At 49.6% G+C, this 69206-nt stretch overlaps 4 protein-coding genes across 15 annotated transcripts in view; 2 read left to right on the plus strand and 2 right to left on the minus strand.

Moving 5' to 3' along the window:
• Positions 1 to 918: 918 nt before the first annotated feature.
• On the minus strand, positions 919 to 7393 carry SLC25A51 (solute carrier family 25 member 51). 5 transcript variants are annotated; one of them, XM_075079277.1, is made up of 3 exons: positions 7226 to 7346; positions 6689 to 6872; positions 919 to 3531 (listed from the first exon to the last, which is right to left on the minus strand). In XM_075079277.1, exon 3 carries the CDS (start codon positions 3492 to 3494, stop codon positions 2619 to 2621), a length of 876 nt encoding a protein of 291 aa, XP_074935378.1. In that variant the 5' UTR covers positions 3495 to 3531; positions 6689 to 6872; positions 7226 to 7346; the 3' UTR covers positions 919 to 2618. The 5 variants fall into 5 exon arrangements, with proteins under 5 accessions (XP_074935378.1, XP_074935381.1, XP_074935380.1 ...); XM_075079280.1 differs by lacking the exon at positions 6689 to 6872 and having other exon boundaries at positions 919 to 3526; positions 7222 to 7393; XM_075079279.1 differs by lacking the exon at positions 6689 to 6872 and having other exon boundaries at positions 7226 to 7392.
• A 119-nt stretch (positions 7394 to 7512) lies between these two features.
• FBXO10 (F-box protein 10) lies at positions 7513 to 39938 on the plus strand. Of its 2 annotated transcripts, XM_075078760.1 has the most exons (11): positions 7513 to 7591; positions 10997 to 11587; positions 20172 to 21017; positions 23398 to 23547; positions 24977 to 25113; positions 29381 to 29451; positions 30040 to 30192; positions 32697 to 32972; positions 33903 to 34213; positions 36593 to 36774; positions 38238 to 39938. In XM_075078760.1, the coding sequence occupies exons 2-11, from the start codon at positions 11003 to 11005 to the stop codon at positions 38401 to 38403; spliced, it is 2877 nt and encodes a 958-aa protein (XP_074934861.1). In that variant the 5' UTR covers positions 7513 to 7591; positions 10997 to 11002; the 3' UTR covers positions 38404 to 39938. The 2 variants fall into 2 exon arrangements, with proteins under 2 accessions (XP_074934861.1, XP_074934862.1); XM_075078761.1 differs by lacking the exon at positions 38238 to 39938 and having other exon boundaries at positions 33903 to 34176; positions 36593 to 36675.
• A 4410-nt stretch (positions 39939 to 44348) lies between these two features.
• Positions 44349 to 64245, minus strand: POLR1E (RNA polymerase I subunit E). 4 transcript variants are annotated; one of them, XR_012657941.1, is made up of 12 exons: positions 63929 to 64215; positions 63677 to 63780; positions 58782 to 58858; positions 54990 to 55075; positions 54235 to 54290; positions 53696 to 53840; positions 51824 to 51931; positions 51226 to 51322; positions 50291 to 50424; positions 48994 to 49075; positions 46777 to 47360; positions 44349 to 46686 (listed from the first exon to the last, which is right to left on the minus strand). XR_012657941.1 is itself a non-coding variant. In XM_075078612.1 (12 exons), the coding sequence occupies exons 2-12, from the start codon at positions 63740 to 63742 to the stop codon at positions 44585 to 44587; spliced, it is 1143 nt and encodes a 380-aa protein (XP_074934713.1). In that variant the 5' UTR covers positions 63743 to 63780; positions 63924 to 64245; the 3' UTR covers positions 44349 to 44584. The 4 variants fall into 4 exon arrangements, 3 of the variants coding, with proteins under 3 accessions (XP_074934713.1, XP_074934711.1, XP_074934712.1); XM_075078612.1 differs by having other exon boundaries at positions 44349 to 44744; positions 47229 to 47360; positions 63924 to 64245; XM_075078610.1 differs by having other exon boundaries at positions 44349 to 44744; positions 47229 to 47360.
• A 107-nt stretch (positions 64246 to 64352) lies between these two features.
• The window catches only part of ZBTB5 (zinc finger and BTB domain containing 5), an 18351-nt gene continuing 13497 nt past the window's right edge, over positions 64353 to 69206 (plus strand). Inside the window, exons 1-2 of one of the 4 annotated variants that reach the window (XM_075079470.1) lie at positions 64353 to 64519; positions 67915 to 67997. The gene's annotated coding sequence lies outside the window, so the exon portion shown is untranslated. Of the gene's footprint in view, positions 64520 to 64594; positions 66466 to 67914; positions 67998 to 69206 lie in introns of those variants that run through there. The other 3 variants (XM_075079468.1, XM_075079469.1, XM_075079471.1) reach the window with 3 other exon arrangements.

Here is a 69206-nt window from a genome sequence, read left to right on the forward strand (position 1 = left end):
CGGTCGAACCTCACTGTGAGTCCCAGCTGCATGTTTTTAAAGAAAGCCGCAACTAAAGCCTGGCCTCCCTAGCTATTCAGGCAATGTCCTGGTTAGGTTCCCCTTGCATCTGTAGCAAGACAGCGATGAGGCAAGGCAACAAAAGACTGAGGCTCCCACACCTGACCTGTCCCACAGAAAAGGGTGCTAACCCACCAGGGAAGATAAAAGTGGCCTTGGCAGTGGTTCTCTAATACACCTTCTCCTTCACACTGCCTGCAGTAACCCTGCCCTGCACAGATGACAATACATAGAAAGACTGCTAGCTAGGGTTAGTTTGAAGATCTACTCTTTCCTAATCCTTTCCAAGCATCACCTGTATTCTTAAATTGCAACTATATTAAGTAAGTCTGGAGTTGAGGCAGCCAGGTTACAGGCAGTTTGTTAAGGCTGGAAAAAATCTTGAAACTCACCCAGAGTTGTTTACATGTTAGTTGAAGCATCACAGCTCCTTCTGTGCTCTCTTCCCAGACTGGCAACACATCCTGTTCAGTAAACTACATATTCCATCTCACAGTAACTTGTGTGCCAAAACTCACTGGACTCCTCTCTTCACTGACTCTAAGTATCTGTCCTGTTAACACAAAGAACATCTGTAATTTGTTACACGTAGATTTCCTTTGATGCTGTTGTAAAACAAACAAATGGTGGTTATAAAGCAAAGCAGATACTTGAGCTTAATTCTGTCATGATAGAGCTGCAGTGCACTGCATCTAACACTGCCATGTAAGCAGACAGCAACAGACCAGGACTGCACTTTTGTCTTTTTGCCACAGTAATGCTAATCACTAATTAGTGGTGGACTTATGTTAAACTCTTACCTCAATGCTTCCAGCTTTCCCAACATTAGAGAAGTATATAGGATCTTCCACAGAGAAACAGGATGCAAATTTTTTTTATTCCATCAAGGAGTGATTACAAAAAACAGTACACCGGTAACAATTAGATTCTGCCAGTAACAAACATTCAGTAAACATTTTATTTAAATGCAGAGAATCACAACATTTGGATACAAGAATTCTCACCTGTGCCTGGCCATTTCTGACTGCGAAGCTAGGGACCATGTTATGATTATAACACGCTGATTAGAATCAGTATTTGAGGACAGTTTAGCAAACAGAAAAGTTGAATAGTAAAAAAGTAAAACTTATGAAAAGACCAATCCAGACCAGTTTCTGAAAGATTTCCTGCCCCTTTCATTCAAAATATATATAGTTTCATAAAGTCCCCGAGGGAACCAAATGCTTTTTGTTAAGACCCTCACCTGGTTTATGGTCACACTTGCTCTTCTGTCCCTTTCTCTAAGGCCTGAAGTCATATCTCTCAACTCCCAGGCCTGTAAGACACACAATACTTCATTTTTCTGTAAGTCTTTTCAGTACTCACCTACATCTCCAAATGCTGCACCTTTCCCACCTAGCTGCTTCTAAGGTCATCTTTGGCCATTGTCTCTGCTACACTTAGAAGCATCCACTGAAGTGGGTAATACCCAGAAACATCACCTTGTCACTGCTGTTGTACAACTCTGTCTTACAGCACTGTTAAGAGTACATATCAAGTTGGCAGAACTCCACGTTTCAGGTAAAAATATCTTGTTGTGATCCATTATTCCACAGCCCAAATGAAACAGAAATAATTTACAATAGACAAGACACCTTAGTACAACAGAGCTATATTTGTGAACAACTTTCACAACCGTGGGAAGCTGAACTGTTTCATCAGCATTACAGAAAGGGCCATCTTCTTTCTGGCTCTAGAGCAGTAAGCAACAGAAAAAGCAGCAAGGCAAAAAAAAAAAAGCAGAACAAACTCCATGTTCACAAGTAGAAGGTTTTTTCAGAAGGAAGGACACTTTAAAGCTTTAGTAAACTCGCTGTTTCATTCCTTCCACTTTTCCCTTTTTCACATGAAGGCACACGTGTACATATACACACAGAGATCCCACTCTGAACTGAAGTCAGCTTCCACTGAAGTTAAACACTCAATATGCACTTTTATGCCGCTGAACAAAACGTTCATCTTAAAGCCAAGCTGGCAGAGAGTTTGCGAGGCTTAGTTTAAGCTTGAAGTCCTAAACTGTAGTCATCCCCACCTGCATCTGTCCGTTTAGCTTTCAACAATAAGGAGTACTTAGGACCCTAAAATGTTTGAAAATGCAGTTCTTAAATCAAGACTTCTGAAGTTTATCAGGCAAGGGAATCAATTTTCATCAGCCCCTCCTTGATTTTCAAGTTCTACAATGTAGACAGTGGAGCACATTCCATCACGGAGCATTAGGAAATGTTGGGAGTGATACAGAAGAAGCTGCTGGGCTGATACAAGGGTTTTTTTCCCCCCCTTTACACCTTGTATTTGTTTAGTAGCTCCATTATGGGCAAGCTCACCTGCCAGGAAATAAATACTTTAAAAAGTTCACCTCAGTTGCACCAAGGTTTAGAAGCATCACCATTCACTCCATAAATATTGAAGACCAAGACTAATTACCTTTGACACTATGCAGGCACTGTTCCCTGCGATTAAGTAACATCCTATATGCCAATACCCAAATGACCAGAAGAGCCAATGGAAGATAGTGGTTTTCACAACAGCTTTAGCAAGAATTCATAGGTTGCATTGATTATGCCCCAGGACAGGAGAGAACGATGGTAATTCAGATGGGCTCCTCTGAAAAGGTGGATCAGTTTTCTATCACGTTCTATCCAGATCTTCACAAAGACTTTTGAGAAGGACTGAAATTCACCACCAATCTGAGCTTGCATGCGAGTTTTTACAACATTCACTGGGAAAAACAAGAATCCCAGCATGGCACCCAACAGCCCTCCACAGATAAAGTCATTGACCAAATGAGTGCTGGAAGAAGTTGCTTCAGGCAGACACTGTTTGATAGGTCCCCGCAGACCAAAGAAGAGTGCATTACTGGGTCCGTTTCGGAGCAGAATAGGCACCAAACCCCGATAATATTCTCTCATCCCATAGACTTTTAGTACCTTGAAAGCCTGGTAAGTGTTTGTAAATTTATCATGGTGTTTGTAGTCCTGAAGCAAAGTCTGAACTCGCTCAAAAGGTGTAAGAACAGCTTCTGTGGTCCCTGCAAGCACTGCTGCCATGCTGCGAGTGAGGAGTTCAGGAGCACTCATGTGGCTAAGGAGCAGGGAGGAGAAATCTTCATACAAGCCAAACATCAGAGCCAGTGTTGTTGTTTTCTGCATTAACGGAGGAAGGATGCCACGATAGAGGTTTCGAATTCCATCCTTCTGCAGCTGATGTACTGCATCTTTTGTTTTCAGACCATACAACTGCTGTCGAAAGAGGACCTTCTGGATGGGAAAAGTGACTGCTATGTTTGTGAAGGCCGCACAGTAGCCACAAATATAGTGTTTACCAGAGGTAGCTGATACATCATTGCTTAGATATTCCTTTGACTTCTTTGGGGCAGAATCTTCTGAATCCATCATACTGTTTTTCTTGCTGTAGTATCTCAGTTCGCCTTCCCTATGTTCAAAAAGAAGAGAACAAACATGAGCAGAGCTGCAGTTGACCCTGCAGCTTTTTTTCACACCAGTGGATCATTCAAAAAGCACCTGGTATCTTACATTCAAGGAAAGCCTATAAAATTTGAAGGAGAAAAGCAACAAATGCCAAATGTGACAAACATTGCACTGTTTTCTACTCAAGTCTCAGAGACCTGAAAAAGCAGCAGTTTTTCATTTTTGTAGACTTTCAAATTAAAATAGAAATAAACTGGGAAGGAAATTGAGACATGATCGCCTCAAGTACTACATTACAGCTGACAAGAGGAAGTTTACACAGTAGATTTCCCCATCTGTACCAAAGAATTAAAACAGTGAAAGGTCTACTCTTGCACTAATAAAATACACATCACCAGGACAGTGGTGGTGGGGACAGAAAAGAGTCCAAATAAATAAATAAAATACATGTGGCAGCACTACAAATTCTGACCATTCCACTCTGCCTTTCCCTGTGGCAGAAAACAACAGACAATTTAAATAACAATTTGTTGTGGTTTAAGCCAGCCAGCAATTAAGCATCACACAGCCATTCACTCACTTTCCCCCCTCCCCTAGTGGGATGGCAGGGAGAATCAGAGGGGTAAAAATGAGAAAGAAACTCATAGGCTGAGATAAACCCAGTTTAATAGCTAAAAAGATGTTTAAAAAAATCTGTAAGGGAAAAAAAAAAAAAAAACAACAAAGAGAAAAATAAAACACAACAAAAGCAAGTGATGCAAATGAAAACAACTGCTCAGCATCAACCGACGCCCAGACAGTCTCTGAAGAGCCCTACCACCAACCTTCCCCCTCACCCCTACATTTTATTGCTGAGCATGACACCGTATGGCATGGTATATCCCTTGGGTCAGCTGTTCCAGCTGTGTTCCCTCCCCACTCCATGTGTACTCCCAGCCCGACTCTGTGCAAGCACTGCTCAGCAGGAAAAGCAACATTCCTGTGTTATCAACACTGTTTCCATCACAAATCCACAACATAGCCCCACACAAGCCACTACGAGGAAAACTAACTCTATCCCAGACCAAGCTAGTGCACAGTTGTAATCACAGGCCTGAACTGATCTGCAAGAACACTTCCAGAAGTTTTCAAAACTGTGTTACAAGTTCTAGTTAATTAACCTTCAGGCTCATCTGCTGAGAAAGACAGCATTTTGAACCCACACTTGATTTCCATGTTCTGGCAAGAAGTTTAAGACCTTGAGCTTGGCTAGATCTGAGGTCCTGAAAGACACATTAACAGAGGCAGTTCTACCAAATAAAGGAGAGAAGTACTGAAGTCATCATCACCAGGCAACACTTGTTCATCATATAAAATGGGATCACTTCCTCCACAATTGTAAAAAGCTGTTTTTGCAGCTGATCCGAATCCTAACTTCCATTACAGCACAGCTTGACTGAAGTCAGTAGCAATGAAGCAAGGCTGGTGGTGGTTGGTGAACCTCAGATACGCCCTGCCAGCAACATGTATGAGATTTCCAGTATTTCAAAAGGGCATTTGGGGCTAATAGGCCTTCATGGCATGAGGTACTGTCTCTCCAGACTTATGTCAAGGATGCATGCCAGAGACTATACAGAACAAGTTGGATTGCTCAAAGCAGCCTGACAGATTATTTTGATGAAGTACACAATTTACTTTTAAAACAAAACATGTATGTCCCTAGATTGGCTTTTCCTCTACGGTTACATGCTATTTAATCCTTTAGGGTCTGGCAAGTGAAAATACCATCAAAATAATTTACAAAGATGAAGCATTTCTGTCAATACAGAAGTAACATCAGAGATAGAGATTCACATTAGATGGCTTATACACCACTTTATATATGCACAAGTTCTGAGTATTACTCACGTTACTCTAGTTCTTTACACATTAGACTAAAGACAGACACATCTGTGGATATGCTGCTCTTGGACAGGGGACAGTAGGTCATGCTAATTCAACTAAGAGTGTTGAAGAGTCTCACCAGAGACAACACTGTTAAGGAGAGGATTCAAAAGGCCTTTGACAACCAGTCATTTATATGGGTGGCAGCTGTCTGTGGCCAAAACATATTTTTCCCCCCAAAAGAAACTCATAAAAAAAATTAATTTAAAAAGAGACCTTTAGTTTCAGAAGCTACATGCTCCTTTTGGCATAACCACTGGATCTGTTCAGTAGGGAGACACTGAAGACTGCAGTGATCCTCACGTAAGGAAGTTGTCACGCTTCTGAGCTGGGAACTTGCAAGAACCAGGTGCAGCAAGTCCTCCCAGAAGTGTTTGTAACAGAACTTACTGCTTTCACACATAATTTGTAAGGCCTGTGCCACCTACAATTACTGGAGCATGGCAGCCACTTTGTCAGAATTTAAGAAAAAGAAACAGTTCTCAAAAGAGAGCAGAAGTGTTGGATCAACAGCACTGCCTATACATACAAACCCCTGAAGTCACTGCAACATCCCATTTATACATGGAAGTTCCCCTAAATGCAGGAGCCTATTTCCAAGGGTTCTGAGCAAGGGGGCACACACGATCCTTTTTGACATCACATTCCCTGATCCAAGGTCTGTCAGGCACCTGCCACTGTCACCATCTTGTGGTATGCATACCTAGTGCTTCTACAGAAAGATTTCAACCCATTTGTCTGCCTAAACAACCGTAGACTTCAAAACACTGACACATGACCCACTAGGTCTGAAAAGCACAAGGGAAAGAATAAAGGAAAGGTCGACTGTTATCTGAAATGTCATTATATCACTGTATTTGTAATACTGATAAGAGATAGCAGCATGTCCCATTATCCTGACTGCTGTGGAAGAAATGTGCTACCTAGGAAGTTCTCCTTGCCCAATCATGGTTTAGGATTACTCTGAAAACAGACCGCTCATTCAACCAGTAGAACAGAGTAATACTAAAAACTCACTCTCTTGTCATCAACTATGAGGAACATTCGCCCTAAACAATTCATCAAATCCTGAAGATGTGCCGCTGTGTCAGCTGAGACAGAAGGTTTATGGATGTGTTCATTTGTTTCTGCAGCCGATCACCTATCACTACAACACACACTAGACTGCCAGCTCGGGTCCCGCCAGCCACCGCCAGCCCACAGGAAGCGCGGAGGGCTTCCCGAAGCACGCCACGCACTTCAGGCTCACTGCATTCTCGGTGCAGGCCTTCCCGCGGTACAGCTGCCCGATCAAACCCGCCACTCTGGTGCCGCTGAGGAGGCCTCAGTGCTCCCGAGGGCGCCGCCAGGGCCGCCCGGCCGCGCTGTGCCGAGGGCACTCGGGAGCGATGGCAGCTCCTCCGGGACACTGCACCAGCCGACCTGCAAGCAAACGGGCGACCGCCGGTCAGCGAACGGGAAGGCAGCGGCCGCGCCGGGGCGGCAGGGGACGAGATACGCCGCTCCCGCGCGGGCCGCCAGCAGCACCGCTCCCCACCCCCCACCGGTGCCAGGGCCGGGGGCGCTGCCCCGCTCACCGGCGGCCCTCGGCCCCGGCTGGTCGAGCTGGCGCTCAAGGTCAGGTGCGCAGCGGGGCGCGGGGGCGGCGGCTGCGACCCGCTCCCGGAGAAACCGCGCTCTCCTAGCCCCGCCCCGGCGCGCTTGCGGCTCCGGGCCGAGCCGCGCCGAGCCCCGCCGAACCGGGTCACGGGCGAGGGCCACGCCTCGGGACGCACCTGCGACCATTGCCATGGCGATGGCGGGGCGGAAGCGGAGGGGACGGGAGCCTCCACCGGCGAATCGGCCCCGCAGCCCCCGCCGTGCGCGCGCCGGCGTGTGACGCACAGGCGCGCTGCCTGACGCAGAGGGAAGCAGCAGGATAAAGACGAAACGACCCACTGCACCCCACCCTTTGCGTGACCAAGGATAAGGGCGGTGACGGCACCGCCCCTCCCCGCCTCAGCCAATCAGACAGCGGCGCGGGGCACACGGGAGGTGGGGTGGGGCGGGGCGGGGCGGAACGGTGCTCCTCCCCCTGTCCCCGCCCGCACCTCCGCCCCCCAGCGGAGCGCGCGGTCCCGGCGGGGCGGGTCAGAGCGGAGGTGAGCGGCGGGACAGGGGGCGGTGGGACCGGGGACGGCGGCCTGCCGGCGAGGGGGGGCCAAGCGGCGGCGGCGCGGGCCCTGCCGCGGGATGAGGAGCCGCCTCCCTTCTTCCCTCGCTCCCTCCCTCCCTCGCGCCGGGAAGAGCCGCAGGGTTTCGTTTGTCTCCGGGCGAAGCATGGCAGGGCAGGGGGCGGTGGGAGCTCCCCCGCGCTGCGGGAGCCCCAGAGCTCCCGGGGAGAGAGCGAGGGGAAAACCGCCGTGCGCGGCGGGGAGGTGTCTGGCAGCGGCTCCGCACAACTTCTATCCCGGCTTCTCCTCTCTCCGGCTTCCCAGTACCGCTCCGGCGCTGTGCCGACCTCTCGGCCCCGGCTGCAGGGACGCGGGAAGCGGCTTTGGCATCAGACGCCGCGTTCCGAAAGGGTGGAACTGAGTAGAGGGGACCGCAGGCGTTCTTCCACGGCAGAACGTCGTCAGGAGGACGGCTGGCTGATGCCAGGCTGCTTCGGGGGCTGCGCCCGGTCGGCTCTGGGGACTTGGGTGCTCGGTCCCCGGCGGCCGCGAGGCTGCTGCGAAGCCGTCAGCGAGGCCTCCTCGGTGTCCTTTGAGAAAGGCGGCACCCTATTCTCCTGGCTGGGCTTGGTGCCAGCGTCGCCTCTCACGGGGGAGACGCTGGAAGACACAAAGCACTGCCGGAGTGCATAGTTTTATTGTTTTGTGTGGCATTTGATTGATTTTAGTGGTTTTGTAGTAAATAATAATGGCCCATTTTTATTTTAGTATTTGTTATACTACCATGAAGTTTCATGATAAAGCTCACTACAATTTAACCTGTAAAGATGAGCCTCCAAAAGGGAGAGAAATGGCAAAGAGAAAATGCTGAGCTGTTTGCCTGCTTGAAACGGTGTGAGATTAAGTCTTCCCCCCAAGTTCTTAAAACTCTTCCAGTGTCAGTGTCTGGTTTCCATGACATCACGATGCCCGAGCTGGGGATGTCATGCCAGGGCAGAGGCTCAGGGCTGTGAGGGACATGGCACTGCTGTCATGAGACCTTCCCAGCAGACTGCATGGGGGGCTGCTGCAGGAGTGTGGCAGCAAATATGTATTTCTTGCAGTAAAATGAAAGTGGGGTATTCCCCACTGGGTACCCAGGCATTGCGTAGGACCCTAGCATGAATTGAAACTTTCTTCAGCAGATTCCCTTGTGATAGTTGCAGGATAGCTGACAGTCAAGATGTCTGCAAGGAGAAGCAAAATTCCCTGCGTTTGGTCAAAGAGTATCGTTCAGAGCACTAAATGCTTGCCTGCAATGCCAGCATGCATCAGTGAGAGAAGGGAGCGTGGCTCCTGATCACTTTTAACAGCATCATATGCGAGATGAACTCTGGAGTTAGAGGGTAGCCACAGTCCCCGTTTGAGCATGTTTCCCAGCATGTGAGTGGGCATGGTCTGGCAGTGGTGGGGATAGGCAGGGGCAAAGCCAGAACTGCCTGGTGCAGAGTCAGAGACACTCCTGCCAGCAAAGGCTGTCCTGCGTGCTAGCTGACCTGAAGTGACCCCATAGATGTGCATGCTTTCTTGTGGTGTTTGTAGAGTTCCTACCACACCGGAGCACTGATTTCTGTCTACTGCATGCTGGATAATGTGCATGAAGTGGGCTGCTTCAGAGGGAGTGCTGATGGATGGTGGAGCTCCCCATTTTGCACTATTGGTTTTTCTGGTCACTGATAGTAACGTTTCTACTCTGGAATACCAAGTGGTAAACTTTGTGACATATGTCCCCTGTTAGTGAAGCTGCTTATCCAGTGCTTTCTGGAGACCGGTGGAAGGTTGCTGAGCACATGGGGCATCAGGAGGCTTGCCCGCTCTTGCATTCACCAGGCCAGGGGCCAGCGTGGGAAGCAAGGTCTGAAGTCCTGTAATCAGGAGGGGCATCATGCCATTGAGCGCCACTTTTTCTTAGGGCAGGACATAGGGAATGATGCTGGGCAGGTGGTGGCACAAGCCAGAGCAAAGGGGCATGGTCTTGCATGCCCTCAGCAGCAGTGGCCTTGTGCCAGGGTGGTATCAGGTGTCTGGGATCCATTATAAGCCATGCCCACTTTGCTGGTGGTGCATGAATGCTTTGTTCTTCTCAATCCCTCTTCTGCTTGAAGAGTCAAGCTGGTGTCCCCGGGTGCTGGGCTGCAGGAACTCAGCCTCTGGAGAAAGTTTCACATCTTTCCTAACAAGCCTTGCATCCCAAAGAGGACACCAGGCTGGGGCTGGGGACTGGCAGCCCTCTCTCCCCAGCAGCGTGGTCCTGCGATCCCCACTCTCACCAGCAGCAGCCAGGCAGTTTCCACAGGCCATGCCACCCTCTTCCACCAGCGTGACCAGCGGAACTCGTGGCGGCTCTGCATTTTGTAGCATGTGGCCCCAGCCATGCCTTTCACTCACCAGAGTTGCATGCAGACCCACGCCTGCCCTGCCTCTGCAGCCCCTTGCTCCCAGGGTGGTGCTTTGTGCCACCAGCTAGAGGCTGGAAGACAGCTTTCCTCGGGAAGCAGAGGCAGTGGCTGAGACCCTCCACTGGCCCCTCCAAAGAGGCCTGTGTGCTGCTGAGCAGTTTCCCTTGGCTCTGCTGAGAGGTGTGCTCCCCTGGGAGGCTTTGGCCTCACCTTCACCCTTCCTGGCTGACATCTGTGATTTGTCCAGAGCTGCACTGCAGTCTGCCATGCTGGCAGCATGTTTCCACTGCTGCACTCGCTGCACGCAGCTGCCCACTCTTTGTGTCTTTCTGAGTGCGGGGGGCATCCTGCTGGGGCCAGGAGGGCAGGGCCATTGGCTCCCCCGTTGCTGCCACCTTCCCCAGCAGTCTTGGTGCAGCACTTAGCGCTGGAGGGAAGCATCTCACCTGCTGCAGGCCAGCCATCTGCTGAGGACCAATAGAGTGTGGCGGGGGAGAAGCCATGGCAGGGGACACAAGAATGCCATGGCTTGCCGGGGGCAGGTGGATGTGCTTGTTCATGTGCAGTCTTTGATTCCCAAGGTTAAGCAGTGAAGTTTTAACCACCGCAAAAAAGCAGAGACCTCAGAACAGCTTGTCTGGGCATTTCTGGCCTGTGAGTGGGGCTAGCAGGAGAAGGAGGGAAGAATGGGGGCCTGCAGGCAATGGTGGAGGGAGCATGCCGTAGGATGAGTGCTGAACCCAGCTTGGACAGAGCCCCTGTCTCTGCCTGAGGCATGCCAGCCTGCTGCTCTGGGCCTGCTTCTGTACAGCTCTGTCCCTGGAGAGGTATATCCAGTGGGGACCTGCATGTCCCTGTTGACACAGGTTCCTTGGCCTGGCTGAGCCTCACCTTCCCCTCTGTGCCCCACCATCTCTCAGGCTTCACTGCTGACTCTGTGTACCATCCCTTGCAGGTACTGATGGAGGTCGGCAGCCTGCCAGTGGAGCTGTGGCGGCTCATATTATCCTACCTGCACCTCCCTGACCTGGGACGCTGCAGCTTGGTCTGCAGGGCCTGGTACGAACTCATCCTCAGCCTGGACAAAACACGCTGGCGGCAGCTCTGCCTGGGCTGCCTCGAGCACAGACACCCCAACTGGCCCAACAAGCCTGGTGTGGAGCCACAGTCCTGGAGAGAGGCCTTCAAACAGCACTATCTGGCCTCCAAAACCTGGATCAAAAACACGCAGGACCTGGAATCCTCCAATTGCCTCTCCCTCTTCCGGAGGAGGAAGGGCCGGCGCCGGCTCTGCGTCGGGGCAGGGGGTGAGTTTGGCAGCCTCCGGGCCGCCTTGGCGGCCGCCAGCCCCTACGACCGCCTTGTGCTGCTGCCTGGCGTGCATGAGGAGCAGGGTGAGGTGCTGCTGAAGGTGCCCGTGGAGGTTGTGGGGCAGGGCAAGCTGGGAGATGTGGCGCTGCTGGCAAGTATCGACCAGCACTGCCCTACTGCGCGCCTCTGCAACATGGTCTTCATGCCAGCCCGCTTTACCTCGGTGCTCTACAAGGTGAGGCTCAGTGGAGTGGGAGCGGTGGGAAAGTCAAGGCCACCCATGTGTTACAACCAAGGGGTTCCCCCAGTCTGCGGGCATCTGGAGAGTGTGACCAGACGTTTGTGGGACTGTAATGCACAGAGGCTCAGAAGCTTTGTCCTCTGTATGTCTCTGCTTCATTACAGATCACCACAAATACCACACAAATTGCCACTAGCAAGTCTGCCTTTGATTAATAAAGCTAAAAGGCTATTACAAATTACTGTCAGCAATCAATGATACAGTATCAATCACTAGTATGGCAGCAATCAGAAACAACCAATATTATAGCAACAACCAATAACAGCAACAAATAAGTAGATATATACTGTTACAGCTTACTGCATACTTATTGCCAATACAACAGCAGATCGATTACTATATGGAGATATAATACCGTCCAGGTTTTGGCTGGGATAGAGTTAATTTTCTTCCTAGTAGCTGGTATAGTGCCATGTTTTGGATTTAGTATGAGAATAACTTTGATAACACACTGAAGTTCTACTTGTTGCTGCGCAGTGTTTATACTAAATTGAGGACTTTTCAGCTTCCCATGCTCTGCCAGCAAGGAGGTGCTCAAGAAGCTGGGAGGGAGCATAGCCAGGACAGCTGACAAAACTGGCCAAAGGGGTATTCCATACCATATAACATCACACTCAGTATATAAACTGGGGGGAGTTGGCTAGGGGCAGAGATTGCTGCCCAGGGACTGGCTGGGCATTGGTTGGCGGGTGGTTGCATCACTTGTTTTTCCTAAGTTTTATTTCTCTCTCTTCATTACAGTTTACTATTATATTATTTTATTTCAATTATTAAACTGTTCTTATCTCAACCTGTAAGTGTTCTCACTTTTACTCTTCAATTCTCTCCCCCATCACGCTGTGGGGTGGGGGGGTAAGCAAGTGGCTGCGTGGCACTTGGTTGCCAACTGGGGTTAAATCACAACAATCCTTTTTTTTGGTGCCCAATATGGGGCTCAAAGGGTTGAGATAATGACAGATCTGACCAGAGCATGTTGAAACAAATTTGTGATGAGAATGTATTATATTAGTTTGATAGTCACTGGTCACAATGTTGATTCATTTGCTTTCAGAGCTGTTGTGCTTGTTCTCATAGTTGTGGTTTGTAACAGCTTACTTCCTGTATGCACTCCCTGCAGTGTTGTTTATCACCTCTGGGAGTTGGATTCAAGTTATCGCTTTGCTGCACTGTGTAACACTGGCTTATGGTGTGATAAATTATTGGTAATGAGATGGTACTCAGCACTGATGTCATCCCCGTACTTCAGGAGCCATCTCTCGGAAACTAGTAATAATTACACTTCTTACCTCTTCTCCTCGGAGAACCAATCTACAGGGAAGACACCTTCAACTCCAGGCTGATCACAATAGCTTTAAGAATTTTTAATATCCTTGGGATGTTCAAACCAGCATGTTGCTATTTCTGTTTCTTGTGAATATGTTTCAGGCCTGTTTAAGGTTAAACAGCTATTTAAGAATACCACCCAGAGAACTGCCTCAAGGCTTGATAGTTATGCATGGCAGGGTGTGTGGGATAGTATGGGCAAGTACCTAAGACAGTGGTCATCTCCAGTGTTTTGGAACTTCACCCTTGAACAAGTGCAGAATCCTGAAAAACTAGTAAAATATTTGGAAAGAGTATGCTGTCACCCTGGCAGTTTAAGAGATACAAAAATCACTGCAATGTGCTGCGGCCTGGCCCATGCCTACCGAGCCCTGTTCAACACTATCTGGTACTCCCAAGGGGAAGAGGAGGCCTCTGGATCTGATGACAAAATGACAGGCGCTGCAGCTGAACCTGAGAACCAACCTGTACCAGTATCAGTCACCCCTTTACACAAGAAGAAATACTGGAAGCGGAAGTCAGCTCGTTTAGTAAGGGATGAAGAAGCTGCTTCTAAGACGGAGCAGGAGGAAGAATCAGACAAGACAAACTACTACAAAGTAGGGCCATCATGACAACAGGAGGAGGAAGAGAGGTGGCTGCTGCTCAGAGAGAAGGAAGAGGAAGAATCCATAAATGAGGTGGTAACCACCCAATCCTTATCCCTGAGTGAGCTGCAAAATATGCAAAAAGATTTTGACCATCATCTTGGTGAGCACATTGTCACCTGACTGCTCCGATGCTAGGATAACGGGGCCAGTAGACTTGAATTAAATGGTAGGGAAGCCAAACACCTGGGATCCCTTTCTAGGGAATGGGCATTAACAAAGTGATCAGAAAAGGGGTGGAAACCCTCAGCCACTGGAGGTGACCCCTGTCAGGCGTAAAGTAAAGGTATTACTTCAAGGAAGATGTTATATGTCACCCAGGCAAGTGGACCACCATGAGAAAAGTGTCCAGTACCTGAGGGAATTAGCTGTGCTGGAGGTGATTTATTATTACCTGGACAGCAATCAGCTATCCAGAGATCCAGATGAAATCAAGTCCACATGATCCATGTGGAAGAAGTTTGTATGGAGACGTCACAGAATCATAGAATCATTAAGGTTGGAAAAGCCCTCTAGGATCATCAAGTCCAACAGTCAGCCCAACATTACCGTGTTTCCTAAACCATGCCCTGAAGTGCCATACCTACACATCTTTTAAATACCTCCAGGGATGGAGAGTCCAACACCTCCCTGGGCAGCCTGTTCCAATGCCTGACCACTCTTTCAATTAAGAAAATTTTTCCTAATACCCAATCCAATACCCTCTGTATCCCCGACTCCGAAACCCTAGGGGTCGACCTCGGGTCTCCCCTGGTGCTTTCTGCCAGAGGCTCCAGGTAGGGCCATTCTCCCCGGCTGCAGTGTAGAGCACATTTTCTACATCTTGTGCTGCCCGGACTGGCCCAAGGGCTACTGCATGAACTCTCTCCTGTTTAATCTGTTCAAAGGCTTGTTGTTGCTCAGGGCCCCATTTGAAATCATTCTCCTTCCGGGTCACTTCATAGAGAGGGCTTACGATCAGACTGTAATGTGGAATATGCATTCTCCAAAAACCCACAACGCCCAGGAAAGCTTGTGTTTCCTTTTTGCTAGTTGATGGAGACATGGCTGCTATTTTGTTGATCACATCCATTGGGATCTGACGACGTCCATCTTGCCATTTGATTCCTAAGAACTGGATCTCTTGTGCGGGTCCCTTCACCTTACTTTGTTTTATGGCAAAACCAGCTTTCAGAAGGATTTGGACTACTTTCTCTCCTTTCTCAAAAACAACTTCTGCTGTGTTGCCCCACACAATGATGTCATCAATGTATTGAAGGTGTTCTGGAGCTTCTCCCTGTTCCAGTACTGTCTGAATCAGTCCATGGCAAATGGTAGGGCTGTGTTTCCACCCCTGGGGCAGTCGATTCCAGGTGTACTGGACGCCCCTCCAAGTGAAAGCAAACTGTGGCCTGCACTCTGCTGCCAGAGGGATTGAGAAGAATGCATTAGCGATATCAGTTGTGGCATGCCATTTGGCTGCCTTGGACTCCAGTTCGTATTGAAGTTCTAGCATGTCTGGCACAGCAGCACTCAGTGGGTGAGTGACTTCATTCAGGCCACGATAGTCTACTGTTAGCCTCCACTCTCCATTAGACTTCTGCACTGGCCGTATGGGACTGTTAAAGGGTGAGTGGGTCTTACTGATGACTCCTTGGCTCCTCAGTTGGTGAATGAGTTTATGGATGGGGATCAGAGAGTCTTGATTGGTGCGATATTGCCGCCGGTGCACTGTTGTGGTGGCGATCGGCACCTGTTGTTCTTTGACCCTCAGCAACCCCACAACAGAAGGGTCCTTCGAGAGACTGGGCAAGGCAGACAGCTGTTTAGTTTCCTCCGTCTCCAAGGCGGCTACACCAAAAGCCCACTTGTAACCTTTTGGGTCCTTGAAATACCCTCTCCTGAGACAGTCTATGCCAAGGATGCACGGAGCCTCTGGGCCAGTCACAATGGGGTGCTTTTGCCACTCATTCCCAGTGAGGCTCACTTCGGCCTCCAATACAGTTAGCTCTTGGGATCCCCCTGTCACTCCAGCAATGCTGATGGGCTCTGCCCCTATATAGTTTGATGGCATTAAGGTGCACTGTGCGCCGGTGTCCACTAAAGCTTTATACTCCTGTGGGTCGGACGTGCCAGGCCATCGGATCCACACAGTCCAGTAAACCCGGTTATCCCTTTCCTCCATCCGGCTGGAGGCAGGGCCCCTCTAGTCCTGATCATGGTGTAACCAGTGCGATAGAATTAACCAACCATGGATGTTACTATACTCCTTGTACAGCCCGATCCAACTGGACATTAAGTCTGGGGACATGGAGTATACCAATCAGTGTATTCTTTGATCTGCATTTTAGTCCCTAGGTAATCATTAATGTGAACGAAACAACAGACAATGTGCTTCTGTCAGAAAAGGATGACAAAACGTAGTTTTGTGTAGCGGACTGAGAAAACTGGCCAGGACTGCCAAGAGTAAGAGCCAAAAGGGTAAAAGGTAATTCCGGCAGGGGGAGATTGCGACCACCGACTCACAGACCACCACCGACCCAAGTAACACCACCTACTCAGAAGAGGACAGCCGAGCCTGCGCAGTAATTTACATAAGGAACGAGCAAGTTTGTACCGATCAGTAGACAGGACAATAATGAATATGTCTGACTACGTAAAATTTTGATCTATAAATTGTAGGGGAAAGGCGTGTGAGGTACGCACATTAGGAGGAGCAATCCCCTGTGCATCCAGCGCTGTGAATAAAGAATGCCTGCTCTTTAATACTAAATTGGTGTTAAAGAGTTGTTTCTGATTTTACCGCGTTTTTTGGTAACAATGGCAGTCACAACTCACTTCCTGTAAATGTGAATCAGGAGTCCCTCTATTACACTTAGAAATAAAATCAGGGCTTCTACTCCACTGTCTGGGGACTTGCTCGCTGGAAACTGGAGCAGCAGCTTTCTTGGAAGAGCCTCCCTGAGTGACTGTTCTTCCTTGAGTTCACGTACTCGTGCCTGTAGGGTTGAGGCAGGCTGGCCATCCCACCTCATCATGTCCTCTCCGTGGTCACACAGGTAGAACCATAGGGTGGCCCATGGTGTGTATCCTCTCCTTTGAGCCAGAGGACGCTTATTCCTAACAGCTGAGACACTACTCTGTCAAGGTGGAGAGCAGGACATATCTTCTTTGAGTTGCTGGACCTCATGGGATAGTTTCTCCACAGCAGAGACGAGCGAGGAAGAGAGATTTGTGTCATGATCTCGGAGTCTATCAATCACCTCTGCCACCGTTGGTGCCTCGTCCCCTTTCCAGGACATCACTGCCAATGAGTTTGCATGCGAAGATGGTGCGTTCCGTACAAACTTCCGCCACATGAGTCGTGTGCACTCGGCTTCATCTGGATCTTTGGATGACCGTTGATCGTCCAGGTCACCATAAATCACCTCAAACACAGCTAATTCCCTTAGATACTGGATGCCTTTCTCCATAGTTGTCCATTTTCCTGGGCGATATGTAACATCTTCTTTAAAGGGATACCTTTCCTTCCTCTGGGCAGGATTTGCCTCCAGAGGCTGAGGGCTTGTGTTTTTTTCCCAATTGCTTTGTCAACACCCCCTTCCCCAGAAAGGGAACCCAGTTGTTTGGCTTCTTTTCCCTCTAGTTCCAGGCTACTGGCCCCATTATGCCAGCATCGGAGCAGCCAGGTGACAATGTGCTCACCTGAACGGCGGCTATAATCTCGCAGCTCACTCAAGGACAGGGATCAGGTGGTCTCTATTTCATTTATGACTTCTTCCTCCTCTCCCCGTGATGGCCCTGGTTCTTCATCATCCCGTTCTAAACGAGTTGACGCCCGCTTCCAATATTTCATCTTGGGTATGGCGGCAACTGATACTGGTACGGGTTTATTTTCTGAGCTAGCTCCGGTGCTTGTTGTGGGGGTTTGAGTGGCTGCAGTGCCTGTTGTCAGGGCTGGATTGTCTACAGTGCCAGTCACTTTGCATTTCAATCCAGAGACATTCTCTTCCCCCTGGGGGCACTGAATACTGTTGAGCAGGGCTCGGTATGCATGGGCCAGACCCCAGCATGTTGCAGTTATCTGTGTCTCTCTGGAGTTCCCAGCGTAACAACATACTTTCTCCAAATATTCTACTAGTTTTTTAGGATTCTGCACTTGTTCGGGGGTGAAACTCCAAAACACTGGGGGTGCCCACTGCCCTAGGTATTTGCCCATGCTATCCCACATGCCCTGCCACTCGTAACTATCAAGCCTCGGGGCAGATTTCTGGGTGATATTCTTAAGTTGCTTACTCAAAACCAAAACAACATGCCCAAAAACTAACAATAAGTGCACCTTAACCACCCAAGGATGTTCAAGATACAAAAAGGTTGTTGTAAGAAAGGCACAGACATCATAGTTGCAAAGGTACGGTTCTGTATTTCCTCCATATAAAATCTCTCAGAGGAGGAGGTATAATTGCTAATTGCCTCAACAAGGTGGTATCCGAAGTACAGTAACAGTTTCAGCAAAAACCCCAAATACCAGATAAAGCTGAAAACGAGTGTTTGTATAACAAATCTTGTAGGCAAAATGTTACTAATCACAGCAGAACACAGCAGACTCAACAAACCAACACCGATCTTTAAAACCAAGTGCAAAAAGGACAACATGGTGCTGTGACCAGCAGCTGTTGTTATCTCCAACCCTCGAGGCCCACGTTGGGCACCAAAAAGACTGTCGTGGTTTAGCAGCAGCTCAGCCCCACACAGTCGCTCGCCCCCTCCCCCACCGGTAGATGGGGGAGAGAATCAGAAGGGTAACACTCGTGGGTTGGGATAAGAACAGTTTAATAATTAAAATTAAAAGAAACAACAACAGAAATGCAATGGAAAGGAGAACAACGAGAGTCACAAAGCCCCGGGGGAGGGGGGGAGGGGAGAGGGGGAACGAACCTCCGAAACACCCGACTTAATCAGTCTTAAAGTCCCCGGGAGAAAGGTAAAGCAGTAAGGGAAACTGAGTCACAAATCTGCTGAGAAAGTCCCTGTTTGTGGTCATATGCTGCGTTGCCGAAGTGGACACATGGTGTGTTTGTTGCTCAGTGATGTCTTCTGCAGTTGACTGGTCAGCAAGGCTCCATTTCACCTTTCAGGCTGTTGTTTTGGTCTCTTCGTGCAGCAGGGTGATGGTACAGGCCTTCAGCTGCTGTTGGTGGAACAAGAGCATTTCGTCTCAAATCTGTCAATGAAAAACAAATTTAAAAAGCAAACTTATGCCAATCCTATTGGCAGTCATTAAAACCCTGCAAGATGCAATTTCAGAATGGCTTTCAAAAGCAGCTTCTCAGAAGCTGATTTGATTGCATACCTTTTAATTAGCTTTTTTAGTTAAAAAAAAAGGGAAGGTACAATTCAGTCTGGAGCAGGCTAGCTGCTGAAGGGATTTCTGTGTGGTTGTCTTTGGGTACAAAGAAATGCATTTCAAAAGCTCTTTGCAGCATGACCACTTCTGAGAGTGCTCAAGGTTGAAAACAAATGTTGGGATGGTGTGTTGGCTGGAAACTCCAGAAATTTCTGTAAAATTGCCCCAGCTCATCTGTCACAAGATATGATCTGTCTGCTTTTAATGTGGCGTACTAGGCAATTGAGGGATAATCTGGGAAGAGAAAATAATAGTTTAGGAGATTCCAAATCAAATTAGGAACACAGTGAAATTCCAGGCACACCACTTAGCTTTTCTGACCTGGCCCCTCTGTTCCTTGTTGCATTTGTGATGGCCTTTTCTGTAGGTAAGCAGAGACTGCACAGAGATATTTGGCCATGCACAATCATCCTGATGGTTTGCCAGCACCCATAAATTGCTACATGCATTGCCTAGCAAGGGAGGAAGGCCATGGTAGGGATGGCTCACAATTCTGCAAGTACTAGCAAGTCAGATGGGAAACCACAGCCAGGGAACAATGAACGGATGGTGTCTACCCTACTGCAGTGTCACAATGTAATGCCTGTGCAGCAGTAAGGCACAGTTTTTTACCTGTTTTCCTTTGCTCTTGATGCATCATGGGTGCAGCATCATTCCACCAAGTATGCTAACAGCTCCAGGGAGAATTGTAGCACTCCAGGCCAACCAGGCAGTGTCTGTTGTCATCTTACCTGCTGCTTCACCCAGTAAACCCGAGTCCATTAATTATGCCAGCTGGCAAATACACATCTCTGAAGGTTGCAGACTGCTCTGTGTAGGGAGCATTGCTAAGGTTTAGCAATCTTTGCACATCTAGGTCCTGTCTGCTCCCATGCATGACTGCTGGGCCTTGCTGAGACTGCAAAGCTGTGTCTTGGCAGAGAAGTAAGGAAATGTTGCTAGCAAAGAAGTAAGTCAGCAGGTGTCACTTGTTGCAAGATCCTTGCTAACTCAGCTTGCAGCACCACATCTGTGCCTGTGTGAGTTTGTTGGATCTGTGACACCTGAACACATATACTGTGTTTGTGAGCTTGAGCTTGTTTGCTGTGGAAGGACTTCATGGTATGTTCAAGACTGCTTTTTCTTGCTTATGCAATGATCTCACCTTGTGCTTACTCTCCAGACAACCTCAGGCTACGTCCAGTTCGACAATTGCAACTTTGAAAGTGGGCAGCTGCAGATCCATGCACCAGGGACGTGCCAGGTGAAGTTCTGCACCTTCAGCCAGTCCAGCATCCACCTCCGCAGTGTGGCCCTCTGCATCCTGGAGAACTGCGAGTTCACCGGCAGTGAGAGTGCCTCTGTAACTGTGGAGGGCTGCCCGAGCTCTGACTGTAACTGGGCCTGCAAGCACCTGGCCGTGCTGGCCAAGTCCTGCGCAGTGTCCATGCAGGAGCCTGACCCAGCCAGCTGCCCCATGGCCAGGCAGGTTGGCTGGGGGGAATCGCTCCTGGGGCCAGTGAGAACATGCAAGATTGTTGTAGAAGAACAAAGCAGCTTCCTGTCTGCTGTGGGCGCTCAAGCTCTGCTTGGCTCAGCCCAGGAAGATACTGAATTTGGAGACAACCTGCAGGCAGCAAAGGAGGAGGAGTACCTGGCCCTCGACTCAAACTCCAGTGACAGTGACTTACACAGCGATGATGAAGAGGATGTTCAGGCTGCATACAAACTGCCCTACCAAGCCCACAGCCTGAGTCCGATGCTTGCTGACGTTACACACAGCAGGCTTCAAAGCAACAGACTGCATGCCCTTCAGAGGGACCTTAAGCTCAAGTCTCTGCAGCAGGAGCTGCAGCAGGACAAGGAGGCCCAGTCTTTGGCCAGCTCTCTGCAAGGCTGCATCATCCGACAGTGCCTTTTCAGGGATGGAAAGGGAGGAATATTCATTTATTCACGAGGGCAAGCAAAACTGGAAGGAAGCATCTTCAGGGATCTGACCTACGCAGTGCGCTGCATACAAAACAGTAAGGTGCTGTGAAGACTGCTGTGAGCCCTCTTCCCTCTCCCTCCTGCTCCACCAGCTCCTTCCCTATGCATAGCTTGGGTTAACCAGCACAAATGAAAGGCAGGTCACTTGAAGCTGCCTGCTTTTTCATGCAGTAACATTGTATTGCAATTGGAGGCGTTAACTCCGTGGCATACTGGGGTCAGGTAGTGACACCAGCTCTACCTGTAAATTAAACTCTCTCCCTGTAAAAGTGCTGCTGGTTACCATCGCCATTGCTGCTCCCAGCACAGCCCATACCACAAACGCAGGGACATGGGGACTGTGTTGTCACCCCTGGCATTGCCCCTCACCATGGCCGCTCCTGGCTGCTTCAGGAGAGCCTGCAGGAGTGGGTGCCTGCCACAGGCAGAGATGGGGTGTAAGGAGGGATTCTGGCCAGGGGCATGTGCTGGAGGTTGAACTGAGGTTTTCCCTCAGCACAGCATCTTCTAATCCTGCACTTGCCCAGAGGTCTCCATCTCTCTCTGTCCCCCTCTTCAGAGAGGACGGTGGCAGTGAGGACTGGGGGGAGAATAACACTGACAAAATCCCCAGTGCTGGTGGTGTCAGGGGGGCTCAGGAGGCTCCTCTCCAGCCCAGAGCAAGATCAACCCAACCACTTTGTTGGCACAGCCCAGGATTTGAGCCCATTTTCCAGTCTATTACTTTAAAAAACTGCAAATAAAAGTTTTTTGCAGGGAAAGGAAGGGGAATGTTTTCCAGCCCAGTTCTGGGAAAGGGCTTTGCTGTGATGGGGCTAGGTCCCCATTTGCATTCCCCACAGAAGGACCTCTGTGCACTGTTGCCTGTGGCCTCCAGAAACGCTTTGCTTACTAGAAGTGGAGGATGGCTTCTTCCTTTCTAAGGGACACCTGTACCAGAGGTGCCCTCCCGAAGGCCACCCCACGGATGCAGAGTGCAGGTGCAGTGCTTCTCAGCCTCTCTGAGCTGCTTGGGGGCATTTATCATGGGAGTTAGGCTAGTGACAAATGAAGGTCCAGCACTTTGGACTGCGTTCTATTTTTATGCCCCTCGGTTTGCTTCCAGTTCACTCAGCAGCCTGGTTTTAATCGGTAGTAAATGGGAGGGAGATGATGCCAGCCCAGCTGCTGCTCTCAGTGAGAATTCGGTCAGCTAGAAATTAGCCCAGAGGCTCTTGTCAAGAGGTGGGTGTCAGAGTATCAGGCAATGGGAGACAATGAAATGCCAGGGGCAAGGTGCAACATGAAGTGGGAGCACAAAGGGGCTGGCAAGGTCTCGGTGTCCTTGCACAGCCGGGACCCTCTGGGGCAGGGCACGCCTGGACCCAGGGTCTGGTGTGTGGGACCCAGCTGGAGCAGGTGCCTGCGTTTCTCGCCTCCCTCCCTGGGCAGTCAAGCATGACTGATGAAGACAGGCGGCTGTCAAGCCCTGCTGAGCTCCATGTTTAGTCAAGAGATGGAATGAAGCACCTTTCTGGAATAAGCAAATAAAAGAAAGTATAATTTAATTACCTTCTGATCTGTGTTGCTCATTGAAGTGGGATGTGCAAAGGCAATTTGTAGATTATTTCTTAGCACTCATAGGACATGAATTTAAGACATTATTTTGTTTAACTGGGAAATATTAAAGATTGCTGCTGCATTAATATGTAACTACTTATTTGCTTAGAAGAAACTAGGTTGTTATGAGTGGTGTCAGTGATTTCAGTTTGCTGGCCAGGCCATTTCTGTCCCCAGATAGCATGATTCTGGCTCTGAAGGCACAAGGTGATGGACAGGTCACATGCTGAGCATGTGTGCTGTAGTGCACTGGTACAGTCAGCTTCATGGGAGACTCATGGGAGGCTCAGTGGCATTTGATGCGTTACCTCCGAGCAGCTCTGTGCACCAGAGAATGAGGAGGCAGCCCCTTGCCAGACTGTGTACGGAGAGGATGCTGATGCAAATGGGGACTGCCCGAGCAGGGAGAGGGCATGTCTGTTGTACCATGGGACCGGGAATGGTCTCTCTGACAGCATGCAAGTGCAATACAGTGAATGAAGCCAGCGGGCACACCTGAACACGGGCTTGTCAAGTGGAGGAATGTGTCAGGCCAAAAGAATAACTTTGCTCTGGCTGTGCAGCACCAAGCACTGAAGGTCCCCATACCCAAGCAGACCCATGCCAGTGGGTAATGCCCAAGAAGCTTAACCGCAGCACTTGACCACCCACACTGATCTTCCTTTTGTCTGGCCCTTAAGCCTGGTACACCCTGGATTGCAGGAGAGGCAGAGAGGTCAGAGATGCACAGAGGCTGTAGAAGGGAGAGCTGTACCCTTTGGTCATGTCCTCTTCCTTGTCCTTCTAACTACAACTACAGGTGCTTCTCTTCTTCCCTGCAGGTTATCATGCTGAGGAATGACATCCACCATTGCAAAGCATCAGGGATATTCCTGCGCCTGTCAGCAGGAGGCCTAATTGCGGACAACAACATCCATTCGAACTGTGAGGCTGGAGTGGACATTCGTAAGGGAGCCAATCCCCTTGTTCTGGTATGTAGCCCTCCAAGCTGTGCTGGAGGGCAGCGCACTCTTTCTCTCACAGTGCTCTTTCTCTCCGGGGAGCAGCAGGGACCATCTTCCGGTATAGAAACACTGGCCTTTTTGTTAGCTTTGCCCTTCAGCCTGTTTCTTAGGGTTGTGTTGATAAACTAGACTACAGCTAACCTCAAAGGCAAGGCACAGCAAAGTGCTGCCTGACGATACGTGCATGGTCTCCTGCTCTATTTCACGGTATGTGTCTTAAAATCGGTGCACATAAAGGGTAGAGTAGGGAGGTGTTCCCCTAGCAAATAAACACCCCTGTGTAGTGAGTGAATGCATGCAAGAAAGGTAGTAAATCAGTACTGTATAGCAAATTGTTTCTCTTACACTGGGAATCATGTTGTCTACCCTGGGAATTGGTGGAGGGTCTTGTCTCTCAGCTCAGCCTCAGGCAGGAGGGCGACAGCAGCGCACTCTCCAGCAGCATGGCTTTTCCTCCAAATCAGTAGTGTCTCCAGCTGTGTGGTGAGTTACCTTATCCCTGTTTACCGAACACTGTGTCTGTAGTCATCCTTGGAGGAACTGGGACCTCCAAGGTAGATACAAACTACCATACGAGTGACCCTGTGGCTGCACTGAGCTCTCCCTGTGAGCTTTGCATAGGAGATGAGGCTGGCAGAGCTGTGGCCCCACAGAGGAGGAGGTGGCAGCTCAGCCATGGAGGCGCAGGCCATGTCTGGCCTTGAAAGCAGCTTTGAGCTGTTGTTTGTTTCTTTGCCCGGTTTGGTGATTCGTACCCTGACACTCTGCGAGATACCAGGCTGGGACTGCTGTCCTGCTCAGAGAGTCCCAGCATACCCCTGTCCTCATGGAAGATGCTGGACCCTGTCATGGAGAGAAGCAGCCACGGGGCTGTTGACAGCAGTCATTCAGGCTCTGCAAAGTGCTGTCTAGCAGCTTGAGAAAAGGCATTGACTGTAATGCCGAGCACCCTGCTTGGACTCCTGCCTCCAGCTCCTGGGGGGTGCCACCAAGGGTCTTTTCCTCTTGGTGGCTGTGGGGATGGGTTGGACTTGCAGCCCCACCAGCCCTGTCCAGTTTCAGATGGGCTGTGGGGAACGAAGCATCACCAGGTCCAGGGCAGCCCTTGGAGGTGGCAGCAGGAGCTGCTGGAGGAAGAAGGGGCTGCAGGCATGATGGGAAGGGAAATTTGACATTGTGTGCTAGAACCCCAGAGAAAGGTAAAAGTTAAGCATGCCTTGACTGTTTGAGAGTGATTTCTTACCAGCTGGATTAGGTACCCTTCTGCCCTCTTCCCCAGCAGGGTTGGGAGCTGTTGCTTTTCTCTGTGGTTGCTATCTCCTCTTGCTCACTTTTATGAGTGACTTTCCTTCCTTTTGCTTTTATTCTCTCTACATGTGCAAAAATAAAACTGTAGTGCAATAAGATACACAGTGGCCTTCGCTCAGGCATTGTCGTCGTTGGCAACGGAAAAGGCATCATCCGTAGCAATCAGATCTATGGGAATAAAGAAGCTGGCATTTATATTCTGTATAATGGAAACCCTGCTGTGAGGTATGTTAGCTAGCACTGACCTCTCTCTCTCCGCCTTCGTCTGTTAAGAATTAGTCACCCCACTATGCACACTTTTCTTCTCTTTTTTTCTATCCCCTCTGTAGAGCAGAAATAGGACCATGGTGCGCTAGTGGCTTTCTGTGACTTCCCTCTAACTGCTTGCTGCACCCAGGTCTTCGCCAAATGCCAGTCCTGGGTTTTTGCCCTGAATCAGGGCGAGGACAGGCTGTGTTCAAGATGAACAACCCACACATATCATGGTGCTTTTTGGCAGAAGTTGAGTAACGGACCTCAGCACTCCAATCATTGTTACTCCAATTCACTTTTCTGTTTTAAATACCTGGAACTACTGACATGTGTTTAATACCATTCAGTTTATATGTTAGCATTTGTGTCTAGCAGGCTTTCTTCAGGTCAACACCATCAGCTTTACCTGGTGGTATCAATTGGTAGCAAAGAAACCCAGAAATGACATAGCAGCTGGAGCATGGTACTGGTTGCAGATGTGAGAGGTATCTCGTCTCTACTGCCACCACTTCCCATGTATTGCCATGCCTGTGGGTGATAAGGAACTCAGCATGGTGCTATAAAGCAGGGTAGGGCAAACAGGGAAGAAAATGGTTTCCCTGGATCAGCCCCATAGCTAGGATGCAAGTCTTCATGCTGGAAGTGTTGATAATTAACAATGCTTCAACCTTTAGTCCTGCAGTCCTAATGAAAGCAACTTCTTGCAAGTTCATGATCTGTGTGCAGAGCTGATGAGGTTTAGACAGACTGCCTGTATGGACCAAGGTACTTAGTCTAGGTTGGGACCTGGAAAGAAGTCTGCACCAGATGTAGCAGCCCTGAAAACCCAGGGGTCAAGGCCAGGGTTTCCAACAAGGGGTTATGAAAGTGGACTCAGAGAGGTATTGATTTCTGAGAAAAGCTGTGTTGTAATGGCAGGGCCCCGCAGTGCAGAGGAAACACATTGCAGGATGGAGATATTCACTAAATATCTTTCTGTAATTTCTTGCAACATCGTTTGCAATCCTAGCTTGCACCAAATGACTGACGTATAACCATCTGTGCTTGCTGGCACTTAGGAGATGATGGGGAGGAGGCAGGGAGGAAGCTTGGTGGGAAGACACCTTTTTTTCTCCTGCCCAGCTGCCTGTTTTGGAGGAGCTCCCCTGCTCTGCTTGTGCATGCCGCTCTGTGCTGCCTTTCAGCTGTGCTGGCTCAAGGAAGGCTCCGGTGCTGGCTGAAGCTGTGTGCACCAGTGCTGTCCTGGTGGTGCCATGTGCAGCTGTGTTGAGTGTAAGGCTCAATGGGGGCTGTTGGCATGGCTGGGTCTCACCGACAGGATGGCTTGTGCGGCTGTGGGCAGGCAGAGCTGGCAAAAGGGAGAGGTTTATCGTAGAAGTCCTTTGCTGGGTGCCTTTTCCACAGCTGGAAGCAGAATACTGTTCTGCCCATCCCTGAGAGCTGCAAGCCCAGCTCCATCCCATGTCGCTGCCTGCAGCTGCCTGGCTGGGGGACAGGTTTTGGTGGGATCTTGCAAGGGGCTCCATGCAGAAAGCAGGGGGGTGTCCTTCTGAGAAATGTGCTGGTGACGTGGGTGCTGAATACTGTTTTTAAGCATGATACAGGCCCTTGGGTGTGTATGTCTTCCAGTCAGAGGTACGTTCTGCAGCAGCTACAAAGCAGTTTGGGTAAGACCTCTCCCCCACTGTGCCAAGCCTGGGAGGTGCCAAGTGTGATTGTGCCTGGTGGTTCAAGGCTACTGCCTGCTCTTCTAAGCTGGTGAGAGCAGCACTGGAGGGCACTGCCTGGAAGCAATGGGTCTTGGGCAGTTGAGAACCCCTGCCTTTTGTTCCTTGGGGAATTGCCTCTGGGATGCCTTCACTTCTTCCTTACCCTGCAGCTGTTGGTGCAAGCGTGGATTTCAAGTACAGGTGCCTTGTGCACTCTTCCTTCTCACCTGGCCCCTTTCTAGAGGCAGGCACGTGTGCCACACCAAGCCCTGCAGCCCACAAGCAGCTTTCCATTCTCTGGGGACCACTGATGAGCTATGTTGTGGCAGGGTGCTGGGTGCTTCCCTCGGCTGATGGAGCAAATGGCCCTGCACGAGCAGTCAGCTGCTGCCCCTGAGCAGGCAGCTGTGAGTGGAGGGGCAGCCGTGCCAGGGCAGCAGAGGACAGCAGAGGCACTAGCTGCCTGGTGAGGCGGGGTGGCCTCCGCTATGCCTACATTTGACCCTGGGAGCAACACAGCTGTGTGAAGCACTGCACCTGCTGCCTCTGCCCCCAGCCAGCGCTGAAGATTCTGCATTGCTGGTGATTGCTTGTCACAGACATTGCTTTCCCATGCTGTCTCACTCCTCCACTCCCTTCACAGCCTAGGGTGAGTGGAACCATCTCCAGTGAGTATTCCTGGCTGGATGCCAGGGAAGAATTGGTGCCAGGCACTGCAGGCAGTTGCATTTTTTCTTCATGATCAACCTGATTGCTCTACTGCTCTGAACCTCAGCAGCAAGCCAGAGATCTGGGGTCACGTTGTGGAGGAGGACCTGAATATGGGCTTGGGGCTCCTGGTCTTAGTTCCTCCTGACAGGCAGCAGGTGGGAGCCCAAGGGACAGTGGATATCACCTCTTCTCAGGCGCCATGGGACCCACGTGTGCTTTCCAGGCCGTCATTCCCAGCACAGCACTGCCTCTGCTCCAGCCACCATGTTTAATGTTTCCCACCATCAACTACGATCACCATCTGCCCACTGGCTTCAGGGCTTTTCTCCAAACAGCAGTCCCATGGCTGATAAAGCCTCTCGCCTCCTCCCTGGGATGGGGAGGATGGGGGAAATAGGCTAAAGCCCTCACAGACTCCTCTGCAACATTGACCTAGGTGGGCTTCAGCTGCTACACAGTGCATCTCCTGCATTTTTCCATGGGGGATGGGGGCCTGCAGCTTGGACCCCCCTGCTCCATGCCACCCACAGGTGTAGAGAGGCCACAGCAGCTGGCAGTGGGTGGCCTGCCTCCTCACACGGTGAGCTGCATGGTGCTGGGAGAAGCAAGAATTCAGGGTGGTTTGCAGAGGAATTGATACAAAAATTCACGGATACTATCCTTCAAAGTCCGAACCTCCCTGTAAGAGGAAGCGGAGTATCCAGAAAGTTCCCGAAATAAAACTCAATAGCAACAGAGTCACTATTAAGCAGGCATCCTTTATTACAGCGCTGGGCAGCACTGGGGATTGATCCACCATAAGTGCTCCAGTGATTCGGTAAACTTCCAAAGATTATATGCTATAAAGTCATACATATTCATAAGATTCCTGAGGGTTCATTAACATATGTAAAAGATCAAGCTGCATGCATAGTTGTCTTTTTAGTGGTCTTTGGGGGTCCTCCAGTGGTCTCTGATGGTCTTCCTCACCTATCCGCTGGTTGAACTTTGGGTTTCCTTTGCCCATATATAGTCATTGAATTAGCTCCTCGGTCCTTTAGCCTTGGACTGTCACAAGGGGCTGATTTAAACTAGTTCCTCAAGTGCTTATCTCGGCACTGATGTCCCGAGTTTCTGTTATCAATGAATTTACGAGCTTATTCACCATCTTTTTTAATCCTATCTGGCACCAAGTTGCATTCTTCAAATCCCTGAAACTTTCTTTGCAAGAGAGGAAACCACAAGAGAACAAGGATGCTTACAATACGGACTAAGTCAAGGACTGTCAGGGGTTTAGTTCTTTCAGAATGAGTTTAATCCTGAGGAGAAGGAAAGTCTGCCTCAAGAGTGGGGATAACTGGGGATGCAGGGAACCAGTGGGGCAGAGAGGCCAGGGTGAACTTGGTTCTCCCTGTCTGTATGTTCCCTGTGGCTGTGGGTATGGCTGACCACTCTTAGAGAGGGCACCCTGGCTGGACAGACAACTGAGCTGATACAGTGGCCATTTGGATGTTCATGACCACTTCCCACTCTTCGAATGCTCTTACTGATATGTGTTTCTTCCTGCCTCTTTTGTGCTTTTATCTCCTTGAAAGTGGTTCAGCTGTCAATAGCTCTACTCTGCTTTGCATGTACCTTCCCCACTGTGCTTCCCTCTCCCTCCCCTCTGCTGTGTGGCTGCCCCAGGCCCAGCTCTCACTGCTGGACACAGGCAACAGGCTGTGATGGGTAGCCAGACAGACAGACTGGTGCCTGTGCAGAGACTCTCTGCACCGGCATTGGTGCAAACCATGAGCAGGCAACAGCGCTGCTAGTAACTTTCTTTTCTTCTCCTGCCTCAGTGGGAACCATATTTTCCAGGGACTGGCTGCTGGAATAGCAGTGAATGAGAACGGGAGAGGCCAAATCACAGGTACGGGAATGAAAATGGTGTTACGCCCACTTAATTTCTCCCTTTAAGCTCCGTTTATTTGATTGCAAAATTTATCTTGTTATGGTTCTTCGGTGAATTTAGGTGCAATAATGTCCTGGTTTGCGTTTTCTGGTTGGCATTACTGCCTTTGATGGAGGGACTGTGTCTTTCTGTAGCATGTCCTCCAGATTATTGTTCGCTTCATCTCTGGCCCAGCTGGGACATGGAACTCTGCTCCAGAGCAGTCTGCCATGTAGACTGCATTTTTTTCCTCCTGTGCCATCCTGTTTATAAGCTAAAGCTGTCATTGATGTTTTCCTACTGTTGTGGCACCTCTGAGTTGTTTTCCGCTCTGCCCTACAGCTCAGAGGACAGGGAGGTGGTGGTTACCGGAACTGCTAATGACCAGTGTGCTGTGTGGGAGAGCATTGCCAGGGGAATGGGGGAATGGGAAGCTCCCCAGGCTTGGGCTCTGCCATAGGCAATGGGAGCTTTTCAGTGGGGCCAGGTCTTGGCTTGCCAGGTCTCCTTGCTCTTCCATGGGCAGGAGGCTTGTGCAGTCACCTTATCCTCCCTGCCTGGCCCTAGGGAACGTCATCTGTGAGAACCAGTGGGGCGGGGCAGACATCCGCCATGGGGGCGACCCCATCCTCAGGAACAACCTTATCTCCTGCGGCTACTCAGACGGTGTGGTGGTGGGCGAGAGCGGGAAAGGCCTTATCGAAGGCAATGCCATCTACGGTAAGGCAGCAAACTCAGGTGGTGAATGATTCTTGCCTTCTCACCCACAGCCCATCATCTTGGGCTTGCTGGGCTGCCCTCTACCTCTGGTGTACTCTAGAGCTGCGGTGGGTCCCCAGGAGGGGCCTGTGGTGGGTAACCCAAAGTGGGTGGTGGGTGACCAGGAGGGTCCTCTGGTGGGTGCCGAGGAGGGGACTGTGGTGGATGCCCATGTGGGAGTGGTGGGTGCCCAAGTGGGGGTGGTGGTGCTCAGGAGGGAGGTGTAGTGGGTGCCCACGAGGAGACTGTGGTGGGTCCCCATGAGGGGACTGTGGGTGGTGTCCAGGAAGGGACTGTGGTGGGTGCCAAGGAGGGGACTGTGGGTGGTGTCCAGGAAGGGACTGTGGTGGGTGCCAAAGAGGGGACTGTGGGTGGTGTCCAGGAAGGGACTGTGGTGGGTGCCAAAGAGGGGATGTGGTGGGTGCTTAGGAAAGGGCTGTATTGGATGCCCAGGAGTGGATCTGTGGTGGGTGCCCAGGAGGGGAGTGTGGTGGGTGCCCAGTAGAGGTCTGTAGTGGGTGCCCTGGAGGGGGCTGTGGTGGGTGCCCAGTAGGGGGTGGTGCTGCCCAGGAGGGGGCTGTGGTGGGTGCTTCACAAGGGAGCTTTTTTGGATGATCACAAGAGGACTCTGGTGGGTGCCCAGGAGTAGACTTTGGTGGGTGCCCAGGAGGGTACAGTGGTGGGTGCCCAAGAGGGGTCTGTGATGGATGCGCAGGATGAAGCTGAGATGGGTGCCCAGGAAGGATCTGTAGTGGGTACCAACAAGGGGGCCTGTGGTGGGTGCCATGAGGGCACTGAGGTAAGTGCCCATGTGTGGTCAGTGGTGGGTCCCCAGGGAGGGCTGTTGTGGGTGCCCAGGAGAAGAGAGTGTTCGGTGCCCACGAGGGGACTGTGGTGGGTGCCCAGGTGGGGGTGGTGGTACCCAGTAGAGATCAGTACTGGGATCCCAGGAGGGGTCTATTGTGGGCGTTCAGGAAGGAACTGTAGTTGGTGCCGAGGAGAGAGTGGTGGTGGGTGCCAAGGAGGGGGCTGTGGTGGGTGCCCTGGAGAGGACTGAGGTGGGTGCCCAGGAGGGGACTGTAGTGGGTGCCCATGAGGGGCCTGTGGTGGCTGCCCGGAAGGGAGCTGTGGTGGCTGCCCAGGAGGGAACAGTGGTGGGTGCCCAGGAGGGGCCTGTGGTGGGTGCCCAGGAGGGAGCTGATGTGGGAATGGCACCTGGTCCAGCCCATCACAAGCACTCCAGAGGTCATGCTGCTGGACTGTGGTTCACGAGGCCTCTCTCCCTGCTGAAAAGACCATTGCTGTGTCTCCAGCGACTGGCAGAAGCTTCCCTCTGAAGCACTGAAAGGGTAGCCAGCCTTGCACTGTCTCCCTCGTGCAGGACAGGCCTGCAGGAAAGGACACACAGAGTCCCCACAGGATGAGGGGAGCTGCATCTGCTGCTGTCCTGCACCCATATAAACCAAGGCTGGAGGAGTCTCGCTGGGTCTGTAATCTAACAGCTGGGCTAATGTCTGAGAGGTGTAAACTCCCCAGCTAATTTTTTTAGGAAGCTGGAATTAGCCTCTTTAGAGCAGCTGCAGGGGGACAAATGCTGCAGAGAACCCACTGCTGCCAGGACGTGGGTCCAAGTCCTGGAGGGGCTGTGTTCCTCTCTGGCCCTGTTTAGGACAGAGATGGGATGCAGGCAGTTATGTAGCATGGCTCTGTGTCTGTCTGTCTGTCTGTCCCACTAGTAAGGCTGGAGGTGGTGGTGGCCAGTAGTGCTGTCAGCCAGTGTCAGCCCCTTGCAGTGAGGGTAAGGTACACAGATAGGGAGTTCCCAGAGGTTTCTGGAACAGCATTGATCAGGGCAGGAGGAGGGTGGTTTTAGGGCCCAGCCACACTAGGGGTAGTGAAGCTGCAGCTCACACTGGCGAATACACTTAGGCTCGGAAGGCCAAGCCTTAGGGAAATCGTCTCAGTGCTTCTGGAGCTGCTTGCTCCCTGGCCCTGGAGACTCCCAGTCCTGGAGGACGAGAGACCAGGGCATGCCTAATCCCGGGAGGGGGTAGTGGTGACACATGGGCTTCCAGCACTGTGGCTGCCTGTCTGTGGCAAAGCCACCCGTCCATGGAGCTGGCAGGTAGGGCTGTGCCTGGCCATCCTACAGAGCCCCAAGGTGATGGGAGTTTACCTACTCATTGCATGAGTTAAACGAGCATACTTGAGCTGGTGTCAGAGCATGGACATTGCCAGGTGGATGTGGGGAAATGATGGCACTGAGCTCACAGACTCAAGTCAGCCCAGTGGGACCAAAGGATTGCTGTGAGCCAGTGGCATGTAGGGTTAGCCTTCCTGTGTGCTCAGGAGAATGATCACCTCTATCCCATCTGCACCACATGTGGACTACCAGCTGCTTTGGGGCAGGGCTGGGGGTTTCCAAGCACTGCTGAGTTGGTGGGCTATGCTGCCATTCACTACAGGCAACAAGGGCTGCGGCGTGTGGATGGTGTCCTCCAGCCTCCCGCACCTCATCAACAACCAGATCAGCCACAACAGCATCTATGGGGTGGCAGTGTTTTGCCGCAAGGACCATGCTGGAGACTACCTCCCTGGCCAGGGGGGTGGCGAGAACTTCCAGGAGGAGAGGGAGGGTGCTGGTGGGGAGAATGATCCTGACAGTGAGGAGGAGTACCTGGCTGCCCGGCATCCCATCAGCGTGGCACTGGTGGAGTTGAACAGCATCAACCACAATGGAGGTGAGCTCAGGGCCTGGGGCTCTTCCCAGGCTCCAGGAGAAGGGGTAGCATGCAGAACAGTGTCTTGTCCTGGCCCAGCAGTGTTATCCAAAAAGCAGATTCGTCACGCGGTGTGCAATGAGCCAATAATCACACGCTCGGGAGAGGCACTGCAAATTTGTTCCAGGGTTGCACAAGCCTGGGTGCTCGGTGGTTTTCCACAAATCAAGCACACTGAAGCTGGCAACCTTATCATATTTCTACAATATGTCCATACATATTCTACCTGTCTAATACATATTAATTCTGATCTACATAAGTTATATAATTGGCACTGTTACTCTTGGCTCTGCTTTGGTTTCTTCCATGCATGCTTTCCTTTCTTCAGGGGTCTTTGGTGACCTTGGCAGATGAGGCATCCTAACTGCTGTTACACAGAAACAACTCAAAATTATTTTCTCTTAGCAACCCTCACTCATTTTTCTTTGAAAAAGAAATCCTTGCCATTAATTAAATGAGTGACCTGATGGCCAAGACATCTTGTCGCTAGTCTTAGATTAACCTTTAACAATACTTAATCAAAAAGGAAGAGTCTATATTAATGCTAACTTAATCATATACAATATCCCTTCGATTCATGCTAACTAAACATATATAACACTCCCTAGATTCACGCTATCACTCCTTGTATCCAAGGCAGGGAGGGTTGTCCTCTTACACCAGCACTGGGATCTGCCAGGGGCTTCCTCAGCTGCCACCAGGCCAGGAGCACCCTGGAGAAATGCTAGGCCAAGGCCTGAGTGTGGGTGGATTTTCATCCTTAAGATGCCAGTCAGAAAGTCATATTGTGACAGAAGAAACTGAGTAGCTTTTAGAAATAGAAATACATTTGTGGTCATCGTGACTGAGGCCACAAACTCTTAACCGATATCTCTTATTTTTGGTTGGCAGCTGCTGGGTTGCACGTCAAGAGCAGCGAAGCGCTCAACATCATTGCTAATGTAATTCACGCCAACCGTGATGGTGGGGTGGCCGTGCTGCAGAGCAGCCAGCTGACACGCATTGCAGATAACAGCATTTCCTGCAACAGCCGGGGAGGCGTGCTGGTCGAGGCTGAGTGCCAGGTGGAGCTGCGTGGCAATGGCATCTATGAGAACAGCAGCCACGGCATTGTCTCCAAGGGAGAGGGTGTCATCATGGAGAACGACATCATTGGCAACCACAGGTGTGGCCTTCAGCTGCTCCAGGCAGCAGACATGAAGGTGTGTCTTGCAGAGGGCTGAGGGGCACTGACTTGTGCATCCGTGCGGATGGGGGCAGAGGGGAGACCGAGCCTGCTGCTGCTGCCCTCCCTCCCTGGGCGGGGGGGAAGCCAGCAGGCCCCAGGTTGGCAAGCAGGACAGAAGGGACTGCCCTGGCATTGCCAGCAGGAGGAACGGACAATCAGGATCACGTCCTCAACCCTGTGATTAGAGTGGCTGCAGTTTCCAGGCTACATTAGAAGTCTGTCTAGCTGATTGAGGGAAGTTGTCACCCATGTCCTTTTCCATCAGGAGGCTGCATCTGAAATGTTGCCTCCAGTTTGGGACCTCAAGGTCAAGAGGGAGGTGGAGAAAAGGGAGAAGGTCCATTGCAGAGCTACCAGGATAGGCAAGTACCAGGACACATGACTGGTATGATAAGGCAGAGGGAGCTGGACTTTAGTCTGGCAGAGAAGAGGCCAACAAGGATCTAACAGCAGTGCACAGCTACCTGAACAGCAGTCAGAGCCCAGCCCTTCTTGGCAGTGCCAGACAGTACAACTAGGGTCAACAGCACAAGTTGTAGTGGTTCCTTGGCCTTGGGAGGTCCACATGAGAGCCTGGGGTCTTTTGCCTTGGAGGATGGTACAGCCCTGCACCGTCACAAAGTGGTGTGGGGTCACCATCCTTGGTCATTTCCAAGCCTTGGCAGGACAAAGCCAGGCTGTCCTGATCTAGTCCTCTAGAAAGTCCTACTCCAGAGCCCTGTTCTACCAGCACTCCTCAACTCCAAGTTTTTCATGGGCAGTCTCTGGGAATAGGTTGGAGAAAAGTCAGCAGAAATTGTTTGAGGGAAGGTGGGGATTAAGTAAACATTTGTTTTTATTCAGGTCAGCAGTGCAAAACGAGAGTGCACTACTCAGAAGAAAGTGAGATTTCCATCCCTAGTGGGTTTGAACTGTGTCACATCCTAACATCTGTCAAGAGAGCTTTAGAAGTGCTCTGTAGGGCCCAGAGTGAGGAGGTGAAATCTTCCCTAGCCTCAGCATCGTTGGGTCCATGCTTATTATTGCTCACATGCAGCAGAACTCCACGTGTGCTGGTAGAGCTGGCTGTGTTGCCCCAGAGCGCTCAGTACCCACATTGAGAGAAATGTGAAAGGAGGTGTATGAGCAGCTGCAGCTTTTCAGGTGGACAAGCACATGAGGGAAGGGCTTGTGCGAGCTCATGCCATTGCTCAGTCACAAAGGAAAGAGTAAATTTTGGAAGTCCTATCTCAAAGCTATATCCTCATTGACAGTGATCCACAGGTAGTTTGTCACATCTGTCTGCTGTGTAAGCCTTGGTAAAGGACAGCTCAGTCACCATTTCCCACATGTTGATTCACAGATGGCTTGTAGGAGAGACCTCTCTTCCCTCAGAGCAGCAAAAAGAGTCCTGTGCATTTTGGTGCAATGACATTAAACAGCCCATCTTCTCCCAGGCTTGTCCCCTGTATTTAACCGAGTGGCACAGGCAAGTGGGTCATCCCATAGGCATCTGTTGAAGATTTGTAGGCTGTGTGAGCTGTGCTGAAGAACTGAGGTAGCTGTTATCTGAACTAGATTTTTTTGAAAGTTAAATGTAGTGTTCCAGCATCTAGCCAGGTCCCAGTGTCAGCACCTGGGTCAAGGTTGCCGCTGTTCTCTTCTTTGCTGAGGTGAGGCTATTGTGCATCAGAATGATAGATGAATGCAATTTAACTCATCGTGCAGGGTTCATTTGGGGAGCAGAGCAGGTGGCACACTCCTTTTTGAAGTACTGGCGATGTTGTGGTGCTGTCATTTCTCATCTGCCCACTGGCAGAGCCAGTGCCTGAAAGCAGGTAAGATGGTGTGCAGTGCTGGGTGGGGAGGACTGCTGGGCAAGGAGCATCACAACAGCTGTTGCTGTGGAGCTAAGGAGAAGAAGGGACCACATTGATCTTCCAGATGATGGCACAGCGAGAGCTGTGGCCTTGTATTTCTTGAGAAGCAGAGACTCCCAAGTGCTCTTTTTTTCATATGCAAAGAAGTGACAGCCTGTCACTACAACCGTTTGAAACCTGAGAGCAATGAGCAGCGTCAGGTTCATGTTCAGCAGCATCTGAGTCTGTGTTTCATCAGCGGGTTGGGTATCAGCTGCAGTGAAGCTTATGGCATCGAGTATTGACAGCAACTGAGCTACCCACTGGATCCACCAGCAATGTGTGGAAGGCTTTGGGAAAGGTGGTGTGTGCATGGCTACGCACATCCAGTCTGAACCCTCAGCATGCTCCCAAACTGCCAGGGAGTTCTAGTGAGCCTGCAGAAGAGCTGATCAAAGAGGCATATGAACAATGTCCTTCTGCTTGGGCCATCCTGTCTAAAGCTTATTTTGCAGGTGACCAAGAACAGGATCCAGTCCTTTCGGGACTATGGGATTGCTCTTTTTGATGAAGCCAAAGGCCTGGTGCAGGAAAACCTAATTTTCCAAGGGAGATCCAAGAAATCCATTTTGCGACCAGTGTCAAATGCACAGGATTGCATCATTCAAAACAACATGCTTCTCACCTTCAAGAAAAGGTGAGGCCCCTGGCACCATGGGTGCTGTTGTGAGCTTGGAGTGGCATTGTGCTCCTGTGTTAGGTGAGTGCTGGAGGGCTCTGCTCCAGCAGAGTCTGTAGTTTCTCTTCCCAGCTTCCCACACCTGCTGACCCATGGCACCAGCCCCATGTGTGTGGCGAACTGCAGATGAGGACAACAGATCAAGCAGAGCCAAGAGGCTCCTCATGGGGTACCTCTAAAGCCAAGTGAGGGCCTTGGATTATTCCTTGACAGGCCTGTGGGTCTTCACAATGTCTCTGAGCATAGGGACATCTGCCCTGTGCCCTGGCCAGCTCACTCTCCCATGCAGTGCTGCCTTTGAAGCTTGGCTGCTGTGTTTGTGGGCTGCACTGCTGTCCCTGCAGCACAGGCAGCCCTGGGGTGTTTGTAGCCTGGGCCGAGAAAGTCAGAGGAAGGAGGAATGGCCAGAGCCACCCCGCAGCCTGCATTGTGCTTCTGTGCTTGTGAGGAGGAGGATGGCTTCAGGCAAAAGGTTTCACCACCAGGCTTTTGCTACCAGGGCAACATGAATGGCGAATGGGAAAATGGATCTTGGAGTGCTTGTTTTTCCTTGGTGTGATTTAGCTACCCTGGTCTTTATGCCAGTGTAAGCATGTGTCTTCTGGTGGTCTTCAGAGGTACCTCTGTAGCTGCAGACCTCTAATGGGTATTGCAAAGCTTTCCTTAGCTGCCAGCTGCCACCCAGATCTCAGTGACTCTCATCATTACAGGTCTTGTTCAAAACAGGTCACTCTAGACCAGGACTCTCTTCTGCAGCAGATGCCTGAGGAGGGAAGGCTCGAGCCCCGTCACCCACACAAGGGCTGGGTAGCCAGTGGATTGTTCTTCTTAGCTAGAATTTTGACCTTGACTCTTCTCTCTGGATCAGAAACCTTGGTCCAGGGTGTGGGTGAGGACACAGTGAAATTGGAAGACCTGCATTACTGGAGGGAGGTTAGGCCATGGGGGTCTCCTGGGCTGATGAACCACCTGCTGCTCTGGACTCCCATAGCATGAAAGTCAAGTGCACTAGCGATGACTCTCAGCACCTCCTCCAGTGCCCTTAGCCCCAGTATTACTCCATTAGGTTTCCAAATCTGGGCCCCTTTAAGCAATTCTTGGGAGGTCCCACCATTGACTCTCCCCCTGCAGGCTCTTGCCCCATCCCCCAGAACTTGCAGTCACTGAGAGGTGTTGGCTGTGAACTCACAGAAAGTATTATTTGCAGTAAAGCAATATGTTCTGTCTCAATTCTCCAACCATTTCTGTCCCAGTTGGGTTTTGGAACAGATGTTGGGTGGTGAACATTGTGCGCCTGCCAGCACGGCTCTGCCCCTTTCCTCCTTGCAGGGTGAATCTCAAGGGAGTGTTTCTAAGGCTGCTCTGGAAGCACGATTCCACCCTCCTCACAGCCACATGTGGGGTATCTCTCCTTTTCCCAGGTTTGATATGGAGTGCATGCTGACCAACCCCCCAGCACGGCCTCACATTGAAAGAGGTGCCCCGAGGTCCTGCACGGCGGCTGGTAGTCAGAGAGTTTCCAGCATAACCACCAGGGTGGATGGGGGCTGCCACAACCATGGGAGCATCTTCTGCACCATTCTTTGACCAGGGAAGAGGTTTCTTCACTGGTTTCTCTGCCTGCCTTTTCTCCAGAGCTGCCACCAGGAAGCTCTCACAGCTCAGGAATGGGGAACCCCATTGGACTGTACTCTCTTTTTCATGAAGGATTTTGCAACTTCAGTGGCTCCTCACTAAATAAAAAATAGCTGGGAGAACAGCTATTAATTTCTTCCTCTTTGCCCACTGAGAGCACTGCTGGGGTAAATTACAAGTGAGCAGTTCCTTAGATGAAATGTGCTCCTGGCAGGACCACCAGTGCGCCTGGCCGGGCATCCCCAGCCTGAGTTCTGGACAAACCTCTATTCCTATGGGGCCTGCGGCATTATTTATTTGGGAATCACTTGCTTTGAATCTGCTTTCTCAGTGACCACCTGCATTTATGCCAGAAGACTCAGAGGCTGACGTGTCCTGTGTGGTCTTTCTCAATTTCTGTCTGTGCCGATTCTGACCCAGAAGGGGCACACAGATCAGTGCAGATAGACGTATGCACAGACATGCATACCTGCAGTACGGGTCCTTCCAGCAACTGGGCTCAGATGCTGTCTGCCCAGTACCTGCTCCTGGGTACCATTATCCCCAGTTTCTGCCACCAGGACTTACAAGCCCCTGGAGGCTGCAGGCCACTCTCACCAGACAGGCAGGCAGACAGACAGACACAGTGTCTGGTCTCCCAAACCCTTTCACCTCCTCATTGTAGCAGCCCCATGCAGATGCAGATCCCCACACACCACCATTGCCGGCACCCACTCCGAAGGGACAGCCCTCAACCCAGGAAGAATTAGAAACAGCATTTGGTGAGCAGACAGGACAGACTGCATTCATCAGGCCCAGGCGTGGCCAGACCAGCATCTGTCCTTGGCCACCAGTCTCCTGTTTACATACAATGGGACACTTTTTATCCCCTTACTCCTCCGTTTTCCCACTTTTTTTTTCCCCAAATCGTCTTGATCCCTGCGTTTCCAACATTTGCTTCCTCCCCTGGCATCCTGCAATAAGCCTGTGCAATCCTGGAATGCTCTTTTCCTCCACCCTGTAGTGTCTCCCTTAGCCCTGGCAGCGACCCCTGGGGCTGTGAGGTGCTCAGGGGAGGCTGGGTGTCCCCAGCCCACGGGGCTGAGCTCCCCTGGGACTGGGAGGGACTGGGCAGGGGCTCATGGTTCTGGGGGTGTCACTGGCAATCCCCTGCTGTCCCCTGGGGCTTGGTGCTCTTGCTTCGGGGAGACAGAGGCGTGCACGCTGTAACCTCACACCACCAGCTAGTGGTTTCTGCCTTGTCATTCCCCTACCTGAAACTGGCAGTCGGTTCCCAACTGGATTTTCTTTGTCTCATTCACATAATGAGTGTCCAGACACATTTCTCCTTTGCTATGATCACAGCATGATGTCATCTGCTGCTTCTCTGCAGACCGATGCTGTAAGACAATACAATCAAATTTTTTTTAAAAGGAGAGGTACTATTTTCTGTAACTTCAGGAAAACTGTCTCCCGCAAATAAAATGCTATATTTTAAAAGTTGTCTACATTTTAGTAGCTGAGTCACTTTCCAAACTGAGTGGTTTCCCAGAGCAGCTTTTGGGGCAACACTTTTGGAAGGGGCTTATTGCACTGCAAGGCTGTGGGCTGCAGCCCTGCCCACCGAGCAGGGACAGGCACTTGGCAAGCATGCAGCATGTGCTGAAACCTGGAGGGTTTCGTACACTCAGGAGTAGGTTTAAAACCAGAGGTGAGTGACAACATTATAAGTTGGCAAATCTCCACTCCTAGCTCTATGTATTATTTCTGGGTGTGCAGTCCAGAGTCATCTTGAACCACTACCAAAGAAACCCTTTTGCCATTAAAAGACTGCCTCTTTTGTTTTGGTACTGTATGGTCAGTGAGTTGGTCAAAGGCTTCGTTTGCCTCAGGATAAAGGCAAAGCTGACCTAGCACCGGCCTCCAGAGACCAGTGCATCTAAAGCGTGAACTGCTGGTCGCCGTTCCCTGGGCAGATGGGGAGGGGATGTGCACAGCACAAAGAGAGTAGAGCATGGGGTTCTCTTGAGGTGAGCGTGCCTGAACTGAAGTAGGCTTAGAGAAATGGGAAGATGAGACCCACTGGGTCATTGTAGGGTAGTCCCTGTAGTGGTGCTGCTACTGGGGAGGAGGCAAACTTCAGGGAAGGAAGGCTTGTAGCTCCTAGCTGAGACCCACCCTCCAGCTGATAACAGGTTTGCTGTGCTTAGATGGTCCTGGAGCAGGGGAACAGTCAAGTGGTAGAAGCAGCCAGCAGTTGTAGTGGGAGAGATGCCAATGCACAATATGTCCGTGTGAGTCACCTGGTAAGCGTCAGGAGAGGAATAAATGAACACGTTGGTAGCAGGGATAGGTGTGTTGGAAGAATGTGAGACCCCAAACTCATGCTCAGGGCAGGAACCTGAAATCCCAGACTCTGTTGCTGTCTCCAGTACTGCCTCAGGTACAAAGGTGCAGAGCCACAGCCTTTATGGTTTGTGTGTGTGTGTGTGTGCATGACCTTGGGCAACCTTTAGAGATGGGGAATTGAGAGAGGAAGGGTGGGCTGTGCAGGAGAGAGCCAGGCTGCTGGCATAGACAGAAAAGTCATGGTGGTGTGTTTAAATTGGAAGTTGCCGGAAGGTTGGCATGCCTGCAGAAGCACCTGGAAATGTTCAGTACTATTCTGAAAATTACTGTAGGGAAATAAATAGCACTATTACAATAGATGTGGAGGCTTAGACTGTTCACAGTGGTGGTTACTGGCACATGGAAACTGGAGTGGGCTGAACATGCACATACTTTTAAGCCAATGCTGAGAATCTCAGAAATAAGATGGGGCACCGGTAAAGCCTGGGGCTGCCTGCAGTGGCCTGAACTGTGGGATTTAAGAGAACATCTTGCTGTTCAGCCACTTACCAGAGGCTTTTGAGTCCCATCAGCCAGATGCAAAAAACCCAAACAAACACAAACCAGTGAGATCTGGGATCTTTACAATATCTTCGATATCCTTTTCATTCTGTGCTTTTTGCAGTTTGGGGCAGCAAAACACACCATGAAGGATCCACATGCTGTCAAGCAGGCATACAGAAAATTGTGCACAAAATATGGGTAGTTTAACTTCACATATAGCAGAATACAAGCAAGCAGCTAATTTCAGTGTATGGAGTAAGACCTGGAAGAAGTCCCTTGATCACATATCCTTAAACTTTGAACAGGTTGAGCTGGAAGTAGAGTTCAAATATTGTCTTCAAATGTTAATATTCATACTATCAATCACTATGAAAAAAATTCAAAAGTTCACACTGACTTCATTGTCACAAGAAAGCAAAAATGAAGTTTGCTTTCCCAATTAATCTTTCATTTTTATGTTAAATATACTTGAGACCTTGACTGGTCAGTACAGTTAGGAATTTCAGACACAGAGTCAGAAAAATAGTATTCTCTCCTTGTGTGGAGAGAATTCAGTGGGCATTCATTAATTAATTTTCAGTGGCAGTCACTAATCATAAAATGTTTTATGTTCTTGTGTTAAAGTGGATAGGTTATACAACATAATGGAAGCAGTTTCTGGACACCTGCCTCTGGAGAGAAGTGCACAGCCTCTCTCCCAATCTCTCTTGCACTCTTGATGTCCAAGATGTGCTCTCGAGTACGGGGACCCCTGGAGAGTTGAGTGTTAGAAAACCTCTCCTTGTTTCCAGGTCCCCTTCCCCCACTGCCACATCTCTGCTTTGGCACTTCTTTCCATGTAGCAAAGAGCTCTGCTGTGTTATTGGGAAGGCGAATAGCTGTTTTCCAAAGTGCAGCAGCTAATACTGAGACACATTGCAGTTGAGTCACTCTCCCATTTGGACTGCATTAGCACTTATTTTCTCTGAATCAGGGGTGCTATGCTCAGACAGATACAATCAGAACATGCTCTGCTGCGCATAGCAGTGGTGTCAAGAGAGGCTATTAACATCCCCATTAACACTCTGCTGTGAGTGGCTCCAAATCATGGAAAAGAGCATCGCTTCTTGCTCGATTGGTTGGGCAACCACCTCTGCTTTCTACTCTGCTCACCTTGGCACACAAAAGCAGCTTTGCAGCAGCAGTTAATTTTTAATCCAAAAACCTATGACATTGTCAGGGAGACCCAAGTCTGCTCCCCTTCTCATGCCCATATCAACAGCCTGAAACACAGCAGCAGTGAAGCTAGAATTAGATAAAGAGGGTGAACTAATTATATACCTCAGAATAGTGCTTCACACCAGCCTAAGCCAGAGCTGCTGGCTCTGATATGCACAAGACCAGATCCTAATGAGAAATAAAAAAAAACCCACAAAAAGTAGTTTCAGCCAGATAAGCTCCCTGAGCAAATTCACTCTACTGAAGACTTGAGAACAAGGCCCAGGTATGTCAGAGGCTTGCAAAGTTCAGCATGGGGAAGTGCAGAGTCCTGCACCTGGGGAGGACCAACCATGCGCACTAGGACATGCTGGGAGCTGCTCAGCCAGAAAATAGCTTGGCAGAAAGCGACCTGGGGTTCCTGGTGGACACCAAGTTGAACATCAGTCAGCAATGCACCATTGCGGCAGCAGCTAACTGCTCTCAGCAGCATTGGAGGGACCATCTCCAACAGGTCAAGGGAGGTGATCCTTTCCCTCTGCTCAGCACTCGTGAGGGCATACCTGGAGTACTGTGTCCTGTTCTGGGCTCCCTGGCACGAGAGACATGGACATGCTGAAGAGTCCAGTGAAGGGCAGCTAGGATGCTGAAGGGACTGGGACATCTCTCTAATGAGGCAAGGCTCGGAGAGCTGGGACTGTTCAGCCTGAAGAAGGCTCAGGGGAATCTCATCAATGTCTAGAAATACCTCACGGGTAGAATGAAGATGAAGGAGCCAGGCTCTTTCCAGTGGTGCCCAGTGTCAGGGCCAGAGGCAATGGGCGCACACTGAAACACAGGAGGCTCCCTCTGAACATCAGGACACTTTTTGACTGCGAGGGTGACCGGGCACTGGCACAGGGTGCCCAGGGAGGTTGTAGAATTTCCATCACTGGAGATATTCAAAAGTCATCTGGACAGAGCTCTGGGCACCTGGCTCTAGGTGGCCCTGCTTGAGCAGCGGGATTGGACAAGCTGACCTCCAGAGGTCCCTTCCAACCTCAAACACTCTAATAAAAACATTCCTATCAATTATCTGCAGCCTGTAATTCCCATGGCATTAATTACCCTCTACCCAGAAAACTAGATGTTTGTGTCACTTCTAATAAGAGCTGTGAAGAGTGGGTCATTAAGGGATGTAAGGAGTTACCCTTAAACCCCAAAATGATGTACTAAACCCCAACTACTGTCTGAAGCAAAGAAACCTCAAAGAGAAGGCTGCTCTTGACATCTCATGCTCCTGTTTCACATAAGCTTTTTCTCTTGGAGGTGATCCTCAGCTTTTCACCAGCCCCAGATTACTACAACCTCACTTAGTATACACCTGCGATGAGGCTTAGAGCCCAGCAGCCCAGATTAGAGTGAAAATGCAGGGAAATGAGCTCAGAAATCTCACTCCTAAGGACTGAGACTCCACAGCTGTGAATTCAAACTAGTCACCCTTTCTGAAGATGATACCAGCTCTGAGTCAGCAGAATTCTCCCTCCTCCAGGGAAGAAGCCAGATAAGGGAGGTGGCAGAATTATTTTGTCTGTGTTACATCTTTACACAGAATTACACTGAAACTCTAGAGAAACAAACATACATAGACCCACTTCTGTGTAAATAATGCTTTGCTTAGTCTGCCTCTTTCTATGCTTTTTACTTTGCATGTGTGAAAAAGGGGTAAAACGGGCCATGAACTGACAGGTCACTGCCAGAACCAGTCAGCCAGTAGTCACTGGAGGACCTGCAGTTTCAAACCACGCTCTCTTGCTCCAGCACAACCTACATCCTTTTCCCCTCATACAGACAGGAAAAAAGACAGGTGTTTTATTATCACTTTTTCTACATAAATAGAAAAAAGAAGCAGTTTAATGAGGTGAACATCTGTTCCAGTCCAGCCTTGAGACAGGGCTTCATCAGGGTCATGTGCTGATGCTGGACAGCCAAATCCAACAGACAAAAGCATCCCCATGATGCTCTGTGTGCAGAACAGCAGTTGAGAAAGGAACTGTTCCGCCCCTGCTCAGACATCCCCGACATTTTATGCCATCTTCTTGCGCTTCCGTTGGTTCCCTGGTGCCTTCTGCACAGGCAAGGGAAGAGAGAGTGTGCCCAGCTTGTGGTTCTGGTCATCCTCAAGTCCCGGCAGTCCCTTTGCCTTGGAGACCTTCAACCTCATGGCCTTTGCGATGTCCATCATCCTGGAAAACATCAGAGAAATACTGTGTCAGCAGGGTCACAGGTCTCCTGTATCATGACGCTGCAGAAAAGATCAACAGCCTTTTGCCTAGGGGAGAAGCCAGGAGGAACCAGTGAGCAGGATGTGTTCTCTGCATCTCAAGGACACCATGGAGACAGAAGCTGGAAGTATTCAAAGACTACAAGGTAGAGCCTTCCTAGGGAGGCTAGGATGCTATTGAGCTGTGCACTGCCACCTCAGGGAGCATTATAAACCCACGTTGCCTTACTGAATGGCCAGATGACTTGAGGAAAAAACAATACTGCTCTCCACTTCCCTACAAAGAGAACAGGCATTAGTTGTGTTCAATTGCGGCTGCTGGCAGCCAATGTCTGCTTCCCAGAACACTCATCTCCTACGCATGGTACAATGAATGGAACGTAGTACAGCAAGAGCATCTCCCCATAGCCACTAAAATTCAGCATCCTCAGCTGCAAGAAGAGGGGCTTCTTTGAGACACACCCTCTTGCCCTTCACCCTACAAGCCAGAACACACTTGGAGGCTTGTCAAACAGAGAACAAAACACATCCAAAGGGAAATTAGCAGGGAAACAGGTGTCCCAGCCTCAGCTGGGGTCCTGAGAACACACAAGTCCCAGAATCCTCCCAGCTGACTTTATTATCTTTGAAATACAGATTCAGCTGGGAAGGATTTTCTTCAGTCAAACCTCCCACTCCAAGCAAGAATCATCCCATCAGGTGTCTCAGGGCTATGTATCTCTCCTCTGTTTTTCCAACAGGTCCCAGCATCCTCCACGCTTTTCTCAACAGCACGCAATGCCTTGGGTTCCCAGCTCCAGTATAGTAGTTAAGAACAAAACCTGGGCATCAATTGCAAAAACCAACGTGGCTTCTGTAAAAAGCTTAGTTCCAAAAAGGGGAAAATAAAAAAAAAGGAAAGAAAAAAAGAAAAAAATTTATACAAATGAACAGCAAATACTGCTGTTAAACCCACAACTACCCACCAAAGAATAAAGGGCATAACTGGGGACAAAATCAGAAGTGATTGCATTAAGGCTGACTAGGTGACTAGGGAGCTTGCAAAACCAAGAAGTCACTAAGGACTCAGATAACCTCCAGTTTCTACCAGACCTTAAAATTACATCCCTCAGCCAGAAACCCCAGGATAGTCCACAATGTTTTCCTCAGTTGCTGTAAAGGGTTTGTGTCCTTCTGCAGTTCCTACCCAGCCACATGACTAAGCAATCCTGTTAAGAAAGACCAATGTGACTGAGTTAGGAAGCACATGTCCTTGGTGTCACCATTGCCCACCCAACAGGGCAGGGTGGGAGAGAGGTACTAATGAGCATGGCTGAACAGTCATTAACGGGGCCACCTGATCCCTTCCCAGACAGCACTGAGAAGCAGCCTGGTGAGCTGATGTCTGCTTTCTGGGAGTCTTCCCAGCAAGCACAGTGGACTGGCGGATCAGAACTGCTCAATTCTGATTTATTCTGCAGAGGCCAGTGGCAGTACAGTGCGAACAGCTCCTGGAGCCAGAGGAGCTGGCAGTGGGCTCCAGCTGACACCTGCTGGGAAAAGCAGGTCTTGCATCTAACAGCAGCTGCACCGCTCTACCTATTCTTCCAGGGAAAATTAAAATCCAGATAACAACTGCCCCCAAAAGCTAACACAGCAAGGGTTGTTTGCCCTGAAGCTTATTCTGCAAGCTGTTTTCTACCTATTTCATCTTCGCTGACCCCGATTTTGCAAATCTTTATTCCAAATACTATGGCCAGCCATTCTGCCTACAACCCCTCCCCATGATGCTTTGCTGAAAAGTCCCCAAGTCCATCAGTATTTCAGAGACAAAAACAATCTCCTCGGTGCCTAGCCCAGAGTGGCTGAATTTCAGTGGCCTGGTGTTCCTCCATGTAAACACCAACTACATGCTCACAGTGCACCTGTGAAGAAAAAAAAAAAACAAACAAAACTTGTTTCTAGTTTTCCCATTGCAGTCAGCTGCAAACCTGCACTAACACTCAGACTAGTACCTAGCAGGGACCGCAGCTCTGCAGGAAGAAGCGGCACAGAGGTCAGGAAGGTGAAGAGTGACGTGATTTGTCAGGTGAGAAACAGGGCGGGGTGGCAGCGCATACATCTTGTCCTGGAATCTGACCCGTCTGCCCATTTTGCTGCTGCCTGCCTCGGTTTTCTTCCCTGCAGAATAGCTGAAGAGCCTCTTGGTGCACCTGAGGGTCTCTGCAACACACACCCTTTCAAAGTCTAAGAACTATAACCACTCTCCTTTAGGAGCATCAGAGCCTCAAAATAAAGCTTCAACACAGTCATAAAAGACAGAGTCCAATTACAACAAAAGGGACTCACTAGCAGGTATCGCTGTACTACCCAGGCGCCAGAGAGGCTCCACAGCTCTCTCCGTGGGGGCTCTTTGTAGGAGGATCACAGCGCATCTCATCAGGTATGAACAAACATGAAAACTCACTTGCTTTCTTGGAGCTTCATGTCATTCTGCAGGACAGTGAGGTCTATCTGGAAGTTGTTAATGTGCAGAGCCAATGCAATGACGTATGCTGTGATTTTAGTCTTCATTGATGCAGAGATTAAATTCTGGACACTGCATGGCAAGAGGGAGAACACATGAGATGTGGAGTGTCAGTAAACCCAAAACACAACCCCCAAAAGGTGCAGACAAAACTCGAGCCCCAGTTAGCCATGACTAATTTCTCCTAGATGCCAAAAACCAGCTCAGATTAACAAAGACCTCGGATCACAGGGCCTTAACAGGCTTCTTTGTCCTCACATGCCCATTTCTGCTCAGAACTCAGGCCCCTGGCGTTGTTTATCACTATGCAGCCTTGACAAAATCACCAACTAACAGCACTTCAGTCTCTTTGGGAGGCTGGTCCCTTACAAGAGGAAAGCAAAGGGAAGCTGTTCTGGGGGCATTCAGTGTAACTACTAATGGCACCTCAAATACGCAATCCACAGAGAGCAGATCATTGGCTGGCAGTCCTCTGGAAGCTTTTGACTGCTTGGCACTGGTTTAAGCCTTCAGACAAAAGCCTATTTGAGCTTTGGACTCAAATTCTCTACTCATGTCAGAATAACAACAGCAGTGCAGCTGTGCAATAGCTGAGCATCAGCATTACGCCCTTTCTAGGTAGAGAGGCTGTTGGCTCCCTGAGTGTGGGGAAGGCACTGTGGCAAGAGTGAGGATACTGCTCACTCTTGCCTGCACTGGGGTGTTTCCACTCAACTGGACTGCTGAAAATGTTTAAATTTTTTATTTATATTTAATTTAGTTTTATAACTGCTTAGTTGTAAGAGACATCCTTCTTAAGGATGGTTAAGGCAGCATTCAACAGCTGCCCAAGGTCCTCCGTGCAGTGAGACAGCACTCAGCACAACACAAGTAGCTCTGGCACTGCTGGAAAGGAGGACCTTGCAGTAGCTTCCCAGTCTCTGCTCCAGCCATGGGTTGGTGGCTTCTCCTGGCTGACCTCCACAGCAGGACCAGACCCTACCTTACTATACCAAACTTTGTAACTGCTGGCAGGGCAATACCTGGGCAAAGCTTAGGAAGAACTCTCTGGCCTGCATACATATGGGTGCAATGGTGTGTCAGCCCAGCGCGGATTAACCAGTGCAAATCCTTATGCAGTTTTCTCTGTGTAGGTTTCACTGGAGAATCCAAATAAGTCAAGTCAGGACTAGGTTCATGTAAAAGCACCCCTGTTACACTAATTAAACTATGCGAGTAAAAAAAGCACCATTATTTAGCCACTGCACTACTCTGTCCTGACCCACTCTGGGATGGTGGAAGAACCGACGCATTCATCAGCTGCTTTGGTTCACGGTGAAAGTGTACGTGCAGACAGCTGCCTGTTTAGCTGCACAGTCGAGAGTCAGCTGCAAAGCAAGCACCCATTCTGCCATTCTGTACCCAGAAACGGTCAGGCAGATGGCTGCGTACCCCACTTGGTCACACCAACTAAATCCACAGGTGCAGGTTTGCTTTTGCACACATGACCCTGCTTCTCCCAGTCACATTTTAGACTTGCACTGTCTAAAATGGGCTACCACCAGCCACAACCCAGTGCTCTGCAGGGCCAGGGGTGTGAAGCAAAAGAAGCTACTGCCATCTTCCATTTTGGTAGCAGGTTTCCTGATAATGTGTCCATGGCCTTTCAAGCTAAACTCTGCCCTGTCTCTGCCTCAAGAACATCAAAGCAAACATAGTTCCTTACCTGCCATTGTTGTAGGTCAGCGAAGTGAAATTCTTCATGAGTTTCCTGCTAATAATGTGTGGGCATTCAGGACCCATTGGATCTAGGACAGAAAGGGGTGTTGCAGTGGAATGAGAAACACATACTCTTCCTTGTACTACCCATCTCCAGCTCTCATAATAGCACACTTTAATAAACAACAACATTTATTAAATAAGCACAACATTTATTGCCTCTTCCCAGGAACACAGAGAACCTAAAAGAAACCTGGGCACTCGATTTCTTCGTCCCTTTGTTTTCCAGGTCAGAGAGAGGCTCTTAACAGCTTTTGTTTTCTTTACAAATGGGATCTCCCACTTCAATACTACACAATCTAGAATGCAGGCATATGTGCCTATGCATATATTTCTTTTAATAGATTCCTGCCTTTTAATAGATGGTCCTGTCACAAAATACTATTAAAACTGAAACCACACTAACAAAGTCCTATTAGCACCAAGACTAGTCATTTCTACATCCTCCTTGACTCAGTCCTACAGGGTGACTCCTGTGTCTCCAGCAATGCAGGAAGGTGTTTACAGACAGGCTTGCCATTTCTTCCTCCATCACACCCCTGCCATTGAAAATGCTAGCAATAACATTTTCAACGCTGACAAGGAGACTCAGATACACAAGTTCTATGGAATATGGCAAGTCTTGAAAACCTCAAGATATTTTGCTCAGTGCTTTTGAGAACAGCAGTTCCTGCTATTTTAGAAGAAAGATCCTGAAGACAACGGAGGTATGATCACTGCGATCCACACATTGAGCTAATAAGCAAAGGATGATGAAAACATTCTTAAAAGGACAAAAGGAGATAAAAATGATGTAATGTGTACTGTATGCCCTTTGCACCTGGAATATGGAGGCTGGATGAAGGAGAGAGCTGGTAAGTTTCCAGCCTCTTGGCTTAGGACTAAAGTGTGAAAATAGAGGACGTGTTTCTAAGTACAGAACTATTGATAAATTAGAATCTCAGAATTTCCAATCTAAGCTACCCTGCCTCCTGCCAAGAGGATCTCATAGTGCCATCCTGACGCACAGCAGAGGTGAAGGGTCTGAAAAGGATTAGACATACATCTCCCAGCAGATGCAGATCCAACAACCCTCAACAACACGGAGATCCTTAACCTCAGCATGAAACAGACTGAAAGCAACAGCTGCAGCTAGCTGTTTGATCACAGCTCATTCTGGGCAGCTTTACTGTTCTCTACTGCAGTAATTACAAACTAAGTCTCAGCAGGTAGCTTAGAAGCAGAGAAGCTAAAAACTCTCTTACGCTTCTTCTTGATCACTTTCAGGTAGCTGAACTTAATAAGGGTGTCCAGGAACCAAAGGCATCGGGCTTTGTGATCTCTTCTCTTCTCATCAGCAGGCAAGAACTTCAGCTCCTCTAAAACAAAGGAGCAATGGCTGAAGGAGAAAGAGGGCAAAGATGAGACTCAGAGAACCAAGAACCAGTTTACGTTGTCAGGAGGGCAGGACATACCTGTAACTTCAATGCTCAGCTGTCTGAGCAGAGTTTCCTGGACACCTAATAAAGGATAGCCCAGCAGGCTGCTTTGTGAGCACACCATGTTAAGCCTGCCCCTTTCAGTGTGCAGCTCCTAAGAAGGTCTCTGCACTCCAGAAACTGAAGGCTCTCAACATGGCACAGACACACCTCACTCCAGCACAGGCAGACAGGAAGTACAGGGAGTGAGGTGCGGATTGTGCTCTTCCTGCTCATTTCAGCCCCTCAGCACAAGGGCTTCACAGCTCTAAGCATACATCTACTTCGGCTTGCCAAGCCATAGCAACTACCACAGCAAGTCAGTACTTGGCTGGGACAGTGCCCAGCCACAGGCATACCGCGCTCAGCACAGCTCTGTGGTCCCTTTTGTAGGCACCTGCCTTCAGACCCCACTTTAGATTTCTCCACTCTCTTGCTCTGCAATCAGTTCACCAAAGCGCAGCCATGCTGCTGCGCACACAACTTCCTCACCTGTAAAACTATGCCCCACATTCCCCAAGGCACGTGTTGCTCAGCCCGCTTTGATCAAATGTCCTGCCTCTGCACTGAAAAGATCAGCCTGCGTATTGTGGAGCTGGCAGCAGTACCCATCCTGCCCCACAAAAAACTATAGTTTCACAGAGCCCACCTCGACTATTACAAGGCTGTTTGCAGCAGCCTTTTATTACCTTTTACTATTTTATTACCTTTACTATTATTACCTTTTATCTTCTGTTTTCTTGGTGATTTCTTCTGAAGTCATGTTAACAAAGACTGCTGCTGGAACCTGCAATGCTTCATACTCTGCTGGGGACAGAACTGGAAGGGTTTTAAAGAAAAGAACAAGTATGGCTTTGTTCTCCCTTCTGGTCTGAACAGAAGGGATAGCTGTGATATCAGCTCTGTGAAATAAGCTCTATCCACTCTTGCTTTAGGAGGTGTGGGGCAGGGAAGGAGGGAATGGAATTATAACTAGGCAGGACTTAACGACAGGGCTAGGAAGCTGGCCAGTAATAAAGGTCTCTAAAGGACTGTGGCTCAACCACAAGTCACTTCTGCATAGCTGACCTCACTACTATTCCCAGTCAAACTGCTGCCAACAGGGAGGCACAGCATCCTGCTCCCTGTAGGAAAGAGGCAGGATATGGTACTTGCAGGTCCAAATATCTCAACACAGCATGCCCCTGCTCTCAGCTGTTGGCTTGTGACGGGAGAAGGCTCAGCTCATTCACATGCCTGTCAGCAGTCACTCCCACATGCCAGGCCACTGACATCAAGGCTTGCAGGTGTGGTAAACCACTCTGCCACAGAAAAAGATACTGTCCTCAAACTTGTAAACATTTTCTGGTTTGTCAGCATCTTCATTACACGGTGGGAGGAAGATGGAGATGTTCTGTACATCGTCTTGGGCCACATCCTGGATCAAAGCTTTGGAGGGAAGCAGGAAAGAGTATTTAGACCATGCAAACAAAAACACAGAGGACATGACCACAAACCCAAATCATCCCTTTAAACACAAGTCTACTCACTGGTTGTTCTTGGGTCAACACTGGTTTAGTCACAGCTGGAGTTTTAGACTTTTAAAGCTCCAGTTCAGTTTACCTCACTTGGGACAGCAGTAAGGAAAAGGCTACAACTCTTCCCCATTTTGTTTCGTTACTGCCCCATGTAGGTGCTGACTGTACAGAAAGCATTCCAGTAGGCACAGAAATGCCAAGAGCTTCTGGTATGCCTGCTATGTGCCAACATGCTGGGTTTTAGACTGGTGTCATCCCTTCTACCAAGAACTTTCTGCTCCTTAAAATTCAGAAAAGCCAGTCCAGCATAGAGAAACTTCTAGGAAAGAAGTGCACCAAGACAAACTGGTTGCTCCTGCTGCATCTCTTGTGTGCAACGTGGGCAGAATATGGTTTTGGCACCCTGGGTTTCACTGGACATCCACTTTGAACAAAGCAGCTCTGAGAGCACAGTCAGTGTCCAACCTGGCACACAAGGGATGAGAGTTGACAGATTCTACAGTCAACAGACATCTCTCCCAGTCATAGCCAATGGAACTCAGAACCCCAGAAGTGGTGGTGGAAATGAGCTCTGGAGGCCTCCTCCTGCTCTGAGTAGGGCTGTCTACAGCACTAGATCAGGACAGCCCTGGCTTTATCCTGCCAAAGCTTGGAAATCACCAAGGATCATGACTCCACACCTCTCTGTGACCTGTTCCAGGACTGTACCACCCTTCAAGGCAAGGCTCCCCCAGTCTCCCACGTGGACCTACCAAGGTCCAGGGGCCACTGCAGCTTGTGCTGTTGACCCTTGCTGGCACTGCTGAGAAAGCTTTGGCTCTGACTGCCCTTTAGGTAGTGGTGGACTGCTGTTAGGTCCTCGCTGGCCTCTTGTCGGCCAGACTAACCAGCCTAGTTCCCTCTGCCTCTCCTTGTCAGTGTGTGCTCAAGGCCCCTGCCCATTCTTGCTGCCCTACCATGACTCCTCTGTCATTTCTCCACCTCCTCCTTGATCAGGACAGGGGCGCAGGGAGGTGGCAGAGGCTGGACAACATAAAACAGAGGCAGCCTTGGCAGCACTCAGTAGCATGGTTATCAACCCTCCTTGAAACATCACCTCAGTGCGATGTTTTGGAGAGTGAACTTTCCCTGCAGTTCTGACAATAACTAAGGCCAGGGCAGACTCCTCTTTGCAGCAGGCTCCTCCAAGCAGAAGCCTAAGTCCATCAGCCTGGCTGACAACAGCACTGGGGATGTAATTTGATCGGGCTGTAACCTGGTTTAGGGAATGAACCACTTTCCATAGACATGCCACTGGGAAGCCAGGGTACAGTTTACCTTAATGAACATTCAGCATCTCAGTTCAGACCAGGTGAATGTATTGCCTTTATCCCAGTAAACTGATATCCAAGGACTCCCAGAAGAGCTCCCAACACTGCACAGGAATGGACACTGATGCCACAGGGACCTTCCCTCATTCAGGCAACTCCCACATTAAGCCTAGGAGGATTAGAAGGAAGCAGTTCCTCCTCCACCAAAAAGATCTGTGAGTTCCTCCACATGTGCCCTATTAGACCATCTGCTTCCTTGGTCACTCGAAGAAAACCCCTTTCTTATTCCTGCCATACATGGCAAGGAACAGACAGAAAAAGGCACTTCTGAATGCCTTCATTAAACTCTGAGACAGTATTCTTACCTGTTACTCCCTTTGCATCTATAATGTTTGCTGCTGCTTTCGTCACAGCAGTATTCAGAATATCATTGCCCACTGCATTCATTCGCCGGGAGTTCAGAGCTCGCTTCTGCTTGCTGGTACCAAAGGCCTCAATGCACAAATCCATCTGTGCAAGAGAGAAGCTAATTAAAACACACTGCTAAACTGAAGACACCTTGAATCTAAGGAGAACTCAACTAACCACCACTTGTTCCACATTCACATTCTCTAAGAAAACTTCAAACATTTCACTGGGCGCAATGCAGCCTTACGACAAGCAGTGATCTGCAAGGGGGCAGGAAGTAACAGGTCTTGTAATCAAGTCTGAAATAACTGTGAAAATACTGCCAAGTTAGGCACTAATAATGCACCGCCTCATAGACCCCCAAGGCACAGAAAGAGTGCCGAACCTATACAGGTTTACCCTGCAGTAAACCAAACATCACAGTCTCAGACAAGTATCATCTGCCACTGTTAGCTGGATAATCACGGTAGAATACGATATGGGATTTCAACTTTACCTTCTCCCTGTAGGATTTATTCTGATAATCCTTCGTGTCATCAGGTATTACACTATCTATAAAAGAACAAAAGTTAGCGTGCTTGGCTTGCAGCAGCTAGGATAGCATACGTATTAACTATTCCTTTAGATCTAATCCATTATTGAAAGACTTGGCACGACACTTCCAGGTCTCCTCCACGGGCCTTTGTCAACTAAAGAACACACTGAATATAACAGTAGTTCCTTATACCTAACAGGAAAAGCAGGCCAATATTTGCTATAAAGCCTACAAGCATAACATTGATTGCAGCAATACCAGGTCCTGCTGCACAGGGGAAAAATAAGATCCTGAAAGACTGTATTCTTTGGGTTATCCTCCTGGGCTGAGTAACAAAAAGCAGTTCTGCTGAAGAAAAGCTCTTTTGCTTTTCAGTGATCCCTCAACCTGACAGTTTCCAGGCCTCCCTCAGCAGAGCATACCTAGGAAAGGCTGCACTTACTCTGAAGAGTGACAACTTTGTTACTGACTCCACCTTCCCACCCGTAAAGCTCTCTGCTTAACCTCCACCCTAAATTTCACCTTCTCTGTTTTTCACACCATGCAGTGCCTTAGAAGGAGAGTGCAACGTATCCTCCTTCCTCCATGCTGAGGGAATAACACAGAAATGAGGAAGAAAGAGCAGCCAGGGAGACAAAAAACACTGCTTCAAGAGCTAAATGCATACATAGGTCCAGCATGCTGTGACTCTGGAGTAAAACACAGCATCTTCTTACCGGACAGGAAGGGTTGCATGTTATATATTTCAGCATTATAGACTTCCATTTGCCCAGAGTCCTTGTTTAATACACCAACAAAATACCTGGGAAGAACAGGAACAAGTGATTAGCAAGAGACAGGCCAGTGGAAGTGATGTTTTAAAATACTTGGTGCAGAGCCGCGTGCATTCCCCATCCCATGCCAATTCTTTTGCCTTGCAAATACAAGTTTTCCAAGCATTCAGAATGTCACAATGAAAGAAGTTACCTCCAAGGAATGCACTATATATGTAGAAAGAACACAGACTTGCTGCTCTAAGCAAATGTAGGAGTCTTAAGACAACTAAATTAGCTCCAAAATGCACAGAAAAAGTCTCAGTGCCAGAGTACTAGCTGCTATTCTCTTTTGCCTTTTTTGATGCATCAGGAACCTTGGTTTCTCAGTGCTTCTATGCAGTTTCCTGTGTTTTTAAAACTTGTGTTCCCTGTGGCCAGTTCTCTGCTTAGTACTGGTCACTTTAAGTCCTCAGAGCTTCTCAGAAATGTGACTTTGCTGTCCCTAAAATAGGATAATTTCCTTCAGGTAAATTCCTTTTCATCCCACATTTCAGAGGCATAAGCCGAACTGGTTTGTGTTGCTCCTCGTCATGGCTCATGATGCACCAGTGACGGGCTGTACATCACCACTGGCTGAAGCTGATCAGGTTATCAACCGCACCAGTTTCTCACCCAGCCAGAAGAGTTCATTCCATGAGATCCCTTCTGACTGGTGCCTGAACTTGCTCTGCTCTGTTCCACATCTTCCTAAAACTCAGGACATACTTTCTGATGACAAAACCTGCTTGCACAACAGGCAACTGTTTGCTTGTTGCAGTGGGAGCAACACTCCCTATGCAACTGCTCTCAGAAGAGCTGCCTGAGTACAAGGGGGATCACAGCACCGCCCTGGCCAGAAGGCATCTCTGGGCAGTTTCTGCTGTCCCAGGAAGCACAGAGGTTTGGCAGATGCATTGCCTTTCCACTCAGAATAAGCTAGACTGTTTGCTCAGAGGTGGTTTCTGCTCCCTGTTATACCCACATTAGCAGTTGTGAGTGCAGTTTTAGGCTGACAGCTGCCAAGAGCTCTGGGAATGGATCCACTGGAGAAAATCCTTATGCATGCAGCTGAAGCAGACGTGGGAGGAAAGGGACAGAAGGATGGGGTCAGAAAAACTTGAAAGGAAAGCATGAAATCACTTAATTGATTCTTGCCTGTATCTCTGGAGATACTGAGGCACACGCACACCTAATGCAAAGCTACCATCTAAAGCTGAATGTGTATCAGCAGTTAGGTTGCCTTGTTAGCTTCCATAGTTCAGGATCTCCAGAGGTGCAGGCAAGAACCACTTAAGCCACTAAAACGGTCTCTTAATCAGCGATGTCAAGTGTTCAGAGAAAACAGCGCTAAATCTGCCTAGAAATACTACTACATTGATACCTGTATCATACATATTCATTAAACTACATTTATTTCCTCAAACTCAAGAAGAAAAAGCTCTTTGGTGCCTTTTTTCAGCTACAGCATCTTAAACTGTAAACTGTCACATCTGAATCGTAGAATCATAGAATCGTTAAGGTTGGAAAAGACCCTTAAGACTATTGAGTCCAACTGCTAACCTATCACTGCCAAGTCCACCACTAAACCATATCCTCAAGCACCACATATACCCGTCTTAAATATCTCCAGGGAGAGAGACTCAACCACCTCCCTGGGCAGCCTGTTCCAGTGTGTGACAACCCTTTCAGTGAAGAAGTTTTTCCTAATATCCAACCTAAACTTCCCCTGGTGCAGCTTGAGGCCATTTCCTCTTGTCCTATCGCTTGTTACTTGGGAGAAGAGACTGACCTGTGCCTCGCTACAACCTCCTTCCAGGTAGTTGTAGAGAGCGATAAGGTCTCCCTTCAGCCTCCTCTTCTCCAGGCTAACCCCCCCAGCTCCCTCAGCCGTTCCCCAGCACACTTGTTCTCCAGACCCTTCCCCAGCTCCGTTGCCCTTCTCTGGACATGCTCCAGCACCTCAATGTCCTTGTAGTGAGGGGCCCAAAACTGAACACAATATCCAAGGTGCAGCCTCACCAGTGCCAAGACAGGGGCACTGTCACCTCCCTGCTCCTCCTGGCCACACTATTCCTGATACAAGCCAGGATGCTGTTGGCCTCCTTGGCCACCTGGCCACACTGCTGGCTCATGTTCAGCCAGCTGTCAACCAACACCCCCAGGTCCTTTTCCTCCAGGCAGCTCTCCAGCCACTCCTCCCCAAGCCTGTAGCATTGCATGGGGTTGGTGTGACCCAAGTGCAGGACCCGGCACTTGGCCTTGTTGAATCTCATTCTGTTGGCTCCAGCCCAACGATCCAGCCTGTCCAGGTCCCTCTCTACAGAGGCCTTCCTGCCCTCCAGCAGATCAACACTTCTGCCCAGCTTAGTGTCATCTGCAAACTCACTGAGGGTGCACTCAATCCCCTCATCCAGATATTCAGTGAAGATATTGAACCGGACCCAGCTCTTCTGGTTTCACTCCTCAGAAGGAAGGACAAAGATTAGTATTAGCATGTTTTGATGGATTATTTGCAGAGGTGAAACCTGTTCCTTTTACAGAATTATAGAAGAGAACAGAACAGAGTATTTCAGTTGGAAGGCACCTACAACAATCATCTAGTCCGCCTGCCTGACCAATTCAGGGCTGACCAAAAGCTAAGGCAAATTACTGAGGGCATTGTCCAAATGCCTCTTAAACACTGAAAGGCCTGGGGCATCAACCACCTCTCGAGGAAGCCTGTTCCAGTGTCTGACCACCCTCTCTCTAAAGAAATGCTTGCTAATGTCAAGTCTTATTCAGAATATAGGACCACCAGGGCACTAACATCTGAAAGCACCTCCTCTTCCTAATAGTTTTACATAACTCAGTTTATTCCTCACTCCCTCACCCCACCTGTACCTTAACTAGTCAGACATGATCAGGTCAGTGCAGTCCAACTAGGGAAGAGACAAGCTGTGTAAGCAAACCGTGTGTGGCAACTGGAGTGGATCTACGGAGCCAAGCACTTGGTACCAAGAGCCTGACATGCACATTACATGCATGTCAGCATTGTGTAGGCTAGTTGGAGCAGTAATATGCATCAAAGGAGAAGAACACATTTGGGTATAACAAGACAAGATTATTTCATATTAGCTCTCCACCCATTTGCTGGTTCTTCTGTTAGAGAATGAGAAAGATCTCGCATAGAGAATACTTCTTAGGGGGCCAGTAGGATCTGCCCCAGTGCTACAAAGGTCACATTCTTAAACCAGGACACGTAAAGGCTGATGGTTTCACCAATGCTTCCTTTTAGAGTTCATGGCACAGACAGTGTATTAGTTCAGGGCCACAGCATATTGCTGCTATGTGAAGTTAAATGGTGATTATTGATGCAAGGGTTTGCTAGGCAGCAGCAGATGATCTTGGCAATTTCTTAGTTTTAGTTCCTTAGTGACAAAGCTGTTACTCCTAAGTTTTGGATACATCAAATCATCTCCTCACCCTTTCCTTCAAAAGACCTTTTCAAATACACTCTATCTATATGTAACATCACAGCTTCCGAAGGGATGTAATATGCACAAACAATCAGCTGTCAGGTGCTGGAGTCTCCTGTCAAAACCCTCTTGATTCAAATCATGGCCTCAGTGGGAACTTCTGAGCCAGCTTTAAGAAAGGCTGCCAGGAACTTTGTATCTGAGCAGTTCCTCTGCTTCCACCTCCATGTTCCTGCCCCCATTTGCCAGCCACACATACCTGCATAGGGAGTTACACTTCATAGCTCCATTGCCAAAGTTATTGCCCACATACGAAAGCCTCTCAGTTTCTGAGACCTGAAAAATAGAGAAAACTTACTTGAATACAGGGTTTTGAAAAACCTCCTCTGCATTCGCTTTATTTTCCCTGGTGCCACAATGCTCTATATTCCCAGGCACTGGACAGTAGTCATGCGTGTAGGCGAACTTCATTTTGCCCATTTTGGGTACATTTTGCATGAGGTCAAAATCTTTAAAAGACAGACAACATTTCTTGAAGCTGAAACTACCCATGATACATAATTCTACCTCAGCTTTCACTGGGCCATAAGATGAGGAACCATTGCAAAGAAATAACGGGAATCATAATTTAGAGTACATCAGTGCAGCAAAGTTGGGTGTCACCGCAGTTAAAACACCTTGCTGTGTTGACTACTGTACTTTAATCCAGAAGCAACAGTTTGTGAAAGAAACTGGGTTTACCCACAAAGTCACTAGCAAAGAGAGATCCAGCCTCTTTGCCAGTCAATTTAAGACACTATTAGCAATGCTTTAGGGTCCGTAACACAGCTGCTCAAAACTTCTCTAAGCTTCCAGCCAGGACAAACCTTGCAGATTTCAGCCTGGGCCAAAGGCAGATATCAGGCAGAGCCACCACTATGAGTAAGGGGAACTCAGTTTAAAATGCAATTTTCAATGACCCATTTAAAGCTCTGGTACTGCCAAGTGACTGCAGTTTGCTGACTAAAGGAAAGAGCTAGCACTGTCAGGAATGGCTCAACCACCTAAATGTATTTTGAAATGTTTGTGTCTCTACTGTACTGTAGTACATTTCCCCTGAGGATTTTGGTTGAAAAGTCATTCATTCCTTGAGTGAATCATGCATGTAAGCAGCTGTAAAACAGAAAGCAGAAAGCACCTTCTGACTTTAAGCTTGGTTCTTCCTTCACTGAAAGAAATAGAAATCTCCTTATACTGTAATTTAACAACAACCACCACAAAAACTGTTAAATCATAGAACGGTTTGGGTTGGAAGAGACCCTAAAGACCATCTAGCTCCAACCCCCCTGCCATGGGCAGGGACACCTTCTGTTGGGCAAGGTTGCTCAGAGCCCCATCCAACCTGGAGTTCAACATTTCCAGGGATGGGGCATCCGTAGCTTCCCTGGGCACCCTGTTCCAGTGCCTCACCAACCTCATAGTGAACAATTTCTTCCTTATACCTAATCTTTCTACACTCTTTCCATTTAAAGCCATCACCCCTTGTCCTATCACTACATGCCCTTGTAAAAAGTCCCTCTCCAGCCTTCTTGTAGGCCCCCTCCAGGTACTGGGAGGCTGCTGCGAGATCTCCCCAGAGCCTTCCCTTCTCCAGGCTGAACAATCCCAACTGTCTCAGCCTGTCTTCACAGGAGAGGTGCTCCAGCCTTCTGATCATCTTCATGGCCTCCTCTGGACTCGCTCCAACAGGTCCATGCCCTTCTTATACTGGGGGCCCCAGAACTGAATGCAGCACTGCAGGTGGGATCTCATGAGAGTGGAGTAGAGGGGGAGGATCACCTCCCTCAACCTGCTGGTGACGCTCCTTCACTTCTTTTGATGCAGCCCAGGATACAGTTGGGTTTTTGGGCTGCAAATGCACATGTTGAGTTTCTCATCAACCAACACAGCCAAGTCCTTCTCCTCAGGGCTGCTCTCAATCCATTCTCTGCCCAGCCTGCATTCGTGGTTGGGATTGCCCCAACCCATACGCACAACCTTGCACCTGGCCTTGCTGAGCTTCATGAAGTTCACACAGGCTCACCTCTCAAGCCTGTCAAGGTCCCTCTGCATGGCATCCCTTCTCTCCAGTGTGTTGACCACACCACACAGCTTGGTGTCATCAGCAAGCTTGCTGAGGCTACAGTCAATTCCACTGTCCATGTCACAAACAAAGATGTTGAACAGTGCCGGTCGCAATACCGACCCCTGAGGAACACCACTTGTCACTGGTCTCCGCTTGGACATCGAGCCATTGACTGCAACTCTTTAAGTGCAACCACCCAGTCAATTCCTAATCCACTGAGTGGTCCATCCATCAAATCTATGTCTCTCCAATTTAGGGACAAGGATGTTGTGTGGGACAGCGTCAAATGCTTTGCACAAGTCCAGGTAGATGACATCAGTTGCTCTTCTCTTATCCGCCAACACTGTAACCCTGTTGTAAAAGGCCACCAAATTTGTCAGGCATGATTTGTCCCTAGTGAAGCTATGTTGGCTGTCACCAATCACCTTATTTTCCATATGTCCTAGCATAGTTTCCAGGAGGATCTGCTCCATGATCTGGCTGGGCACAGAGGTGAGACTGACTGGTCTGTAGTTCCCCAGTCTTCTTTTCTTCCTTTTTTAAAAATGGAGGTTATGTTTCCACTTTTCCACTCAGTGGGAACTTCACCGGACTGCCACAACTTCTCAAATATAATGGATAGTGCCGTAGCAACTTCTTACAACAGTTGCCTCAGGACCTGCGAATGCATGTCATCAGGTCCCAGGAACTTGTGCACCTTCAGGTTCCTTAGATGGTCTTGAAGCTGGTTGTCTTCTACAGCAGGCAGTTTTTCATTCTCCCAGTCCCTGCCTTTGCCTTCTGCGACTTGGGTGATATGGCTTGAGCACTTGCTGGTGAAGACTGAGGCAAAAAAGTCATTAAGTACCTCAGCCTTCTCCGTATCTCCCATTTCCTTCCAGACAGGGCCCACATTTTCCCTAGTCTTCCTTTTATCACCGATGTACCTACAGAAGCTTTTCTTGTTGCCCTTGATGTCCCTGGCTAGACTGAATTCTGCAGGGCTTTAGCTTTCCTAACCTGATCCCTGGCTGCTTGGACAATTTCTCTGTATTCCTCCCAGGCTACCTGTCCTTGCTTCCGCCCTCTGTAACCTTCATTTTTGTGTTTGAGTTTGTCCAGGAGCTCCTTGTTCATCCATACAGGCCTCCTGGCGTTTGTGTCTATCTTCCTCTTTGTTGGGATGCATCGCTCCTGAGCTTGGAGGAGGCGATCCTTGAATATTAACTAGCTTTCTTGGGCCTCTCTTCCCTCCAGGGTTTTATCCCATGCTACTCTACCATAGAGATCCCTGCAGAGGCCAAAGTCCGCTCTCCTGAAGTCCAAGGCAGTGAGCTTGCTGTGCACCCTCCTCCCTGCCCTAAGGATCTTGAACTCTACCATTTCATGGTCACTGCAGCCAAGGCTGCCCTTGAGCTTCACATTCCCCACCAGCCCCTCCTTGTTGATGATAAGAAGGTCGAGCATAGCACCTCTCCTCACTTGGAGAAGGAAGTTATCATCAGCACATTCCAGGAACCTCCTAGATTGCTTATGCCCTGACGTGTTGTCCCTCCTACAGGTATTGGGGTGAGGTCCCCCATGAGGGCCACGGCTGCGTAGGTGAGGCCACTCCAATCTGTCTACAGAGGGCCTTGGTCTACCTAGCTGGGTGGCCTGAAGCAGACCCCACTACAAAGTTGCCTGTCCCTGCCCTCCCTTTAATCCTGACCCACAAGCTTTCAGTCAGCTCCTCATCCATCCCCAGGCGGGCCTCCATGAACTCCAGCTGGTCACTGACAAAGCGGGCAACACCCCCTCCTCATCTCCCCTGTCTGTCCTTCCTAAAGAGCCCGTATCCTTCCATTCCCACACTCCAGTCACAGAGGCCACCCAGCCATATCTCCATGATGGCAATAAGCTCACAGCCCTGCAGGTGTACGTACAGAATTCACTGTGTAAACATAACAGATTTTGTGATCAAATGGACCTGACTAGTTGTTAAGTAATAGCTTTTGATTTTCAAACATTATTTGCTTTTAGGTTATTAAAATAAATCATGAGTACACACAACTTCAGTAAATCAACCTTTGCCTGATAATATTTTTCAAATATTCGGTTCTGATGGAAAGGTTACTAAGACTCACATGTCACACTTAATATCATTAATCAAGATGTCCCACATTGCATTATTCAGGTTCTTTTCTGTCTCAAGAGTCAGCTTACAATGGCAAACCTGAGAGGGCATAGTCTGATCCTGTCATGTTCCATAGAGACCATCATGCCCCAAGACTTGGCAGGGCTGCAGGACCCACACCCACTTCTCCAGGGTAGAAGCAAACCCTCATAGGTCTCTGCAGAAGCGCAGGCGGCCTTGGAAGAAAGCCTGGCTTGCCAGCACAGAGCACCCTACAGGATAAGGGAATGGCTCTCCTGCCACCCACCCCTGCGCAGGACTTCCCTGTCCTGCCACCCACCATCACACCCACCTCCATTGTGGTGGCAGCCTACATAAGAACCAGAATTACCTCTGAAATCCCAGAGATTTTGTGAAATCTCATGCAGGCTGGGGCCACTTTAAAAATATTTGCTACAAAGCAAAGCTTCATAGAGATTTTCTGAACCTGGCTCACTATATAGTAACAAGTGCAGCTGGAGCAGAGCAGCAGGCAGGAGCCTGGCGGGGAACAGCAGCCTCCCCAAAACGGGACGCCAGGGACCATGTGTCTGACCAAGGTTCCTAGTTCCTACTTGCAGGAGCTGCCAGGACGACAGCCATAGCCACCGAGGTGGGAATTACTCGTGCCTCCTTGGCACGAGTCTGGGTGTAGCTCCCACACTGATCTCTAAAGGAGGCCAGAGCGCCGCAGCCTCCCAACACGCTGTTCCCTGGGGCTGTTCAGGCTGCAGCAGAGCACTCTCGTGACACAGCAAGCCACGGCGCGGATGCGGGTGGGTGGATGGTGTCAGAGCTGCACCCGCCGCCGCGGCCCGTTTCGGGGCAGGCACAGCACGGGGCTCCCGCCGCTGCTGCAGGCACGAGGGCCGGCTGCAGGCGGCGGCAGGAGCGGGCTCCCCGGGCGGGCCCTTACCAGAATCCTCCGATGCTTCTTCCGGGGATGGGTCCTATCCCTGTTTCGGTAGACGGTGAACCGCATGGAGTCGGACCGCTGCAGCCTGCCGTTGGAGAACTGCACTGCAAGGCGGCGGGGAGAGACCGTGAGCCCGGGTGGCGTTCCCTGCCCCGCGCCCACGTCCCCGCGGAGGTGGCCGCCCGCTGCCCCCCGCCCGCGGCTCCCGCCGCGACACCCCCGGCCCGGCTCCCGCCCTGGCCCCCACCTCACCCAGAACGGCCGGCTGCTCTGCCTCAGGGTCTCCGCGGTAGCACCAGGTGGCGGCGGCCATGTCGCGGGGCAGCGAGGGGCGGGGACGGCGGGAGGCCCCTCCCGCGGCAGCCCCGCCCGCCTCCCCGAGGGGGTGTACACGAGGCCCCGACGCCCCTGGGGTAGCAGCGGTGGGAAGCGGCTCAGTGCCACCACTGGGCCCGTCCTGCTACCACTCCTACTCCTCCTCGCAGCACCCTAGCAGGCAGCCCGGCCGAGCCGGCGGAGGTTGACCCTCCGCACGCAAGGGGAAGTGGAATCCACCCAATCACGACTGTGCTTATTGCCAAGTGGGCGCCGTTGCTTATCAACAATGAGACCGCTGATTGGTTGGCGGCAAATTGGGAGGGGGCGGCTGCGGGATGGCGTCACTTCCAGCTGCCGGCGAAGCCGCCGCTGCGCAGGGCCTGTGGGGGCGGAGCCGGGGTAGTGGGGACGGGGCCGCAGGGCCGAGGACGACGGCCGCGCCCGGCCCTTCCCGCCTCCCGGGGCGCCCCGTCGTGGCCCTTCCCGCCCGGAGAGCAGAGGCAGCGGGGGAGGCGGGGACCGCAGGTGAGGGGGGGGGGCGGCGGCGGGCTCGGCGGGTGGTGCCAGGCGGGGGGGGGGAGGTTTGGGGGGACTACGGAGGCGGTTGGGAGCGCGCGGGGCGGGGGTAACGTGTGTGGCAGGGCCGGGACGGAGGGTGCGCGCGCTGCGGGCTGCCGCCCCCCGCGCTCCGGGCACCCCTGACGGGCCAGCCGCGAGCCCGTCGAGAGGCGGCGGCGGCCGGGAGGACGGCGAGCTGCGGACGGGCCGGGGGCGGCCTCGTCGCGGACGGGAGAGGGGTGGCCGCTGGAGGCCGGCTGGCGGGGAGCGTAGGGCGCGGGCGTGCCGTCGGCGGGCCTGACGCGATGGGGCGCGGAGGGCCCCTGCGGCGGCCGGGCGCTCCTTCTGCTCGGACGCCGTGGAACGCAGCCGGCGCTCGGCGACCCTGAAGCGCGCTTGACCCTGACCTGGTCGGGACAGACAAAACTGCGGTGCTGCGCGTGGGACGCTGTGTTTGACGAGGAGTCTCTGGAGGGCCTTTTCCCTTTCTGCACGGTGGTGTTTGTGTAAGATCCAAAATTAAATTTCTGGATGTATTTTTAACTACTAATGATGGAAGAATGAGATGTAGGTGTTATCTTGAGTCTTCAGAGAGATATAAAACTTGGATGTTCCAGGTGATAAAAAAAAAACCCATACAACTAAATTCTTCAGTACAGAGCCTTTCAGTGCAATCGGGAATGAGCTCAGGAACAACAGTCTTCCTTATCTGTCCATTAATTTAATGTTCTGGAATTTTCAAAGAAACATAATTTCTGTGTACTTGGCATAAGTATTGAAGTTTATCTTGTGGAGGACAGCATACGGTTGGAGAGGTGTTACATGTACTGTTGATGTACAGAAGTTGCATGCACACCAGTTGCTTCTCTGGAATATGCGTGTTGTGTCTGCAGAATTGACCTAACTCACTGCCAGTTTTTCTCGTGGTCATGCTAACAAAAGCAAGCCCTGCAGTGGTCAAGCTGGTAACCGTGTTGCACTCTACTGTAAACCCGTATGTTACAAGGGAAAAGTAGACCTGGAGTGGGGTCTGTGTGAAAACAGAGGAGGAAGTTACCATCTTGGAACGGACAACAGCTGCTTAATTTCTTCCTCCACCTTTCAAAAATTACTTAGAAGGAATTTATTTAATTCAGCATAATACACACAAACCATGTAAATTGTTACCCTTTAGTGGGACTTTTAGACCTTGATTAAGACAATGTTTTGTTTTTAATTCTTCATTAGTACATGCTTGTATTGGGTTTTGTGGCAAGGTTTTGGTAGTGGGAGGAGGGCTGCAGGGGTGGCTTCCGTGAGAAGATACCAGAAGCTGCTCCATATCAGCCAGAGCCCGTTCCAGGCAGCTCCAAGATGGACCCACCGCTGGCCAAAGCTGAGCCCATCAGCGACAGTGGTAGTACCTCTGTGATAACAGAGGAGGTAAATAGTGCTGTGTAACAGCAGCTGAGAGAAAGGAGTAAGAAAGTGTGAGAGAAACAGCCCTGCAGACTCCAACATCCCATGGTGAAGACCACAGTGATGCAGGTCCCCTGCCTGCAGCCCATGGAGGTCCGTGGTGGAGCAGGTGGAAGTGCCCTGGAGGAAGCTGCAGCCTGTGGAGAGCAGGCTCCTGGCAGGGCCTGTGGCCCCATGGAGGGGAGCCCACACTGGAGCAGCCTGTTCCTGAAGGACTGCACCTCATGGAAGGGACACATGCTGGAGCAGTTTGTGAAGAACTGTAGCCTGTGGGAAGACCCACATTGGAGAGGTTTGTGAAGGACTGTCTCCTGGGGGAGGGACCTCACACTGGAGCAGGGGAAGAGCATGAGGAGGAAGGAGCAGCAGAGATGAAGCGTTATGAACTGACCACAACCCCCATTGCTTAACCTGTGTTGCTTGGAGGGGAGGAGGTAAAAGAGTTGGAAGTAAAGGTGAGCCTGGGAAGAAGGAGTAAGGGTGGGGGGAAGGTGGTTTTAGTTTTGGTTTTTCTTTTTTTCCTGTCCTATTCTATTATTAATAGGCAATAGATTAAATTAGTCTTCCCAAAGATGAGCATTTTGGATGCTAATTGGTGAATGATCTCTCTGTCCTTATCTCAGCCCACAAGCTTTTCATCTCACTTCCTCCCTCATCTCGCTGAGGAGGGGGAGTGAGAGAGTGCCGGGTGGGTGTCTGATTGACCCACCACAACGCCAAAATAGAACTGTACAGTACATCCACATAGATTTTCTTCCCTTTTGAGCATCAAATGATAATGTTAGAAGAGTTATTGAAACGAGTTTGGGAGGTAATTCAGCAATTCACATTTGGAATACAATAGTCATCTGTTGAATCAGTTTTGGGGATATAGTTATTTGCTTAGGCTGAAGACATGTAATACTAGTTAATCCATTGTGGTGGTGGCAAACTTATATTTGTTACTTCGATCCTGGCAAAAGTAGATTTATTCATTATGCAGTTAATCCTAGTGTCACTGGGGTTAAAAGCTTAAGCAAAGGTACCACAAAGAAAGGTGGTTGAATGGGACTGTTCAAAATTATTGAATCTGCAGTAAATAGTGAAGTTGAAGAGCTAGATTTAGAAATGATTGCCGTATTGAACAAGAAGACATCATGCTGGCAACGAGCTGTCTGTGGCTGCGCTTTCCTTTGGGATCTTTGCCTGCAGAGCTTTGGTGTTTGTGGTTGGCTTCATGATGGTAGGCAGGAGAAGCTGGCAACTGATTTTCCATTGCAGAGCTGGGCATTCTTGTGAGAGGAGGATGGCAGTGACAGAGACTGCCGTGGTACCACGAACCTCAGGAGAGGTTTTTCTGAGCTGATAACGTAACTGTGAGTCCAGATCAGTCCTCACTGATGGCAGTTTGTCTTCTCATGCCCTTAAATAACTGTGTTGCCAGTTCTGTGTAGCAGTGTTCTATGCTTTTGCCTTTGCAACACTGCCCGAACAGCTTTCTTCAGGTCTTTCCCTGTGCAGTGCCTAAAAACCGGTTGTGCTCTTGGGAACAGCTGTTTTCTCATACTAGATAGTTTTGTACCTTCATAAGATCAAGAATAGAATCCATGATCTTTTCCTGTTTCTTACGGATACCTAGAAAGCACCGTGCTTTAGTAAGTTGACCAGAGAAGCATATGTCAACTCTTCTGAGAGACTGATGCCTGTGAAAGCTGTGGTACTGACCTCGAATTAGCCAGGAATTACAAGGAAAGAGTGTTCAGTCTGTTCAGAACATACAGCAGTACAGGTGTGTTAAATAGTGGAATTACAACAAAGAAACAACCCTCCCGGTGACAAGCTGAGATAGCACATCAAAATGCAGCAGTGTCACTTTTCAGTCTCATCCTTTGTGTCTTCCTCTGAACTATCACACTGTGCTGCAGGATCTGAAGACTGAGAGGTGCATCACAGGGCTTGGAGGAGGTGAGTGGGAACATGAGGAAGCTGGAGGATGGCCATGTCACAGGTAGCATCTGTTTCTGTAGATAACTAAGAGTGTCTAGGAAAAATCTAGCCTTTTTAAGGAAGCCTTTTGTTGCTCCTTTCAAAGATGCTCTTTGCAGCTGGCAGACTATGCTGTTACTGTTTGTTAATGAGTTGGTGTTGCCATAGGTTGGACTATTTGCAGTACTTTTCAGGTGATGAGAAAGTACTAAGCCATATGCTAATCTCTGACTCTTCTCTGGAGGGCTGATGCCACCAGCAGCAGCTTCTGCAGTGCAGCTTATCCTTTCTGATTCTTAGACAAGTTGTAACTCATCCTCCTTGACAATAGGGAGATAAGATGTGTGAGTTGAACTATATATAAAACCTGCCTAAGGAAACACCTCAAATGAGATGCTGTAAGCTCAGCTGTCAGTCGTCAGTCTCTAGTTGTAGGTGCTTGTCAGGCACACACAAAACGCCTTTCATGGCTGGCACTCACTGTATTGTCACATACACTGAAGCGATGTAACACTAGAGTCTGCTTCAGTTTTATGGGGCAAATCCAGAAATCATTTTAACTACTGTTAATTAAAATTCCACCGTATCTTCCATTTCAAAGCACTCTCAGAGCAGAGAACGTAAGCCCTCCGCATTTCAAAGTGGCAAAACTTGCTGAAGATGTCAGAGAAGGTGAAGACTTCCTTTTCTTTCTGTATCTACTCTCCCACTGTTCTGCTGGCTTGTTAAAAAAACCAACAAAACTGGTAGTAGAAAGTATTTTCTAAAATAACACTTGTATCACTGACTCGTATCTAGGTTTATGTTTGTATTTCAGGCTTCAGGGAAGCTTTTTGAGATGTATTATTTCAAGCACAATGGTTAAGCACAGTACAAGTGTATTGTAATGTTTTGTAAAATGTAATTTAAGCTAAGTTATTAATATTGTGTTCGCACACTCAAGTTTTGGCTGTATGCCAGAGATTCCTGCAGGCTTGATACCTAGAATATCAGATGCATTTAAATGCAGAATGTTAGGAACGGGGTTTGAGGTACAAGTAATAAATTTTCCTTCGTTTGTCTGATAAGGACAAATACCTAGTCTAAAGTTTTCAGTAGAGTATTTGTGAGTTTTCTTCTGATATAATTCTACTGAATGGTTAGTCGAGGCAGCTTTTGTTGTTGGTTTTAGTAACACAAAATCAATTACTTTGCAAAGATTTTTTAAAGCTTTTGTAGGGAAACTCATGGT

Source organism: Phalacrocorax aristotelis, chromosome Z, assembly GCF_949628215.1.
Source record: "Phalacrocorax aristotelis chromosome Z, bGulAri2.1, whole genome shotgun sequence".
Classification (NCBI taxonomy): Eukaryota; Metazoa; Chordata; class Aves; order Suliformes; family Phalacrocoracidae; genus Phalacrocorax; species Phalacrocorax aristotelis.

Bases quoted from the DNA above. Each gene is read 5' to 3' on its own strand.
- FBXO10 (XM_075078760.1), top strand. From the start codon at position 11,003: ATGGAGGTCGGCAGCCTGCCAGTGGAGCTGTGGCGGCTCATATTATCC. The intron at 29,452-30,039 runs GTACGGGAATGA...GCCTGGCCCTAG, and splicing joins CGGGAGAGGCCAAATCACAG to GGAACGTCATCTGTGAGAAC. The intron at 30,193-32,696 runs GTAAGGCAGCAA...CATTCACTACAG, and splicing joins CGAAGGCAATGCCATCTACG to GCAACAAGGGCTGCGGCGTG.
- POLR1E (XM_075078610.1), bottom strand. From the start codon at position 63,989: ATGGCCGCCGCCACCTGGTGCTACCGCGGAGACCCTGAGGCAGAGCAG. The intron at 55,076-58,781 runs GTATGTGTGGCT...TGTTCTTCCCAG, and splicing joins AAGTGTAACTCCCTATGCAG to GTATTTTGTTGGTGTATTAA. The intron at 44,745-47,228 runs GTGAGTTTTCAT...GATGTTTTCCAG, and splicing joins ATGAAGCTCCAAGAAAGCAA to GATGATGGACATCGCAAAGG.